The sequence below is a fragment of the Zingiber officinale genome, chromosome 9B (assembly GCF_018446385.1).
Source record: "Zingiber officinale cultivar Zhangliang chromosome 9B, Zo_v1.1, whole genome shotgun sequence".
Classification (NCBI taxonomy): domain Eukaryota; kingdom Viridiplantae; phylum Streptophyta; class Magnoliopsida; order Zingiberales; family Zingiberaceae; genus Zingiber; species Zingiber officinale.
The window spans coordinates 106,489,040-106,561,128 of NC_056003.1; the positions used below are offsets into that span (position 1 = coordinate 106,489,040).

Here is a 72,089-nt window from a genome sequence, read left to right on the forward strand (position 1 = left end):
CCTTTGTAAAATGCTTGAACAAAACATTTTAGAAAATGGTTAGCTAAGTTGGAAGGAATTTTCAAAATAAAATTCAAAAAGTCTTTTAACTTAGTTAATTTTGAAGACGGCTATAGAAGTCACTTAGCTAATTTTTAAAAAAAAATATTTAGACGAATAAAGAATTTGAAAACCCTTAAAGGCAAAGGAGGAGCAATAAACTTAAAACCCTAATGTCCAAGCATGAGTTGAGTTAAATAGATTGTAAATTAACCAATTTCCTTTAGCAAGGTATCAGAGCCCTAAAGTCCAAGCATGGGTAAACTTTAAAAAAAATTTAATGTCCTTAACCAGCTGTCTAACCTTTAACTACTGGCTGAATACCTAGAGGGCAACAGTTTTCACTTGGTTAGTCAAGTTAAGTTAGTAATCCAGTTAGATTTGACTAGGGCTGGATCATTTAACTTGAATAATGTAAAGTTAGTTTTTAACACCTAGACTTACTATGATGCACAGAAATAAGCATTCTGAAGTCTAGGCTGTACCCTATGCATCTCACGTCATTCTAAGTATTTTCAAACACAAGCAAGTTAGTCCTAGTGTGCTTGTGAGATGTTCTGGCTAAAACTAGGGGTACATGATTTCTAGGGGCATAAAATCCTATGGTAAACCGGACTTTTGAAAAAACTAACAAAATTTGGAATTTTGAAAAATATTTTCCCTTAGATTTTAAAAACCAAACTGATTTAAAGATAAAATTTTCAAGTAAAGAATAAGTCCTATTCTACTAAGCACATCCCTATTTGTCTTCTAAGTGTACTGAACTCAAGTTCAGGTAAGGGCTTTGTGAAGATGTCAGCTAGGTTTAATTTTGACTCAACATAGTTGAGTACAATATCACCCTTAGCTACGTGATCCCTTACAAAATGGTGCTTTACTTCTATATGTTTAGTCTTTGAGTGATGAATTGAGTTTTTTGTTAGATTTATTGAACTTATATTATCAATTGAAATTTTTATTTTCTGATATTCTAGTTGATAGTCTTTAAGGGTATGCATCATCCATAGCAACTGAGATGCGCATTCACCTAGGGCTATATATTCAGCTTCAGTGGTAGATAAAGGGACACAGTGTTGCTTTCTGCTTGACCAACTTACTAGGCATTGCCCTAGAAATTGACAGCTACCACTTGTACTTTTTCTATCTTGCTTGCACCCGACATAGTCTGAGTCAGAGTAGTCAGTTAGGTCAAGGGTGCAAGATCTAAGGTACCATAGTCCTACATTTAGGATTCCCTTAACATACCTAAGGATTCTTTTGACAAGTGTTAAGTGAGACTCTTTTGCACAAGATTGGTATCTTGCACACATACCTACTGCGAAAATAATGCCTGGTCGGCTCACAGTTAGGTACAGTAGACTTCCTATCGCACTTCGATAGTATTTCAAGTCTACTGGTTTACCTTCTAAGTCTGAGTCAATTTTAGCATTAGTCGTCATTGGTGTATTAATAATTTTTGAGTTCTCCATTCCAAATTTTCTAATTAATTCCTTAGCATATTTAGTTTGATAAATATAAATTCCATCTTTGGTTTGCTTAATTTGTAAACCTAAGAAGAAATTAAGTTCACCTACTAGACTCATTTCAAATTCATTTTCCATTAGTTTGGTGAATTCTTTTAGAAATTTAGAGTTGGTTGATCCAAAAATAATATCGTCTACGTAAATTTGGGCTATAAAAATATCTTTTTCTAATGTTTTTACAAAAAGGGTTGGTTCTATTTGATCTTGGTTGAACCCTTTTGATATTAGATAATTGGACAGACGTTTATACCAAGCCCTAGGTGCTTATTTTAGTCCATATAGGGCCTTTTTTAGTCTAAAGACATGGTTTGGTCACTTCTAATTCTTTTTATTTGAATGTCTTTTTCATTTTCTATTAATTTACAAAAGATTTTAAATGCTTCAAAAGTTTCATCTTTAGTTTTTATGAATTTTACCCAAGTAAATCTTGAGTAGTCATCGATTATTACTAAGCAATATTGGTTTTTGCTTGGTGACTTGGCTCAATGTGAATCAAACAGGTCTAGATGAAGGAACTCAAGTATAGACGTTGTTCTATATAAGTTGGTTAATTTGTGGGTTAATTTGGTTTATTTACCCTGTTGACAAGCATTACAAATTGAATTTTCAATAATTTTTAGTTTGGGCAGACCTTTAACTAGACCATTTTGACTCATTTTTGAAATGAGTCTGGTATGAGTGTGACCCAGTCTCCTGTGTCACAACTCCGTTTCCTCTTGTTATGTCAGGAGATATTTTATTGAGGATGTTGGTAGATTAATTGTATAGATATTATCTCTCCTAATGCCCTTAAGCATGATTTCAGGGTTATCGATGTTTTTAAGTGTACATCCAGATTTAGTAAAGTTAACTGAGTACCCACTGTCACACAGTTGACTTATACTGAGTAAATTAAAGTTAAAATGTTCAACTAATAACATTTTTCGAATAATGAAGTCGGTACTAAGTTTGATGTTACATTTTTCGATTACCTTAAGTTTACCGTCGTTGCCGAATGCAACCGATCCTAAACTCTTTAATTTGAGCTTTGTGAACTTCAATCTATCTCCAGTCATATGTCTGGAGCATCCACTATCCAACATCCATTGATCCAATTCTTTATATTCCTACACATCAAGTGTTTGAATTAGATTCTATTTGATGAAATGATAGTTTGACTGAAGTAATTTGAGTTTAATTTGAATTAAGTTAAATAATTAAAGTAATTAATTATTAAGATATTGAAACATATTGTAAAACACAATTTTAGTCTGAAATAATATTTAAATAAGTTTTATAAATAAGTTTTTAAAAAGATTTTTAAATAAATTTTTTAAAAGATTTTTAAATAAGTTTTTTTAAAAAGATTTTTAAATAAGTTTTTGAAAAGATTTTTAAATAAGTTTTTAAAAGATTTTTAAATAAGTTATTTAAGGGGTTTTAAATAAGTTTTTTAAAAATATTTTTAAATAAGTTTTTTAAAAGATTTTTAAATAAGTTTTTAAAAAAATTTTAAATAAGTTTTTAAAAACATTTTTAAATAAGTTTTTTAAAACATATTTAAACAAGTTTTTAAAAGATTTTTAAATAAGTTTTTTAAAAGATTTCTAAATTTTTAAATCAGGGAATCCTATAATTTTGTGAGATGAATTAGGTTTAATTTTGGGGTTTGATTTAACTTTGTGTTAGATTCAGGTTTAGCTTTGGGCTCAGCAAACAGACATTCTTTAGATAAACCTCTGGGCTATGGTGAGTCACTTGGACATCATTAAAGTAGCCATGCCTTCAAAGTTTTCCAAATAGTCCTATCCACTGAACTTAATATAAAACCTTGGTCTAACTAATTAGGATCCGTAAATGGTAGCTTTGGTCAGTTCCACTTAGCCAAATGCATTAGGTCGAAGTCATATCTTCCTAGACATGCATAGACTAAGCTTCCCCAACGTACTATCATCCCAAACTTCACTAGTACCGTAAGTCAAGTTAAACCTAGCCCTTTTAATTCTAACCCTAATTACCCTGCCGGGTAGCTTGGTTTGGATTACCCTACAGGGTAGGTTAGTTTTGGAGGTGCCAGCTATTCTGGAGCCTCCCTATATTATTAAATTTCTTTTTAACTTGTTTTTATTTAATTCTAGTCTTAATTATATTCCTTTAAATTTATTTATTTATTTATTAAGATAATTTTTCTTTTTGCTCCCCCTGGATCATGACCTCGATAAGGTTTATCAAGGTAATTGACTTGATCCTTGGGGACCCAATATTGACCAAGTCCAACCTGATTGACCAAGTTGGACTTAGGTACCCATGCTTGGACTACTTTTTATTTGATCTATTGACTAAGGTTAGATAGGATCGATATTTCTTTTAGGTCTTAAAACCTAATCTAGATTTGTTGTAAACGGCTCTTTGTGTCCCAAGAATTAGGTCAAGATTTTTGGAGCCCAAAGAAAATCGTTCCAACATTTTCTACAAATCCTTGACCTGAGTTTTCAGCCTGGAGTTTTCTTCCTCAAGCTTTTGGACTTGAGTTGAGTTTCCAGTCTGAACTGAGTCAAGCAAGGATTCGAAGTTGGTCACTTCTTTGAGGATTGTTACCTCCTTTAGAAGTGACTTGATCCTAATATTTGATTTCGCTAATTTGCGTAATAAATAATTAACTAAATTATGTAAACGCAGGATACTTACAGCGGGGTCGGGCCCTTCGGAAACGGATACGGATCCGTGGCTTCTCTCGGACTTGGCTTTCGATTCGTCCTCGCTTCCGGGTTCGTTGATGTAGTCCCGGGCTGTCAATGTGAGAAAACTCGTCTGTTCGAGTTCTTCGTCGTCGGACTCTTCCGAGGATGACTCGTCCCAGGTTGCCTTCAGGGGGCTTCTTCCTTCTTGGTTTTTTTGGATCCTTCTGGTTCAGACAGTTCGTCATGATGTGCCCCTTCTGATTGCACCCGTAACATGTTACCTCGAACTTCACCTTTGGTTGAACTTCCTTGGTTTGAATTGCCTTCTTCAGGTCCTTCTTGTTGAAACCTTTCTTTTTCTTGTAAAGTTTCTTTACCAGGTTGACGAGTTCTATCGTAAGTGTAGGACCGTTAGGCCGGCTAGAAGGGTTGGTAAATAACCTGTCAATTAAAAACAAACAAACCTTCCTCGAACGATTAAGCTAACACTTGTAAAATGAATTAAGCGGATAAATAAAAGCATAAAAGAAAAGACGAGGCACCAGATGTTTACTTGGTTACAACCGATGTGGTTGTTAATCCAAGGAAGATTAAGCTCAAAAACTCCTTCAGGCGGAGAAGCCTCTTACAGCGTTTAGGCACAGAAAACAGAAGCTTAACTACAACTAAAGCATACAAGTGCTTGGAAATAGAATGATCGTGATTGTTGAAAAGCTTCTGGACCAAGGCTATATTTATAGCCTTGGTCGGGGCGCCTGGATGGGTTCCGGCGCCTGGGGATAAAATTTATCCCACGGTTGGATCAAGTCAAAGCTCGATCCTGTGAAAAATCCGGGCGCCCGGATGGTTCCGGCCCGGACAGCCCCGGCGCCCGGATAGTTCCGGCGCTGAGCCAAAAGTCAACCAGTTGACTTTTGGTCCGGTTTCTCTCTGGTTCAGCCGCCTGGTCCGGTCTTTCGCCTCGGCTCCGCTTGCTTGGGTGATCTCGGACATCGAATAGGGCTCACCCGACCCATCTTCCGGTCTTCTCGAGCGTGCTTCCCTCGGCCCGCCCTCGGAATTACCGCGGTCCCTTCTCGTCCACCACAGACTCATCCGCAGACTTCCCTGGTGCACCCCGTGCCGACCTTCGCTTAGCTGCTCTTGCTCCCCGAGCAATCTTCCGCCCCAGCTTCTCGCCACCCGCACTTCCTTCTCGTCCGGTACTCTTCCAAAGACTGTCCCTCTGACGCACTAACAGGTCAGTCCTTCTCGCTAGCTGCGTCTTCCGCTCGAGTACCTGTGCTCCTAAGCTCCTGCACACTTAGACACAAGGTTAAATACACACAGGACCTAACTTAACTTGTTGATCACACCAAAACAACCTTGGGGTTCCAACAATCTCCCCCTTTTTGGTGTGATCAACCCAAGTTAAGCTAGGGTTAACAATAGATATGAAATTAAACAGTTTATTGCAATAACATGCAACATGATAGAAAAAATTAAATTTCAAACATTCCAAATTTTAATTTTCAATTTTTTCTACCTCCCCCTAGACTTATACTCTCCCCCTTTGATCACAATAAAAATGGGGTACAAACGAAATCTAAGGGTTGACATTAAAAAAAAAATTTTGAAACTATATTTCAATAATTTTCAGGGAAATATTTCTAAGTCAAGACAAATTTCTAAGTCATTCGACATCAAGATTAAGAAGTTTCTAAACAGAAAGCTTTATGCAAGAAAATTTCAGAGAATTAATAACATAAAGAGAAATTTTCTATGCATTTATTTATTTATATATTTTATGCTTTAATCAGAAGGTTTAAATTTCCATTTTAATTTATCAGAAATTCTTAAGTCACACTTTTTCAGATTTAAAGCAAAAAATATTAAACATGCAACAATTTGTATCATGTTAATTTCTATTATTTTTTGAATTTCAAGTTCACAAAAATATTTCGATAGCATAGATTCTAACTTGATAAAATTTTTCGACGCTATAAAAATTCTTTCGACAATGTGCAAAATTCGTTTGAAAGAATATTTTTTAATAAAAATTCTAATTTGCAGGAATTTATTAATAATAGATTTCTTAATCCGAAACACTTTTTCGATGACTCATTTTCTGAATTGCAAAACTCTTTCGAGAAAGTAATTTGTAATTCAAAAATATTCAAGAAAGTTTTTGACATCATTTCTAATTTGCATAATTCTTTCGAAAAAATATTTTGCAATTTACAAAAGTTTTTCGACAAAATTTCTAACTTGCAAAATTCTTTAAATAATAATTTGCAAGGCAAGTATGACAATTGATTTTCTAATTGAAAAATTCTTTCAATGATTCAATTTCGATTCGAAAGACTCTTCGGCAATTTTTGATTGAATCATTTAATTGATCAGAGGTTCGAGTCCATACCTGACTTACCTTTTCGGTAGTTGATTCTCCCCCTGTCGAGTTGCTTTTATCCGAAGATTCTCCCCCTTCATCACTCTCGGGATGTACTTCGGCTGTTGGGGCTGTCTCAGTAATTTCTTCCATCTCAGACTGTTCTGTCGGCAGCTCGGTGCCCATCAAAGAGTCGGATTGGGCTTCAGTTGGTTCTTCATAGAGTTTTAAGAACTTTTCCCAAAGTTCTTTTGCGCTGTTGTATTCGCCAACTATATCGAAATCTGCATTTGGTATTGCGGTTAGAATGTGAAACTCTGCACGACCGTTTGCCATTGACTCGTCACGCTGCTTCTTGTTCCAGAGGCGTAGATCGAGTCTTTCTCCGTTCGTGTTCTTCGGTGCTTCATAACCTGTTTTCATTATTAGAGAAATACCAATATCAGAGTTAAGAAATACCGTCATTTGTTGCTTCCATGAAGAAAGCTCCCCCTCGAATGGTGGGTGGTAGCTCCAGCCCCCTGCTCGAATGGTGGTTACACTATTTTAGAGCGACCTGACTCGATACCACTTGTAGGACCGTTGGCATGTTAGAGGGTGTAAATAATCTCAATTTAAAAAACCCTTCCTCGAACGATTAAGCTAACACTTGTAAAATGAATTAAGCGGATAAATAAAAGCATAAAAGAAAAGACGAGGCACCAGATGTTTACTTGGTTACAACCGATGTGGTTGTTAATCCAAGGAAGATTAAGCTCAAAAACTCCTTCAACGGAGAAGCCTCTTACAACGTTTAGGCACGGAAAATGAAGTTTAACTACAACTAAAGCATACAAGTGCTTGGAAATAGAATGATCGTGATTGTTGAAAGCCGGACCAAGGCTATATTAATAGTTTGCCGGGCGCCTGGATGGGTTCCGGCGCCTGGGGATAAATTTTCCCCAACGGTTGGATCAAGTCAAAGCTCGATCTTGTGAAAAGTCCCTTCCGAGCGCCTGGGATGGTTCCGGCGCCTGACAGCTCCGGGCGCCTGGAGCTAAAAGTCAACCCAGCTTGACTTTGGTCCGTGCTCTCTCTTCGGTTCACTCGCTCTGGTCCAGTCTTTCGCCTGCCCGCTTGCTTGGGTGATCTCGACATCCGGAATAGGGCTCACCCGACCCATCTTCCGGCCTTCTCGAGCGTGCTTCCCTCCCGCCCCCCTCGAATTACCAGGTCCCTTCTCGCCCACCAACAGATTCTCATCCGCAGATTGCCCCTGGCCGCACCCGCGCCGACCTTCGCTTAGCTGCGCCTCTTGCTCCCCGAGCAATCTTCCGCCCGGCTTTGTACCTCGAACGCGCACTTCCTTCTCGTCCACGGTGTACTCTTCCGCGACACCTCCTCGGACGCACAGCGTGCCGTCCTTCTCGCTAGCTGCGTCTTCCGCTCGAGTACCTGTGCTCCTAAGCTCCTGCACACTTAAACACAAGGTCAGAAACAACGCAGGACCTAACTTAACTTGTTGATCACACCAAAATAACCTTGGGGTTCCAACAGTAAGTTTGTCTTCTTCATTGTCTGAGTCAGGTTCTTCTTCTGACTCTGGCTCAGTTCTGCGCCTCGATCTTGGTTCGCGCGTTCTGCTGCTACTTGCAACCAAAGCTATACTCTTCTCGACCGAGCGTGCATTAGTCTGCTCATGCAATTCAAATTCAGAGAAGAGTTCGTCTAATTTAATTGAAGACAAATCCTTAGAAACCTTGTAGGCATCTACCATGGCTGCACACAAGGCATTTCTCGGGAAGGCATTTAAAGCATACCTCAATATATCGCGGTTCTCCACTTTCTGTCCAATCGCGTGAAGCCCGTTGAGTAGATCTTGTATCCGGGCGTGGAGTTGACTAGCCGTCTCATTTTCCTACATTTTAATATTATATAATTTGTTGAAAAGTAGATCTCGCTTACTTACCTTGGTTTCTGATGTACCCTCATGTAGTTCGATTAGCTTTTCCCATAGCTCTTTTGCACTTGAGAACGGTCCTACTCTATTGAGTTCCTCCTTTGTTAGACCACACTGGAGTATGCAAGTTGCTTTTGCGTTTGCTTCTACTTTCTTTATTAGTGTTGCGTCCCAGTCCTCGTATGGTAGTTGCTTGCCGGTGCCGTCAGTTGATAGTTGGAGCCCGATTTTGACGATCATCCAGACTTCAAAATGAGTCTGGAGATACACCTCCATCTGGCCCTTCCAGTATCCGAAGTCGTCTCCGGTGAAGAGCGGTGGTCGAGCGGTGCTATATCCTTCTTGAAGTGCCATTTTAACACCTGCACACAAAGAAAGGGAACTTGTTCCAAGACTGGGTCTTGGATTAGTAGTGTGGGATGTATAAAGAAAAAGAAAACGAACTCGAGTGGTGTTGTACCAACTTCGAGCAAAAATCAATTTGAACGAGAAATAGATCGGAATATAGTAATTGTACTAATTCCGGTCGACTTTGAAAAAAAACTGAAAATGCCACGAAAAATTGCTTGATTGGTGGTTACACCAAATCAAAGCTACCCTGCTCTGATACCAATTGTTGGATCGAAAGCGCTAGAGGGAGGGTGAATAACGCTCGTGGCTTTCACTCATTTCGGAATCAGAAAATGCTCGAGTTAACGCAGCGGAAATGATAAACAGAATAAACACAAACACAGAGAGACACCAAGGGTTTACTTGGTTCGGAGCCTAGAGCGACTCCTACTCCAAGGCCCGCGATTGAAGATCGCTTTCGGTGGACAATCACTATCAGTTCAAAAAAGACTTTTACAATCAAGGATTACAAGTGCTGAATAAAGAAATGGTACCGACAATACACAAGAATTACGAGGTCGTCCGTTGTCGGAGTACCAGCGCGTGGTGGAAGCGTTCGAAAGCACCGGTTGTTCTATTCGAGATTAGTGTCTGGCTGATTCCCGAGCCTTCTTTTTATAGGCTCTGTACTGTTGATCCAGATCCCCAAGTCTCGGGATTAGGCTTGACCCGAGGTGGATCGGTCGACCGATCCCTGCGTTCGGTCGACCGATCAGGCAATCTCCTCCTATCCGATCCTCCTGATCCGCTCGCTACGCTTCGATCTGGTCAAGTCTCATCCCGGGTTCGGTCGACTGATCCCACCGTTCGGTCGATCGATCCGCTTCTCTGACCTGATCAACTTGGCCTGATCCAGTCATTGATGATCTTTGGTTCGGTCGACCGATCCAAAGGTTCGGTCGATCGAACCTCTGGTTGAGCCTGCTCCAATCTTTGTGAATCTGATCTGCTGACTTGGGGGTTCGGTCGACCGATCCCAAGGTTCGGTCGACCGATCCAGGTCAGATCTAACCCTGCACAAAAATGTTAGTCACATGCAAAACAAAGTTAGACACAGCAGATAATATGCGAAAAATAGGTTTTGACAGTCTTTGGCCTGTCCAATTCTGACTTCGGATTTCCAACCGAAAACCCTAGGTCGAACGAACGCCTACTGTTCCCTCTTCTGGGGAGTGCGTCCTCACCTACTCCACTCAGGAGAAGTTACCTTTTGCCAGTTCAGACCTCCAGACCGACAGGACTTTTGCTCGGCGCTCGAATCTTCCGGTCTTCATGCTGGACGCCCGCTCCATGACTCGTCCAGACTTCCACCTGGTTCTCGACACCAGGATTTCCACCTAGGGTTACCTACCCCTAGGGTTTTTGCTTGAAGCCCTCGACCCGCCAAAACTTTCCGCATAGGGTTACCACCCCCTATGCCTACGGTTACCATCCCCTTGGGTTTTCCACCTACCTAACTGCAGCTAGGACTTTTGCCTAAGTACACTTAGGACTTTCCTGCAAGCTCATTCAAACTGTTAGATCACAACATAACCTTAACTTTAAATCCTTTGCCATTATCAAAACTTGGGTTCGATCGTCGGATGCTTCCCGCACCAACATTAATTATGGTAGAATTATTAAGTTTAGTTTAACTGATTAAATTTAATCTAAGTTCATCTTGGTCTTTTCTAGATTTTAACACAAGGAATCTTATAAGTTTTGAGATACTTATTAATTTTATCTTTCTTGATTTAATTTGACATCGAAGGATTGATTGATATTTGAGTTATATTCAGGTTTAACCATCAGTTAGTTAATTATACATTTCAAAAATTAACTTCTAGATTGTGGCGAGCTACAAGGGCCTTTTTAGGTATCAAAGTAACAACCATTTCTAGACATAGCTTTTTTAAGAAATTATATATTTAACCTTCCTATTAAAAAAAACTTTGTTCTAACTAGTCTAGGATGTGATTGTAAGTACCCCATGTAGTTTTGATGTAGTCCACTATGTTAAAGCTAGATCCTGTGGTGTTTTGATCCTTGTGTCTAAGTGTGTAGGAGTTTAAGAACACAAGAAGTTGAGCAGAAGACTCAGCAGACGAGAAGAATGATACGGGAAAAGAGCCGACGGGCTTGGTGCATTTGAAGGATGAGGAGCTGCGGAAGAGTACACCGGTGGATAAGAAGGATGTGCATGATATTTGAGGGACAAGAAGCCGGAAAAGAAGTCTGCTCGAGGAGAAGGTCATAGTTAGGTCAGGCGAGCTCAACTCTGATTGACGAAAGCATCATTCATGAGAAGAATATCAGCTAAGGAGTGGATCTGCCTCAGGGAAGGCGCCTTCAATGACTTGGAAGGTGCCTTCCTTGAACAGTGTCGAAGGTGTCTTCCAGCTTATTGGAGGTGCCTTCAGATGATAGTTAGCCGAAGATAAATTTTTATCTTCGGCGATAAAACTTGTCTCATTGAAGGCTCCTTGGACCACCTTAAAGGCACCTTCAAGCTACGGATAACATTTTCTAAGAGCTATAAAAAGACCCTTGGACCTAAGAATTAGAGAACAACTTGTGTATTTAATTCCTATCTAATACCTGAATTTTTCAAAGAGTGTTAGAGGCTTCTTTGCCTTAATTGGGATATCCAAATAGACTTGCCCTAAGCCTGATAGATTAATCCCCTTAAACCTATCATATGAACTTGTTTAAATCCTAAAAAATTCTAAAAATTCATAAAAAAATTTCTAAGATAATTTCTTAATTAACTTTTACTTTATTTAATTGTTGTGTCTCACAATCCTAATTGGATCAATTATATACGACTCTTTATTTTTCAAGAATTATATCAAGATTTTTGAAACTCAAAGTAAATTGTTCCAATGAATCTTTAAGTTCTTTGACTTGAGTTTACAATTTAAAATTTTCTTCCTCAAGTTATTGGACTTGAGTTGAAGTTCCACTTTGAACTTGCTCAGTCAAAGAACATGGGTTAGTCTCCTCCTTAAGGGCTATTACCTGTTGGTGCAAGGAGCACTAGATGATTAAACCCAAGTTTTGAAATTGACAAAGTGTTCAAAGTTAAGTCTTACTGTTGTACTAATAAGTTTGACCAATTATACAGGAAAGTCCTAAATGATCTTAGGTAAGGTGAAAGTCCTAGTTAAGGCTAGGCAAAGAAGTCTTAGTTGTGGCTAAGTAAGGAAGTCCTGGTCTGGGGTGGCTGGACGAAGTATTGGCAGGTCAAGGATAGTAGGTGGAAGTCCTAGAGGTTGTGGACACTAAGCAGAAGATTGGATGGGTCGGGGTTCAGACATCTAGCGAAAAGTCCTAAGATCTTGGATGCTGAGCAAAAGTACAAATAGTCTGAGGACCGATTTGGAAAAAGGTAAACTCTCTCGAGAGGAGTAAGTGAGGACGCATTCCTCATAGAGGGAATAGTAGACGTCGGTTCGACGTAGAGTTTTAACGAAACTCAAAGTCAGGACCAGACAATTTGGAGACTGTCAAATATTATTTTGCTTTACAAATTATTTCTTGTAGAACTAACTTTGTGTTATAGAAAATCAAAGGCCGAGAAAAGGGACTCCAGGCACTCGAAGCTTGTCCAGGTGCCCGAGGTGCTCCATGCACCTAGACAAGTGGATAGGCACCCAGAGGATGGGCTGCAATGGAACTCTTTGATTGGCCAACTCACATCAGTAGTCCGGGCACCCGAAAGTGGAAAAAGTTTGCGGGATAAACTTTCAGCAAGGTGAGGCCACGTCAGCACACTTTAGGCGCCCAGGGTGGTTCCAGACACCTGGAGAGATCCTATATAAAGGCCTTCAAGCTGCAGCTTTAGAACAGCAACTCCGATGATTCATTCTCTTACGCGCTGCTCCAAAGATGATTCGACAATACCGTAACCCTGCTCCGACAATCGAAAGCCCGAATCTCCAAATTCTTAGTTATCAATAAATTTTTTATTCGCATTCATATTGTAATTGAGATATCTTTTGTAATACGTCGAATTATTAGTGGATTGCCCAACGAAAGTGATCGATGATCGAGATCCTTGGAATAGGAGTCATCACAAGCTCCGAACCAAGTAAAAAATAAATTGTTAGCGATTCTTCTCTTTCCCTTCTTTACTTTACTCTCCGCTACATTTACTCGATCATATTTTGAAAAATGTGAAAAATTCATGAACGCTATTCACCCCCCTCTAGTTCTTTTGATCCAACATTATCTCCTTTTAGAGTGACCTGACCCAGACGTTGAACTTAGATAATTTACGCATCAAACAATTAATTAAATTATATAAGAATTTAATTGTAGGAGAGCATATCGCACTATTTGGATCATCTAAAACGGATATAGATCTATGACTTCTATAGGATTGAAAAGACGTTTGGGGGGGGGGGGGGGGAATAGTATTTATCACTTTTCCTGAAATCACGAGAAAATGCAGCGGAAAAGAGAAATAAAAAAACAAGTGCTAATACAAGTAGTTTTATTTGGTTCGAGCTTTCGACGACTCCTACTCCAAGACCCGCACTCGTTGAGTCCTTTCATTGGCAATCATTATAATATCAAAAAGATTACAAATAGTTAAGTACAATGCTTGAATAATAAAAGAATACCAACGACAGAAGGAAAGGAAACTTGATTATTGATTGTCGGAGTAGCCTTTCGATGTCTTAGGAGCCTTCTTTGAGCAGTGTACAAGAATGAAAGTTGAAGCAAATGTTCCTTTTGAGATGATGGTCTAAGTCCTTTCTATAGGCCATCTCTGGGCGCTCGAACCACCCCCGAGCGCTTGGAATGCTGATGTCGCCGCACCTCATCGAAAGTTCATCTCTGAAACTTTATCCTTCTCTGGGTGCCTAGACCCGTCTGGGCACCCGGACTGTGGCGTATCCTGGCCAATCATCGTGTACCACCTCCTCTAGTCACCCTGTTTGGCCTCATCCTGGGTGCTTGGACAAACTCCTGGTGCCTGGACCTTCAAGCGCTCGAACCGTGTCTAGGCTCCCGGAGCTCCCTCTTTCAACAACTTATTTCCTGCATTACAAGATTAGTACAATAAGCAATAATATGCAAAGAAGAGTAATAGAGTATTTGACAGTCTCTATACTATCGGGTCCTGACTTCGAATTTCACTGAAACACTAGGTTGAACTAATGCCTATTGTTCCCTCAACCGAGAACATGTTCTCACTAAATCTCTCTTCTAGTTGCTTATCTTTATTTATAATTTGCAGCCAATTGACTTGCCTATTGACCCATTAGGTCTTCCCGTAAGTTGTCAGGTCCGCATACCCAACTGGACTTCGGCCAACTGTCAGGTCCCACAGACCCAGCCAGACTTTCCTTCAAATATTGGGTCACTCCTTGACCTATCTAAACTTTCCACCTGCTATCAGGTCTAATAGACATAGTTAGATTTAAGTCTGGTGTCAGGTCCTTCAGACTTGTCAAGTCCTGCATACTTAGTAACAAGGTTAGACAACACAACATCTAACTTTAATCCATTTGTCATTCATCAAAATTTGAGTTTGATCATTGGTGCATCAACAACTTCTCTTATACTTGGCTTTAGATTCAGTTTCTGACTTAGCTTCGAATTCAATTTTGGCCACTTGCGCTTGTACTGGTAGTGCTAGAAAACTTGCTTGTTCTTCCTTGTCTGATTTGTAAGAAGACTCAAACCACATTGCTTTTAGAGCCTTCATTCTTCTTTGTTTTTTTTTTTATGTTTAGACACTTTGGCTTGTAGTTGTTAGGACCAAAAGAATTTAGATATCTCCATAATAGTATGATATTATCTACTTTAGGTCTAATGCCTCGTGATTTTATTTTTCGGCTTTACCTAAAAGGCCTCGTATCAATGAAGATATTTTTTTCTTATAAACTCATGACCTTTCCCATGTATTTTTCAATGTGAGACTATGTTTACAACCTTGCAACCCCAACAGTAGTGTCCTTTCTGACTGCACCCATAGCAGATCACTTCTGATTTGGGCTTCGTGGTTTGACTCGGATATGGTTGCTTTATCTTGGATTGGATTATCTTCTTTTTCTTAAGTATTTTTATAACTACGCTAACTAATTTGGAGATTATTTTCTCACTGTCTTCTGAATCTGATTCGTCTTTGGATTCGAGTTTGATTCTAGGCTTGGGCTCCTTGTTCTTTAGTTTTTCTGTAATTAAAGCAATATCTTTCTTGGCCGGAGTAGCATTAGATTGTTCGTATTGTTCAAATTCAGAAAATAACTCATCTAATCTAATAACTGAAAGGTCCTTAAAAACCTTGTAAGCATCTACCATAGATGTCCATAGTGTATTCCTAGGAAAGACTTTTAGTACATACCTTATAATGTCATAATTTTTGATTTGTTGTCCAATTGAGTGAAGTATGTTTAGGATGCCTTGGAGCCGAGCATGTAGCAGGCTTACCTACTCTCATTCCTATATTTTTATATTATACAATTTATTAAACAATAAATCATACTTACAAACCTTTGTGTAAGAAGTTCATTAGTGTAGTTCAATCAGCTTCTCCCATAGGTCCTTTGCGCTGATAAAGGGTCTGACTCGATTCAACTCCTCTTTGGTAAAGTCACATTGGAGCGTTTGAATTTCTTTTGCATCTGACATAATATTCTTTCTTGTTGGTGCGTCCCATTTCTTGTAAGCAAGTGGTACTCCACCTTGGATAGGGAGAGTGAATCCAGTTTGGATTATAATCTACATTTCTAATTGAGTCTTCAAGTGGAGCTCCATCTAACCCTTCCAGTTGTGGAAATCTTCACCGGAAAAGAGAGGTGATCATGAGATACTATAGTCTTCTTGATGGGCCATTAAAGAAATCTCGTACAACAAAAAAAATAAAAATATATATACCAAGATTTAGTCTTGGATTAGTAGTATGGGAGAAAAAAACATATTAAAAAAATATCGCTCGAGTGGTGTTGCACCAACTTTGAGAATTTTTTTTTAAAAAATGAGAAATTTATCAAAAGAGGTTATTATACCAATTTTGACTGTGATGAAAATTTAAAAATGCAAAAAAACCAGAAAAAAATATGTAAGAATAATTTTTTCTTAAAAGAAATGTATTATTTGCTTAAAAAAATTAAAAAGCAATGAAATGCTCTTATGGTGGTTGTACAAATTCAGAGCGCCCTTACTTTGATATCAATTATAGGATTAGAAAATACGTTAGAAGGGGGGTAAATAGCGCTCGTGGCATTTTCACTTTTTCAAAAAATAGAGAATATGCAACCGAAAATAAAGTAAAAAAAATCGCTAATACCTTTTGTTTTTTACTTAGTTCGGATCTTATGATGACTCATACTTCAAGGCCTGCACTCGTTGAGTGTTTTCGATAAGCAATCCACTAATAGCTCGAATATTACAAGACAATTCAAAATTTTAAAGTACAAGTAATAAAAATAAGTATGATGTGGTGATAAGAAGAGTCTATCTGGCGCAAGTCAATTGTCATGTTGAAGGAAAGTCAAAGAGGTCAACACGTAAGGGTAAGCAAGGTACCATCAGTGTGGGTGCCTCGGCCGATCGGAGGGTTACTGTCTGGTCGGGCAGACGGTTGGCAGCCGATACTCTAATTAATTGACTCGCCGAATGGGCCAGGAACCTGTGCCGAACTGGCTTGTAATACTGGCCGATCGGGGAGTTTGATCGGCTCTGGGTACAACGTTGGCATTGTACTCATAAACGGACTGTCTGACCAGTGCAAGGAATAACATTACGCAGGAGGGAAAGACAATTAATAAGGGGAAGAAAAAGCGAAGGAGAACATGACATCTGTTAATAAATGAGTAGAAGATAAGACAAAGATGCCTTTGATTTTCCATTAAACCACATCATTAAATAAGGAAAGATCAAAGGTCATCCAGAAAGGTATAAAAAGGGTCTATAGGTATGAGGAACAGGCAAGAAAAATATTTCTGAGTTCTACGATTCTCTACTTTCTTACTCTCTTCCCCTATTCTAACTTGAGCGTCGGAGGGCCAACGCTAGGGACCCCTTCCCTGGTCTTGGTTTTATTTTATAGGAGCATCGAAGTTTTCTTCCTGTAAGTGGTCACCCTATTCCTGGCTTTCTAGCTTCCTTCATTCGGACAGGATCAATTTGGCGTCATCTGTGGGAAGATTTCCTATATCTGGATAAGAAGATGAAAGACACTGGATGACTCACAACGATGACACTGACGCAAGAGGAACTCGATGCACTCATACAACCTTGAGCAGTGAAAATACTAGAGCAACAACAACGGGTGGTGGCCAATTGACCAACACATGAGCCTGCCGCCTCTACAGCAGGTCGACAAACTGAAAGAGAAAGAGAAGATTGAGAGGATCAATTTTCCGCTCAGGAGCGGAATAGAAGATCGATTGGCTCCTATGAGGATGACCGCAATGCGCTAATTCCCTTCAACCGAGCACTGTCATGGGCTCCCCCAATAGGAAGAGACCGAGCGGATAGAGATCGGGGATCCTCCTTAGATAAGGTACCCGTACGGAATGAACGAAAAGGGAAAGCGCCTAGGGATGACGACTCACCCGAGCGGGTCAATCAACAATATTCGGACGGAATCCTAAGTGACTCCCTGCCGAAGCACTATACCCCGTTAACGATCGGAGAATATAACGGAACAACTGACCCTGACGACCACTTGGCCAAGTTGGACAACGCGACCACCCTTCATCAGTACACGGACGGGGTGAAATGTAGAGTCTTCCTTACTACTCTATCTGGATCGGCGTAATGGTAGTTCAAACGGTTGCCAAACAGCTCTATCTACAGCTTTAAGGATTTTTGAGCAACATTTCTACACCAGTTTGCTAGTAGCCACCACCACCAGAAGACTAGTGTAAATCTATTCTCACTAAAGCAAGGGTCCCGAGAGGCCCTAAGGGCATATATCCAGCGCTTTAATCAAGTGGCGATGGATATTCCAGCGGTCTCCTCAGATGTACTGGTGAACGCCTTCACTCAAGGGCTCACTGAGGGAGAATTCTTCCGATCCCTTATTCGGCGACCGCCTAAGGACTTTGGGCACCTCCAAAAGAAGGCCAATGAGTACATTAATGTGGAAGAAGCCCAAGCAGCAAGGAAGAAAGAGATGACCACCAATCCTGCAGTAGCATCCGAGCGACGCCAATCAAGCAGTCATCAACCGCCAAAAGGGCCCCGGACGGGAGCCCCTTCACACCAGGAGCCTAAGCCACATGTCGTACAACAGGTGGCGGCCGCTCGTCCAGGAGGCAAGAGGTGGACGCCGATGTTTTGCACCCTCCACTGGTAAACGACGCATAACACCAAGGACTGCTATGACCTGGCAAATGGCAGGTCAGTTCCGCACGGATACCATAGACGATCGCCACTTCCCGATCGGCGTCATCAAAGTCGATCTGCAAAATGAAGGAATTCAAGGAGGGTGACTGGATCACGTCATCACCAACCACAAAGGGACCAAATCCCTGCCCGAACTTCCTCTGAGTGAGCCAGACCATTCGTAAGGGAAGAAGAGACTCGAAGTAATGCCACTCGGGGGGAGATTGGAATGATCGTCGACGGGTTTACCAACGGAGATTCTAACCAAGCAAGGAAGTTGCATACACGGTGGCTCGAGATCCACGTCGTAGGCTGCAACAAGAAAAAAGCTGAGGGACCCGAGATTAGCTTCGACCCTAAGGATTTGGAGGGAGTGGAGGTTCCCCACGACTATGCATTAATCATCCGAGTGGTAAACTCTATTTATACAGTTCATCACACTTTTAGTGATACAGGAAGCTCGGTAAATATCATATACCGGAAGGCATTTCATCAATTACAAATTGACCGAAGTGAACTGCTGCCAATGACGACTCCGCTCTATGGCTTCACGAGCAATGAAGTGTTGCCGATTAGACAGATCAAGTTAGCCATCTCACTCAGAGAAGAGCCCCTGAAGCAGACAAGGACCACAAATTTCATAGTGGTAGATGCGCCCTCGGCCTACAATGTTATTTTGGCCCGACTAGCACTCAATGAGTTCCAAGCGGCGGTGTTCACCTTCTTCCAAAAGATCAAATTCCCGGTGGATGATAAGGTAGGGAAAGTCAAAGGAGATCAGTTGGTCGCTTGACGTTGTTACATCGAGATGGTCAGAATAGAAGCACAAGCCGCTCGGAAGACCCCATGCTTGGAGGTGAACGTCGTTGCCGAAAAACCCCCCACACTGGTGTACGAAGAAAAAGAAGAAGTTCAGATCCACCCTGACCGCCCGGAAGCAACCACCTTCATTGTTGCCGATCTAGAAGCCGAGAAAAAGATGGAACTGGTAGCTTGCCTCAGACAGAACCATGATGTGTTCGCTTGGTCAACACACGAGCTTCCCGGTATCTCGCCGAGTGTGGCCTAGCATGAACTACACATTTGACCGGACGCTCGACCTGTCAAACAAAGGAAGAGGGACTTCAACGCGGAGCAGAACTTGGTCATCCGAGTGGAGATAGAGAAATTGTTGGAGGTCGGCCACATACGAGAGGTACAATTTTCAAGCTGGCTTTCTAATATTGTACTGGTCTCTAAGCCAGACAATAAATGGAGGGTCTACATAGACTTCCGTAACCTGAATAAAGCATGCCCGAAGATTTCTATCTACTACCCCGGATAAACCAGATGGTGGACTCTACGACTAGCTACGAGCTGATCTGCATTCTCGATGCATATCAAGGTTATCACCAAGTACCGCTCACCCGAGAAGATTAAGAAAAGGTTAGTTTTATCACAACCGACGGAACATTCTGCTATAATGTCATGTTGTTCGGACTAAAGAACGTCGGTGCCACCTACTAGAAGCTCATGAACAAGATGTTCCGATGGTAGATCGGCCGAAACATAGAGGTATATGTCGACAATATACTAATAAAATCTCCAAGGGCTATTAATCTTTGCACAGACATCAAGGAGACCTTCCAAACTCTAAGGGTTTATAGAATAAGGCCGAACCCGAACAAATGCCTATTCGGCGCCAAGGGCGGCCGATTTCTGGGATACATTGTCATCGAGCGGGAGATCAAGGCGAATCCAAGCAAAGTCAAAGCTCTACAAGATATGCCATCGCTATGCAACTTGAAGGAAGCTCAATGGCTAATTGGGCGTATTATCGCTCTGTCAAGATTCATATCCAAATCATCCGATCGGAGCTTATCGTTCTTCAAGGTGCTGTATCGGGCAATAAAATTCTAGTGGGATGCCGAGTGCGATTGGGCGTTTGAAGAACTCAAAGACTATCTCAACTCCTTGCCTATACTAGCTAAGCTGAGCGCAGGAGAGCTGCTCTGGATTTATCTATCGTCCACCAAAAATACGATCGGCTTGGCACTAGTTAAGAAGAATGGGCAAAAGCAACAGTCCGTGTATTTTTTTAAGCCATATATTAAAAGTCGCTGAATCCCGTTACACTGGTCTGGAAAAATTAGCTTATGTTAGTTAGAGCCCTAGAGCCAATCATATGATGATTGTTGTATGGACTTGATGTATCATATTCCTATATATTAATAAAGGCATTTCTTTATGGTTATTATACTTACTTGTATTGGTGCCAAATATCTAAGTATAATAGCGTCCTTGAGTAGAAGGTTCTTATCTATATCAATCAACTGGTTGAATTGATAGTGAGATGATATAAAGAACACTAGTACTCTTAATCATTCCTAGTCAAGTATTAGCATTCAGGGACAATGTTAATGCGATGAGACTAGCATATAGGTCAACTTGATGACTTGATCTCACAAGTCATGGATATAGAGATATCAAGTTGACACATGGATATGCATTGAAGAATGTATACTGAATGACCCGCCATGAGAAAGTATCATGGATCGTTATATAAGTGTCATATACTTTCTCATGTGACTATTAGTATGACTATCAGTCCTTGGACCTGAAGTCACCATGGTTTCCTACATAAGGAGTTGCATACTTTGGCTTCGTCAAACGTCACCCGTAATTGGGTGGACTATAAAAGCGATTACTGGGTATGTAACAAATTATGCGGAGGGATGTGAGTGATGTAGATGAGATCTATCCCTCCTATATGACGGGAGTGACATCATGATTCTTGATAGAGTGAGACCACTAAGTGTATGGTTATGCCTAAATGAGTCAATATGAGATATTGAGCTCATTTGTTTAGAGTGAGTCTACTTGGAGTTCAAGACATAGATTGATTAGAGGATGACACAGTCTATGCCTCAGTTTATCAATTTAGATGTCAAGGATAGAAGGACATTGCATATTGTGAGAGTCGCAATTAGTAGTCACAAAGGTGATGTTGGATCTCAACATTCTTGTAACTTGGGTAGTAATGATGTGTTGCTAGATACCGCTCATTACTTATGCTTCTAAATGGGTTTAGGAGGATTGCCAACGTTACAAGAACCTATAGGGTCACACACAAAGGGCAATTAGATGTAGATTAGATTCATATGATGAACCAAGAGGATTAGGTTCATGTGATGGACCAAATTGGATTAAGAGTAATCCAAATTAGATTAATTGAGTAAGACTCGATTGAGTTAGACTTGAGTTAGACTCAAGTTAGGCTTAATGATGATATTCATTGAATTTTGAATTCAATGATAAATGGTGACATTCATTGAATTATGAATTCAATTTGAATATTAGATTCAAATTTCGATTCAAATTATGAAGAGAAGAGAAGTTTCAAAATGACCATTTAATGAAGAATGAATATTCATTAAATACTCATTAAGACTCATTAATGAAGCTCATTAATGGAGTTAATAAGCATTAAGTATTTTCATTAGATGAAAATACTTAAGCCAATTTACTCTTATTTTTCATAATGAATCATCATTATTCTTCCTCTCTTCTAGTTCTCTCCTCTCCTCCATTGTCGAGCCACCCAAGAGTGCTAGAACACTCTAAGTGGTTTTTTTTTCTCCACCTATTGTCCGTGTGGATACGTATAGAGGAGTGTACGCTTGACACTCTCGAGATCCGGCAACCTTTTTGGACGAGCGGGATAAGCGAAGGGCTTCGCAACAAGGGTAACACTTCTTATTCATGTAGATCTAAGGTAGATCTAGGTTAGAAACATATACATGATTTATTTTATATATCTTCGCATGAATCCGTGGCAAGACTTCTAGGTTTCCGCAATACAAAAAGCGATTTTTGCGGCTCGAAAGTCCCAACAGCTTATGCGTTGGTACTAGCCACTTGGAGACTCCTCCCCTACTTCCTCTCCCATCTAATCGTGGTGATGAACAATAGCACCTTGGGAAGTGTCCTCCTTAACCCAGAAGTGTTCAGTCGGCTGATCAAGTGGACCACTGAGCTAAGTGAGTTCGACATCCAATACCAACCTCGAACGACGATAAAAGCTTAGGCTTTGACTGATTTCCTCACAGAAGTCTAGAGCGACGAGCTAGAAGCAAGCTGGAGAATATATGTTGATGGCTCTTCCACCCGGCAAGGTAGCAGGGTCGGCATCCTGCTCATTTCTTCGAGAAAAGACCGGATACAACTGTCTGTTTGGCTAGATTATCGCGCCACCAACAATGAAGCCGAGTATGAAGCCTTGATAGCCGACTTGCAAGCAGCGCAACATGTCGGAGCCACAAGAGCCCTCATCCACTTGGACTCCCAGTTGGCCGCCCAGCAGTTGTCGGGAACGTTCGAGATTAGCAATCCTTGACTCAAGTTAAATGCAGAAGCCTTCGAGAAATTAAAGACAAATTTCCAAGAAGTCACTGTACCGAAGATACCCCTATCGGATAATCAAGTAGCAGATGACCTAGCTAAATTAGCTAGATCATTATCACTGGTCGTGATAAGTCAGCCGATCAAACAGGTTTCCTTGGTAGTGTATATTGACCGGATGGAGGGAGTTATCTTTCCGAGCGATTGGAGAACCACCTTAATCAAATTTCTCTGATCGGGAAGTACACCGGCCGACTAGGAAGTGACGCCTCTATTAAAGAAGAGGGTCGAGTGGTTCACTTTGGTCGGAGATCAGCTGTATAAAAGAGCCTTCTCTTGGCCCTGGCTCAAGTGTGTGGGACCAGAGGACGCAGCGTACATCTTGCAAGAAGTTCACCAAGGCTCTTGCAGAAGCCATCTGGGCGGCGTATCGCTAGCTTGGAAGATTCTCCTAGCCGGGTACTTCTGGCCAACTCTCCAAGAGGATGTCGCTCGGATGATAGCCACCTGCCTGCCCTACCAAAAGTATCACAATCTTTTGCACCGACCAACCGAAGAAATGAAGTCATCCACGGTAGCTTGCCCATTCGACCAGTGGGGTATGAACATAGTGGGACCGTATCCCATGGCAACGGGTCAGCGAAGGTTCCTCATTGTTGTGGACTATTTTTCAAAATGGGCGGAGGCTGAGCTCTTGGCCAAGATAAGTGAGCAGATGGTCATCAAGTTCATCTGGTAGAAAATCCTCTGTCGATTCAGCATCCCTCGCCGGCTCATCTCGAATAACGGGAGGTTGTTCGGAGGTCAGAAGCTTAGGGAATGGTGCGAAGGCTATGGCATCCAGTAGGCCTTCACCTCAGTTGCCTACCCCCAGAGCAACGGCCAGGCGGAGGTTGCAAATTTGGAGATCCTCAGAGTCTTATAAACTCGTCTCGACCACGCAGGGGGTAGCTGGGTCGATCAGCTCTCAAGTGTCTTGTAGGAACTCCGCATGACTCCAAAGGAGACGACCAGCGTAACACCATTCCAGCTGGTGTACAGAGGAGAAGCTATGATTCCTGTAGAGGTAGGAGTGGAATCCGACCGGGTGCGACTCTATGACGAGGAAAATGACGAGCGAAGATTAATGGAGCTCGACTTGGTGGATGAGGCGCGGGATAAAGTAGCTATTCAGCTAATGGCCTATCGACAGCGGATGTGGCAGAATTACAACAGGAGGGTGATCCCAAAGTTCTTCCAGGTCGGTGATCTGGTATGGAAAAAATCAAGCTGGTCGGCGACGTCACCAAGCTTGAAGCACTATGGGTGGGACCATACAAGGTCGTGCAGAAACTCCGCTCAGAGGCATACTACTTTGAGGACGAAAATGGAAAACAGCTCGATCGGCCATGGAGGCGACTCATCTCCAATCCTACTGGCTCGGATGAGAGGTGCGCAAGCAAACATGAATGTATTTTTTGCATACATGTGCTAGTTACAGGACATACATGAAATAAAAAAACAAAGTTCTCTGGACGATTTACCCGATTGGCAAAGATAAAGGTCGAGCGGCGACCTTAAACTCTTTTCATCATTAGTGGTCGAGCGATGATCTTAAATCCTTGTCAACATCAGCGGTCGAGCGACGACCTTAAACCGTTATCGACATTAGCGGTCGACGACGACCTTAAACCCTTGTCATCATTAGTGGTCGAGTGACAACCTTAAGCCCTTGTCCTCATCAGCGGTTGAGCGACAACCTTAAGCCCTTGTCGACATCAACGGTTGAGCGGAGACCTTAAACCCTTGTCGTCATCAGCGGTCGAGCGGCGACCTTAAACCCTTGTCGACATCAGCGGTCGAGTGGCGACCTTAAACCCTTGTCGTCATTAACAGTCGAGCGAAGACCTTAAACCCTTGTCGTCATTAGCGGTCGAGCGACGACCTTAAACCCTTGTTGACATTAGCGGTCAAGTGATGACCTTAAACCCTTGTTGTCATCAGCAGTCGAGCGACGACCTTAAACCCTTGTCGACATTAGCGGTCGAGCGGTGACCTTAAACCCTTGTCGTCATCAACGGTCGTGTGATGACCTTAAACTCTTATCATCAGCGGTCGAGCGACGACCTTAAACTCTTGTCGACATCAGTGATCGAGCGGCGACATTAAACCCTTGTCATCATCATCGGTCGAGCGGCGACCTTAAACCCTATTCTTAATCAACGGTCGAGCGGTGACCTTAAACCCCTATCTACGTCAATGGTCGAGTGGCAACCTGAAACCCCTATCTACGTCAACGGCCGAACGATGACTTTAAACCCCTATCTACGTCAATGGTCGAGTAGCGACCTTAAACCCTCATCTATGCGAAGTCTTTTAACCCTATCTACGTCAATGGTCGAGCAGCGACCTTAAACCCTTGTCTACGCAAAGTCTTTTAATCCTATTTACGTTAATGGTCGAGCGACGACCTTAATCTCTCATCTACGCGAAGTCTTTTAACCTTTAAAATAGAATGGCCAAGTAGATAAATTGTTGTCGATTGGATTGGAAGAAACACAAGGTCGTGCAAAATTTAAATATGAAAAAATAAAGGCTAGCCGGACGGACAAGCATCCATTGACACTTTTGAGGCAAAACATGATCAAGTGGCTCACTCCAGATAATCTAATACATTATCAGGAAGCGACATAGTCAGCTGGTTCCGATTGATGACCTTGATTGATAGAGCGGCAGGGAGATAACTGCCTTCTTAGAGTTGGTCGAACGTCCCTTCTATCGTCAGGTCGAACAGACGAAGAGCCCGATCGACGACCTTGTCGTTAAAAGCATCCGAGCGAATGTAGGCTTGTTTCATACGATCAAACATACTCGTCTCGGCTCCCTGATAAGTCACTAGGGCCGTCTAGGAGGCAGCCAGTTCTTCCTTCAATTTGGTCAACTCCTCATCCTTGACGTCGAGCTGGGCCTTTGTTGCAGTCTGCTTGGCCAGTCATCCATCACGCTCGGCCTGCAGTGTGGTCTCAGTCTCTTTTAGGTTTTCGGCCAACACCTTGAACTCCTTATTTTTAATATCCAAGTCCTCGATGGCTCGGAGCTTCCTGGTGTTAGCCAAACTTAGCTTCGTCTCAGAAGAGCTAACCTGTTTCTCTAGTCGAGCCAGTTGAGTAGCCTGCTCAGAGTGTTTCTTTTTCTCGACCTTCAGCTGCCTGGAGCTTGTACCCAGATCGGCTCTTAATTAAGCTAGTTCAGCATTCAGTTGTTCCAACTGTGCCTGGGAAGCCGCTGCCTGACCACTCGGAGCGTGTAGCTTTTTAATTTCCTCCCAAAAAGGCGAGCTGCTGGCACATGGCTAAGCTCTCCACCCAGTACTGTAAGAAAGCAAAGGCATTTATTAAGAGCCAAGCGACAATAATAATAAATACATAGTACTTACCCCAGTAGACATCTGGGTATAACTATCAGTGAGCGCCCCTGGGGGCATGACCGCCGCACGGGCATGAGCGTTGACCCAGATTTGTGCAAGTGGCCCTTGGATTATTATTTGATGTTCTAGAGCTCGAGACTTAGCGCCTGCAGTGTCACGCCACTCATCTGTGGGCAGATGGATGACTGCAGTTATGTGGCGCTAACCACTCGGAACAACTAGGGCCGAGGTTGCCCTACCAGTTGACTGGGACATTTGCGCCGACCGGATGAAAAATTTCGGAATCTTCGATGGTATAAAGAACACAGGTGGCACAACGATTGTCCCTTGGGGCAGCCCGGATAAGGATGGCGTGCGATCGGACGAAGGTGACGCATGTGTGGTGGCCATCGCTTGCTCGAGCACTTGCCTGGTGGTTGCGCCTGTTAGTTAGAGCCCTAGAGTCAATCATTTGATGATTGTACGGACTCATGTATATCATATTCTTGAATATATATTAAGGCATTTGATTTTTGGTTATTATGCTTATTTGTATTAGTGTCAGATAAAATAAGTATAGTAACGTCCTTGAGTAGAAGGTTCTTACCTATATCAATCGATTGGTTGAATCGATAGTGAGATGATATAGGGAGCACTACTCTAAATCATTCCTAGTCGAGTATTAACATTTAGGGACAGTGTTAATACAATAAGACTAGCATGTATGTCAGCTCGATGACTTGATCTCACAAGTCATGTATATAGAGATATCAAGCTGACACATGGGTATGCATTAGAGAATGTATACTGAATGACCCGCCATGAGAAAGTATCATGGATCGTTATATGAGTGTCATATACTTTCTCATGTGGCTATTAGTATGACTATTAGTCCTTAGACCTGAAGTCACCATGGATCCCTACATAAGGAGTTATGTACTTTGGTTTCGTCAAACGTCACCCGTAACTGGGTGGACTATAAAGGCGATTACTGGGTATATAACGAATTATGTAGAGGGATGTGAGTGATGTAGATGGGATCTATCCCTCCCATATGACGGGAGCGACATCGGTATTCTTGATAGAGTGAGACCACTAAGTGCATGGCCATGCCCAAATGAGTCAACATTAGATGTTGAGCTCATTTGATCGAGTGAGTCTACTTGGAGTTCAAGATTTAGATTGATTAGAGGATGACACGGTCTATGCCTCACATTAATCAATCTAGATGTCTAGGATAGAAGGACAATGTCACATATTGTGAGGAGTCACAATTAGTAGTCACAAGGTGATGTTGGATCTCAACATTTCTTGTAACTTGGGTAGCAATGATGTATTGCTAGATGCCGCTCATTGCTTATGTTTCTAAAGGAGTTTAGAAACATTGCCAACGTTACAAGAACCTATTGGGTCACACACAAAGAACAAGTGGATGGAGATTAGGTTCATATGATGAACCAATTGGATTAGGTTCATATGATGCACCAAAGATTGGATTCAAATTAGACTTATTGAGTTAGACTCAATTAGATTCAATTGTTGAATGAGTCTAATTTAAATTTGATTCATTGAGTCAATTTATATTAATGAATTGAGATTCATTAAATTAAAATTTACTTGAATCAAAGGTTGGATTGAACTCAACAAGGAAGACAATTGGTCAAGTTTGACTTGACCAAATAGAAGTTGAAACATCAAGTTTGACTTGATGTATTGCCACATCATAAGGATGACTCATCCTTGCCACATCACATGCCACCTCATGGAGGTTACAACATCTCTCATTCCATTTAATGTGGCCGACCACATTAAATGAGGGAGTTATGTGTGTGGCCGGCCACACTAAAGGATGAGTTGTTTTTCATTTAGTGTGTATTGATGTGTGGTAATTGTATCTTCTTCTTCCTAGTTTTCTTCCTCCTTCTTGCTGCTGTTGCCGTGACTTCCATGGTGAGGAGAAGGTGGTTGAGTGAATCCAAGAGCAAAGGAAGAGTGAAGGTCACAAAGGAAGGATACTACTAGTGAGTGTATAAGATTTCTTTTCGTACCTTCTTCTTTTCTTCCTTTCCAATCCCATTCGAGAGCTCTAGAAAGTGCTAGCACACTTGGGGCTCTCTTCTCCATCCTTTGAGTGTGAGAGACACTCCTTGTTCATGTGGATATCATTAGAGGAGTGTCTACGTTGACACTCTCGAGATCCGGCGTACCGTTGGACGAGCGGAATTTGCGAGGGCACGCATTGAAGGTAAAATATTTTCCTTGTAGATCTAATGTAGATCAAAGTATTAAAACTCGTACTCATGTTTTCCGGAAATTTTCCTTGCACGGATCTACGACTTTGGGTGATTCGGGGTTTCCGCGACGCGAAAAGTGGTTTTCGCGGCCCGAAAAACCCAACAGCACCCTGCTCGGATGTAGGACGCGGATTGGTCCTGGACGGAGTCTGTGAAGCTAACGCAGTAAAGCGGGCGATCATCTCCACTTGGTGTCTCTTTCAGCTTATTAATGGCTCCCCAGAAGAAGCCGATTCCGAGCCCTCGCCTATGATAATTACCGGAGGATGCTCGGGTGGACTCACTACAACAGTTGCCTCACCACCAATCGTATGGTTGGACGCCTCGCTTCCTTGGGCTGTGACCCCACACTCTCCCCGAGCGAGTCCTCTTGTGATCCGATTGACGACAGACCATGGCTCTCCAACTCGGCTATGGCCGCCACGTTGATCTCAGCGTCGGCGAGCTTGGCTTTGCCTCCCAGACGAGCGCGCAACATGACTTCGGTTGTGAAAGAAAGGAAGAAATCAGTTAGATTCAAAAATTAAGCCAAGAAAGAGTGTACCTAGGCTGCACGGGAGCCTTGTGTGGATCAGGCTCAGACCGAACATATATAGGACACCCTCCAGCAGCAACTTGTGTATATAATACTTCTGATCGGCCAAGCAAGAAGCTGCGTGAAAGTAGTCCGAGCGGCTCTTATACTTCTTGATCTTTGGAGGATTCAACGCCTCTATTTGCCATCTGGTCAGGAAGTCCGGCCGCTCAGGAAAGTGAACAGAAAAGTAATATTCCTTCCAATATCTATTGGAGGATGACATCTTATCAAAGAAAACAAGGCCCACTCGGGCTTGGAAGAAAAAAGTCCCCAGCTCGGACAACTTGGGATAGTAGAATAATGGAAGAGCTGAGCAGTAAGGGGAATGTCATGCAGGTGGAATAGAACAACGACCCCGCACAGCAGCCGAAAGGAGTTCGACACCAATTGATGTAAGGAAATATGAAAATATTTACAAATTGCTGAGAAAAAAGGGTGGATCGGGAACCGCAGACCGACGATAAATTGGTCCCGGAAGAAACAAATGAAACTTGGAGGTGGCTCGTTCGAGCGATCAAAAGCTAAAGGAAGGACAATTTGATAGATAGAGGGAATTTCAAAAACATCTCTTAAACTCTCAGGATCGCCTCCATCAAACCTGAACTCAATGGATGCATACTAGAGTCCGGGGATGGAGGCGATAGGCTGGGAAGAGCTTGCCATCAGAATAGTGGCTGGAAATCAAGGAGTTCGATTGAAATAAACAAAAGACATCACAAACACTGGACAGATTCGATGGAGGGAAGGTTAAGGCTTACTAGAAAGGTTGCTAGGATCGTCGGAGAAGACACAGGAGGTGGTGGCACTGATGCTCCTTCGCGAAGATAAAACTGCAACGAAGAAGAAAACACAAGTGTGAAAAATGACAAAGAAAGCGCGCTTATAAGCCATGCGGCCTATCGACCTCAGCTATTCGATCTAGCTTCACGAAAGCCTAGATGAAGATCTAATCATTGATTTTGAAATGGGTCACATCTCGGGACAGGAAAATATCCACCTGTCACATCAAGCGTGCGGTGGCAATAGTTGACACGTGGCATTCGGTCATCGGATGCATTTAATGAGCTTAATTACAAAAGGTATGATCTTATGCTCGGTCATAATCATCAAGGATTTGCATGGTTTTCAAGATATTTGGATGATATCAGCCTACTCCGTGCCCACTCAAGGAAAATAATTTTTCAAGTGTTCATACTCATCCTCCCGATCAACACAAGGAACGAGCCACAAAATTGAACCCTGCATCGGCATAGTCCGATCGGACAATGGAGCGTTCGGGCCGAGTGGACCTCAAATTTACTAAAACACATTTTGTCCAATCAGTCGGACTTGCAGCCTCCTTCGAGTAGACTTAAAGGGGAGGCTTGTGATGCGGCGATAAGAAGAGCCTACCTGGTGCAAGTCAATTTCCATGTTGAAGGAAAGTCAAAGAGGTCAACACATAAGGGTAAGCAAGGTACAATCAGTGTGGGTGCCTCTGCTGATCGGAGGGATTACTGTCCGGTCGGCCAAACGGTCGGCTGCCAATACTCTAATTAATCGACCCGCCGAATGGGCTAGGAACCCATGCCGAACATGCTTGTATTACGGGCTGATCGGGGAGTCCGATCGGTTCTGGATACGACGTTGGCATTGTACTCATAAACGGACCGTCCGACTGGCGCAAGGAATAACACTACGCAGGAGGGAAAGACAATTAATAGGGGAAGAAAAAGCGAAGGGGAACACGACATCTGTTAATAAATGAAGAGAATACAAGACAAAGATGTCTTCGGTTTGTCATTAAACTACACCATTAAATAAGGAAAGACGAAAGGTCATCCAGAAAGGTATAAAAGGGTCTACAGGTATGAGGAACAGACAAGAAAAATATTTTTGAGTTCTACGATTCTCTACTTTCTTACTCTCTTCCTCTATTCTAATTTGAGCATCGGAGGGACAACGCCAGAGACCCCTTCCCTAGTCTTGATTTTGTTTTACAGGATCATCGAAGTCTTCTTCCTGTCAGTGGCCACCCCATTCCTAGCTTTCCAACTTCCTTCATTCGGACAGGATCAAAGTATATCGACAACTTTAGAATAGAAGATTGAGTGTCATTGTGTCATTGTTGGAGCAATGTTTTTGTGTTGTGGAGTGCTTTTCGAAGTGGCATGCAAGCACAGAAGACGTTTGGAATGATGTTTTTTAAGGTGTTAGTCAAACCCTTCTTTTATAACCTTGTCTAGATGCATGGACCTATCCCGATCGCCCCCATCAACCTGATGCAGTGTGACCTCATCGAAGTTTTATCCGCTAAAGTTTATCTCGATCCAAGTACCTGGACCACTCTTGGGCTCCTACATGCTAATGTGTGTCGTCAATCAGAGTGTGACACCTTATCTGCACTAGTGACAAGGTTCAGGCTCATCCAAGTGCCTGGACCTTCGAGAGCCTGGACCCTTCCGGGTGCCTAGAAGCACTTTTTCTGACCAACTTCCAACTTTTGATCTCCTACATCACAGAGTTAGCAAGACAAACATAATATAATAATCATAATGAACAAGATAGTATTGGGATTGTCTAGTTATGACCTTGGATTTCATTCAAATTTTAGGTCGAATCGAACTCTACTATTCCCTCAACGTGGAACACACCATCACCTACTCCTTTTAAGAGAGTTACCTTTTGCCAAACTCCTGTTTGTGACCCCAAGACTTTCATCTGATATCCTCGATCTGTCAAGTTTTCTGCCTTGTCTCCTAGACTAGGACTTTCTGCCCAATCCCTTGATTATGACTTCTTTGCCTAGCTTCAATTAGAATTTACTTGCACAGTCAGGTAATATTATTAGATTACAATAATCCTTAACTTTGAACGTTTATCAATATCAAAATATATATTTGATTAGCGGGTGCTTCCCATATTAATAGTAACAATTATATCAAGTGTAAAGAAATTAAAAACATCATAAAAATAAATAATTTAAATGAAAAGTATAAAAATTAAAAATGCACAATAATTTAAAAATGCAAAACCATCTTATGTTACCACTATTATTTGCGAGGAGCAAGTAGTTATTGTATAGCAAAGGTAAATTTCCAACCAGTAGAATTAACCATTAAATTAAAATCTCATTTTTAATCATCCTAATAAATTTATCTTTTAACCATTAAATTTAAACTCATATGTCGCCGACCTAAAATCATTTTTTTTTTGTTACATGCATGGGTAGTCAACACCCAACAATTCCTAGTAAACGGAGAAGGATGAATAAGGGGATGAATGGAGGGCGATGACACGACATCTCTGTCTCTTTCTCAACATAAATACACATCTTTCATCCTAATATGAAAATTTTAATTTCGTCCCTACACTAAGAAATTACCTTCATGTTATGTTTATTCGGAGATGCAGACCAATAATAAGAGAAAAGAATCCACTTGAAAATATATCATCCGGAAAGGGAAAAAGATGGACGAAATAAAAAAATTAAAGTAAATTTACAAAGAGGAGAAAGGCGAGGGGTGAGGCTGGCAAGGCTGCACATCGCAGAGGAGATCTAGGTCAGATGATGGTATCTCCATATGTATTTAATTGTAGGGGTTAATGATCTCTACCTAAAATAAGTAGAAATCATCAGTCTCTAATACATATAAAGAAATCATTCTATGCGATGAGGGTTCGACCTTTGCACAACACTCACAATCTCATGATAGCCTCATTCTCGATATTGGGGCCGCCTTGCTCAGTACCTCATAGTAGCCTCGTCAGTGACTGCGCGTCAAGGCCGCATCTCGTCATCTCACTCGCGACATGATGAAGGACATGCAGATGGGAAGTTGCATTCCCTCCATTTTGGGAGTGGACCAGAAAATGAATTAAATTTATCAACGGATGAACTTAAAATTTACCCGAAAATGATGAGTTTGAATTAGGGATGACAATGGGTAAGATTTGGGTAGGATTTTATATCCTCTGTACCCATTCTCATTTATTATATCTATACCCATCTCCATCCCAATACTCATCGGATATTTAACTTTCATATTCATCCCCATACCCGTCGGAGTTTCGGGTACCCATATCATACCCATCATCCTATTACTCCATACCATTCTCATTTAAAAAAAAAATATTTCAATGTACTTGTCAGCTTTTCCTCGTCTCGCGCTCCTTCGATCTGGTGAATATTTCCCGTGGAAAAGAAGATGAGATACGTGTTGATGACCGAATAAAGAGACAAACTAAGTCTTTTTTCTATGAGGAAAAGCGGGCTAAAGTTTTTTCTTTCCCAATAAAAAATGAGGTTTATATATATATATATATATATATATATATATATATATATATCGGGTATCGGATAGGATTTTACCACATCCGCCTCCATACCCATACCCGAATATCCATTTACTATAATCGGGTATAAAAATTTCCTCCATATCCTCCTCCATTCGGGTCGGATGTTGGATTACCCATCGGATTTGGGTGAAATTATCATCCCTAGTTTGAATACGAATCCAGTAATGACTCTGCACTCGTTTCCGAAAGTTTGAATGTGGTATCATCTATCTTAACTGTAAAATTTTTTAAAATTATTGCTTGTCTTAATAAGCAATTAGTTAAATCTGAAAAATAAAATGACACACTCCTTAAGGAAAATCAACACATTAAGGAACAACTTAATTTCCAAATCGAAAAGACTAACCCAACTCAGGTCAAAAGACTTAAGAAAGAAAACTCTAAATTGAAAACTGACATAACCAATATAAAAGAATTGTTAGAAAAATTCACAACAAGATCCAAGTACCTCGACATGATACTTAGATCACAATGAGCTGTGTACAATAAATCCGGACTCGGATATTAGTCCAACTCAACAAATAAAATATTTATATCACTTATAAGCCAAAAATAAGAAACAAACGAAAGCTTGAATTCTAAAAGTTTGTCTAACCAAGCAAGTAAGACTCAATCAATTTTATGTACCTATCGACATAAACCTAAAACCTAAACCCAAAATTTAATAATTCAGGGGAGACTCCAAATTAGTTGGCACCTCCAAAGCAATAATTTACCTGACTCAGTAATTAAGACTAGGCTAAATAGGGATAAAAAAGTTTAACTTGATAAATAGTACTGAGAAGTTTTGGATGATAGTAGGTTAGGGAAGCTCTGTCTATGCATGTCTAGGAAGATATGACTTCAACTTGGTGCATTTGGCTTAGTGGAACTAACTGAAGGTACCTCTCACTAATCATAACTAGTTAGACCAAAATTTTATACTAAGTTCAGTGGGTAAAACTATTTAGAAAATTTCGAAGGTGTGGTTATTTTAATGATGTTTAGGTGACAAATCATAGCTTAGAAATTTATCCAAAGAATATCTGCTTGTTAAATCCAAAATTAAACTTGAACTAACACAAGTTAAACCAACCCCTGAAATTTAAACTTAACTCAGCTCACAAAATTATAAGGTTCCTTGATTGAAAATATAGATCGGATGAGATGAATAATGAGTAAAATAAATTAAAATTTAATTTAAAATTAAATAAAATAAAATAAATTTAAATTTAGATTAAATTAAAATAAACAAATTAAGATAAATTAAATTAAAATAAAATAAATTAATTAAGATAAATTTAATAAAAATAAAATTAATTAATTAAGATAAATTAACATATTACATTTTCTTTTAAGAAATGTTCTTTAAAAATTATTTTAATTTTTTTTAAAAAAATCTTTTAAAAATCATCTTAAAAATTATTTTAAAATTATTTAAAAAATCTTTTAAAAATCATCTAAAAATTCTTTAAAAATATTTTTAAAATTATTTTAAAAATCCTTTGAAAAATTTTAAAAATCCTTTAAAAAATTTTAAAAATTCTTTAAAAAAAATATTTTTATTCCTTTAACAATTATTTTGAAAACCTTACTTTAATGAAATCCTAAACTTAAAGTTTAATTAATTAAGTTAATTAATTTAAATCTAAATCTTAATTAAACAAATAATTAAAAAAACTACAATTTAATTAACTTAAACTTAAAACTGAATTAAATTGAATTAAACTCGAAACATGAATTCAAACTTAAATTAAATTTAACATTAGAAACTTAAGAAGTAAACTGGAATGTTAGATTAGGACTTTTATTATAAAATAAATTTTCAAGTGAATTAGAAATTCTAAGAAAATTATTTATTTATGTTTTTAAAATATATTTTTCAGTGTTATAAAATTATTTTTGTAAGATATCGTAAAATAAATAATAAATATTATTGGACGAAAAATCTTATTGGATTTTTTTAGAGATTTTTCGGGATTTAAACGGAGTCTGTATGAGCCGTTTTGAGGGGATAAATTCGGGGTATGATAAAAACATATTTGGGATACCCGTTTAAGAGAAAAAATATTTTATTTATAAATTCATTTTCTTATTATTCTTCCCCAACCCAAATCGCCGATTTCCGACCTTTCTCTTTGCCCCAACACGAATACCCTTTCTTCTCTAGCGATTCTTTCTGTCCGATCGCCGGCCGCCGTGAGTTCACCGCCGATGGAGGTCTTCTCCACCACCGTCCCTCACCTCCGCCACTCGATCTTCTCCACAAATTTGTCGATCCTTTCTCCCTCATCGTCGTGCCCTAGATTTGCCGATGCGGAGTCTCGCGCGACCTCCATCTTCCCCGATCCATCTCCACTGCCGACGCCGCTTGATGTCGTGCTGCCTACGGACACCGCCCGATCGCATCAGCGTTGTGCGACCACTGATCCTTCTTTCTTCTCTGCTGATCATCGGAGGTTATTGGGTTGTCTTCCTCTCTAGGTCGTCGCCTGCGTAGGAAGATCTTCGACAGGGGGAAACCGAGCCCTAGCATCGAACTTCGCTCGCGATCAACCCACTGCCGGACAAGCCTTCTTCGCTGATCCTATCTTTTGTCGATCCCCTCCCGAGCCTTGCCTCCTCCACAGACCAGACCCACCTCTAGATTTTTGTTGCATCGCCGAACAACAGATTCTAGCCGAGAAGGTATGGTTGCATCCTTACCTTTTTCCTCCTCTCTGTTCTGTTCGACTGCCACCACCAGGGGTGATCAATCTAGGTAAGTTCGTTTGGAATCTTGAAGATTCATTGATGATGGTCTAATTAGTTTCCTTTGTGATGTTCTTCCTAATGCTGGATTCGTGGGAGGCATTGGAACAGCTCCTTGATGGATTTCCTCTGGGCAGATTACTGCCCTCTGCATTCTTGTGGCCGAGTAAGGTTTTGGTTGAAGATTTGAGGTACTATTGAGGTGAGTTTAGTACTGCGGATTAGGTTTCAGCAAATCTTTTGTTGTACGATTGGATTTTTGGATTGATTCTTGGTTGTTCATGTAGCTTTGGTCAGTTTGGTGATCCACAGTTTGGCATTCCAGTCTCGGCAGTGAACCCCTTTGATCTTGTTGACCGGTGGGTATCTTGGGTAAGTTGTGCTATGGATTTATTATATGAATTGGATTCGATTTTTAGTTGTGAGATGATTATGAAATTGGGTGAGTTTTGGAGATATGCATGTATAAACCTAATCTAATTGGGTTATAGAATGGTTAGGGTTAATTAGAGAGATTAAACCAAATCTGAGGAGGATGGATTAATTAGAGTTAAGCTGACTTAACTCTAGTTAGGTGGTTAATCGAGGATCGTATTCAATTTATAGTTACACTTCATAGATTAGGAGAGTTGATATAGCTATTTAATTTATATGTAATTAGCTAAATCGTTATATCATGGATTTGCAGGACTTTGGTTGAGACGAACGTCTCAACGCAAGTTGGTTTATTTGACACGGTCGACAGATAAAGGCGGGTATTTCTTCCTTGGCATCTATGTAGATTTTCTTATACTTAGTGCATAGTTATTATTCGATGGATTAGGCTGTTGTATCTTATATCGTGTTCGTTTGTTGTTTTTCTGCTTGATACTTATGCTTGATTTTTGAGGTTTTCTAGTTATATCATATACAATCTCTACTCTTGATATCTACTTGCTATGTTCACACGTGTAGAGTATGGATTGTAGGGATTGTCGGGTTGTTTGTATTATCATGCTGATTGTGCATATGACGGAGATTGTACGTAGGATGGTATGTGTTATAGGAGTCATCATGTTGACCTTACATTTGCGTACTGTATGTACACACACGTATTCGTTATGTACTTTTGGAGGAGTTGTGTTGATTGTATATTTGTGATGTATACACGTGTCTGATGTGTTTTACTGTAGGATACATGTTGATCGTACCTATGTTCTGTGTACATGTGTCTAGTGGGATTTTTGAAGATTTTTGGTTGATTATACATGTGTAGTGTGTACATGTGTTTAGTGGGATATGTGGAGGTATCATGACGATTATATTCATGTTGTGGAGTATTTATGTGGTTTAGAGGTTGCATGGATGATGATGGTGTTTGTATCATAATTATATATATATCATGTTCATCATTCATTGCATCTGACGACTAGTCTCCCTTGTGGTTGAGAGGGTCGTCAGTCTTTTATAGTTGTCCACTCTACCACTGATGGAGAGTGGTAGCTGGGAGTGGAGCTATGTCCTGTCGTGCTTACTCAACTGCTCAGTGTTGTCACTATGTCAGCCTCGACCACTCTGGAGTAGTGGGTCTTGAGGGTACAGTAGTCAGAGAGCTTGAGTTGTGAGTGGTCAGGGACCCTTAGCTATGTAGTTAGATAACTACATAGTATACTGTCGCCTCAATCGCTTTATAGCGGTTACGTGCGTGAGGCTTGTACGGTTTGTCACAGACCCAAGCCTCTCGGTTATATCGGGGTCGTGGTGTCTGGAGAGGTGTCAGGGGTGACCATGGAGCATGCATGCATATTTGCATATGATGCGCGATGCATCTGTGGATATATATTGCATACATGCCTAGTAGATACTAGTTGCATGTGATTGTGTGATTGTGAGTTGTTGCACTTGTTTGAGATATGCTTGTTGCATATGGTTGTCATGCTGCATACATGTCATTTATTTTACATGTATATGCAGTTGTATTTATATTGCATAGGTGTCTGGAGTGGGTTTGTTACAGATCCGGTGAGTTTATTGATCATTGTACCATGTGTCGATTCCAAATTGGGTATGTATCTGTCATTATGTTAGTTGTGGTTTGTACAGTTTATATGTCAGGTTGTTATGTCAGATATGTTTAGGTGCATTGATTATGATAGTATGATCATGTTCTTTATTCCCTACTGCGACTGTATACTTGTGATCTCCATGTTTGTTTATGGACCATGCACTATCTTGTCTATTACCCACTGAGTTACCATACTCACCACCGCATGTATACATTTATATTTTCAGGTAGCTTGTAGATGGTTGGTGTCACTCGGAGTATCCTGTCTGTCGGGTCCTACGTCACATTCGAAGACAGTTTCACCTAGTGTTTATTTTCTTTTGTATATCCTTTTATTATTTTTGGCATTGTATTTGTGTTTAGCCATGTGGCAATCTTATGGTTTTGGTGTTGTATTTGTGTTTAAGTCATGCCGGCATGCATTGTATTTATTTGGTTTGTGTGGACTTTCCTTCGTTTTTTCGCTGTGTTTTTCATTCTAGCCAAGTGGGCTGTGATTATAACTGCGTAGTTGTGTATATATATTTCAGCCGCTTGTGGTTGATGTATATTTTGTTTGTAGTGATACTTCAGATTGTCACCGGTACAGGGGAGATGTTGCCAAATTTTTGTCTGGCATAGACTCTTTTGGGGGAGTGACAATTTTGGCCTTAGTATATATCGAATCTATAGAAAGAATGTGTTGGGACCGAAAATGTAGCTAGAGGGGGGTGAATAGCTCGTTGCATGCTCGTGGTCGGCGTTGCTTGTTTCTTCAAAGATGTGCAGCGAAAATACTAAGAAACAAAATACACAATGCTAACAAATGGATTTTACTTGGTATCCACCTCACAAGAGGTGACTAGTCCAAGGATCCACGCACGCACACACACCTCCACTAATAAAACGCTCCTTTTCGGTAACTACCGAAAGCGGAGAAGCCCTACAACACTCTCAATACAGAAAGAAAGGAAAGGGAACAAAAGTATAAGCAAAGCTTACAATGAATACAAGAAACTCTAACCCTAGCTTTATTCTTCTTGCTTTTGATCTGCCTCTTGACTTGGAAGAACCTCCAAGAACCTTCAAGAATCGGCGATCTGGAGCTTAGAGAGAGCTGTGGAGTTGCTGTCGAGGATCTGAGATGAATTGTGTAAGAGCTCGGAAGAACTACCGAAGAAGACGCACGCCAACGGCCTTTATCTGCGCCAACGGTCGGATCCCGATCGATTGGATTGCTCCCAATCGATCGGGATGCTTTCTGTGCGATCGGCGATCCGTGGCTCGCTCCAGAAGATCCGGATCGATCCGCCGATCGATCCGGGCTCGCGCAACATCGCTATCTCCCAATCGATCCACCGATCGATTGGGAGCTCTGATCGATCGACCGATCGATCGAAAGCCTCCCATCTGCGACTTTCCCACTCGAGGCTTGTCACGGGGACCTTCCCAATCGATCGGTAGATCGATTGGGCATCACCAATCGATCGGTGATCGATCCGAGTTGGTTTTGCCCAAAATCGGGTCCTAAGCCCCAAACCAACATCCGGTCTATCCACGACATTGGTTTATCATGCTGCATCGGTCACCCTTAACTCGCTAGGACTCCCTCACCAAGTGTCGGTCAATCCCTTTGCCAAGTATCCGGTCCATCCCTTTGACCTACTTGGACTTTTCTCCTCGTGTCGAGTCAATCCTTTGACCTACTTGGACTTTCGACACCAGGTGTTTGATCGGATTTGATCCAGCTTCCCGGCTTCACTCACCGGGACTTCCCAGCTTCAGGACTTCTCTTACGCACGGCTTCACTCACGGGTCTTTCACCTTCACTCACTAGGATTTTACCGTTCACGGGATTTTCCTCTGCGCTTCACCATGGGACTTTCACCAGCTTCACCACACTCACCACACCACTAGGTCTTTCAGGCTTCACTCAGATTTTCCTTGACTGGTTTCACTCACCAGACTTTCAACCGCCTAGCTTCACTCACCAGGACTTTCTAGTTTCACCTTACCTTCACTCACCAGGATTTCCTTCTGGCTTCACTCACGGGACTTTCACCCGCCTAGCTTCACTCACTTACTAGCTACCTAACTTCACTCACTAGGTCTTTCACGGCTTCAGGATTTTCCTTCGCCTAACATCCAGTTAGGACTTCCACATCTGGTCAACCTTGACCTACTTGACTCTTCTTCAACCAACCTGATCAGACCCTGATCAGAGGGGAATTGCACCAAACAATCTCCCCAAATGAACAACTGCACCTACACTTGTCTATATCATCGAAGTCTTGTATTGTCAAACATCGAAACCCAAACCAAGACTCAAGCTTGGTCAACCAGGTCAACCTTGACCTGAGAGATATTACACCAACAGAATGATCTTATAGATCTAAAGAACGAGCAGCTCACAAACACACTAAGTCTACCTTGATTGTCTATTCAAAAACTTAGAATGACGTGAAATGCATAGGTATCTTTGCTTGGAGTTTAGATGCTTATATCAGTATATCAAAACCAGTCTGGGCTATAAATGTAATAATACATTGATCAAGTTAAGTAGTCCTTTTTTAGAAAATTTCAAACTGGACATTACTACTTAACTTGACTAACTAAGTGAATACTGCTATCTTCTGATAGTTAGTTAGTAACTAATGATTAGATATTTAAAAATAATTTTTAGATGAATATTATTTTTTAAAAATAATATCGGATTCAAGGGAAGTATATTTAAAAAACTACTTTTAAATTTTTTTTTCTTCTTACTACTATTTGCAAACTAGCTATTTAAACAAAAGGATTTTAAAACTTAAAGTTTTTTTTTGAAAAATATTTTAAATAGATATTTCAAAATTGGCTTTAAATAATTTTCTTTCAAAAATTGTAACGAAAAATAATATAGCGGTCCAAACACTTTGAAAAGTACTTGTAACTTCCTAAAAATACTTTGAAAAATATTTAGAGAGATGTTTTTAGAAAATACTTTGAAAAGTTTTATAAATTCTTGTAAAATTTATCTTTACAAAATGTTTTGCTCTTGAAAATTTTAATTTTTAACATTGGAAGACCATATATAAAATTCCTTCAAAAAATTTCCTAATTACTTTGAAATTTTATTTGAAAATATTATATAAAATGTTTTGAAAATTATTGTTTTAACAAATCTATTTTAAAAGGCATTTTTGAAAAATGTTGTTTTTAATTATTTGGAAATTTAGGGTCTGTTTGGTTTGTGTGTTTTTCATTTCCATTTTTTAAAAAATGCGTGTTTCTGAAAAATGGTGTTTGGTTTGTATTTTTCGTGTCTGTTTTTCAAAAAAAATAGCTAGCATTTTCTAAAAAAATAGATAATGATAAAAAGTCATTTTCTGTTTTCTTGAAAATGCGTGTTTTCTAGAAAATGAAAATGGAAAACGTGCAAACCAAATGCACCCTTAGTTTTTTGCAAAATTTAAATTTCAAAATTTTGAAAATCTTTTGTAAATATTGAGAAATTACTTTTAAATTACTTTAAGTTTTTTTTTATTTGCTCCTCCCTACAATAGACCTGAGTCTTTCTGAACAAAAACTTTACCTTTGTAAACTCTATTTACTTGCAATGGTTGTTTTCAAAATAAAACTTGTTTTCAAAATTTAAAAACTAGTAATCATTATTTAAAAGCTTAATTTACAAAATTTATTCATTTTTCTAAAACTTTATTTAAGTTGTTCAAAAATTTCTAAACATTAGTTAAACAAATATTTGTAACTTTTGTTTTCAACTTTTATGAACAATTAGAAATTTGTGCTTAATGAGTTGTATTAATTTTTTATGTATGCCAAAGGGGGAGGATAGTGGGTTAGGTTAGAAAAATCCAACTCACTTAAATTTTGCATTACATGTTTAATGTTTACTTGTATGTTTTTTTCCAACTTTAACTCAGATTGTCATTACATCAAAAAGGGGAGAGATAGTTGGTGCATGTTGCATTGATAATCAGGTTTTAATGCACGATGAAGAGGTTACAGTTAGATGTGTTGTTTGTCTAACCGTTTTACCTAGTGTGCAGGACATGATGGGTCCAGAGGACTGGAACACCAGGCAGAAGTCTAGCTAGGTTGATAGCTAGTACAAAATCTAGATTGGTTGAGATATGGCAGGAGGAAGTCCTGCTAGGTTAATAGGTGGCACAAAGTTTAGATCGGTTGAGATCTGGCAGGAGGAAGTCTAGATTTGTTGAAATCTAGCAAGAAGTCTTGGTGGATCAAGGGACCTGAAGTTTGTAATTGGTAAGTGGAGGTAAGCAACTGGAGGAGAGATCCAGAGAGGACGTATTTCTGGTTTAGGGAACAATAGACGTCGGTCCAACTTAGGTTCATTTGGGAAATCTAAGCTGAGATCTTGACTAGATCCTAATCTCGAGAAGATAAGATCTAAGTCATAATTTGATTATATTTTTAATGTGATAATTCTATTTTGCAGGGTAATTTTTATGCATGGACTAACTTTTTATTGCAGGAAAGAGAAAGACAAAAAGTGATCTGGGCGCCCAGAATTGCTCCGGGCACCTAGGCAAGCTTCGCGGGTGGGTGCTTGGCTAGGGACCCAGGCAGTTCGGGTGCCCGGAGTTGGTCTAGGCACCTGTACCAGAAAATCTATCTAGAAGCTGAGTTATGACTACCGGCTGAACCCACGTCAATGGTCTAGGCATCCGGAGGGGGTCCAAGTGCTCGGAGGTGGATAAACTTCAAAGATGAAGTTTTGATAAGAACTCGCCACGTCAATACAGTTGAGGCACCTGGGAGGGGATCTAAGCACCCGGACGGGACTATAAAAGCGCCCCGCCTGCGCCAGCCTGCTTTGGGCACCTGGACCCCTTTTCTTCAACATCCTTCTCCTTGTAAGAAAAGGTTAGTCCGGGTAATAAAAATTATATCTACCCTGCAAAACAGAGTTAGAATAATATAGAAGATAGGGTAGTAATTAGATTCTGTCTTCTCAAGACCAAAATCTAGTCAAGATCTCAACTTAAATTTTCCAAATGGATCTAAGTTGGATCGACACCTACAGTTCCCTCAATGGGGAATGCACCCTCACTAGATCTCTCCTCCAGTTACTTACCTTCAATTACCAACTGCAGTCTCTCGACATGCCTCTGACCCACCAGGTCTTCCAGTCAGTTGTTAGGTTCGCAGACCCAACTTGATTTCGACCGGTTGTCAGGTCCCGCAGGCCCAACCAAACTTCTCGCCAAATATCGGGCTCCACAAACTTATCTAGACTTCATAGTAGCTATTGGGCCTTGCAGACCTTGCTGGATTTTAACCTGTTGTCAGGTCTTTCAGATTAGTCAACTCTTGCATACTTGGTAGAAACGTTAGACAAACAATCAATGTAACTTTAACCTATTTGACATATATCAAAATCAAACTGTTAGTGTAATCTGCACAAAAAATCTCCCCCTTTTTGGTATAGTGACAACTCGAGTTAAAGTTAGAAAATAAATGCAATAAAAAGTGTTTTAAAAGTGAGTTCAATTTTTAAAAGTGTCAATTTTTTTAACTTAACCTACTATCCTTTTCCTTTGGCATACATCAAAAATGAAAGACATAATACATAACAATAAGTAAGAAAATATTGCAAGCTAAGATATTCAAACAAGTTTCAAAGAGTTATGGCCATGTAAGGAACTTAAATAAAAGTCAGGTTTAGTTGAGGGAGGAGTAAATATTTTAAGAAATTTTACAAGTTAGTTTTCAAATATTTCAGAAGTAAGAACTTTTCAAAAATTATTTTAAGGTTTTTGTCAAAATGATTTTCAAAGATTCAAAGTTTTCTTAGAGAAAAAAATTTTGGAAAAAAAATGTCTAAGTAAAAAATTTATGTGACAAATTGATTCAAGTTAAATTGTTTTTATAAGGTGAACTTGGAAAATTAAGTAAAGAAGATGATTAAGTTAAAATGGTTAATATTGTTGTTAAGGTTAAGGATTTTAATTGAGAGTTTTAATAGATTAATTAATTTGTTAAATAAGTTAAGAAATAATTAGGTTAGGTCAATTCTAGATTTATAGAATTGATTAAATAAGTTGTGTAAGTTAATTTCTAGTTGTGAAATTAAGTTGAAACTTAAGTTAAGTAACGTAGATTAATTTTGATGATTAATTAACTTAAGAAGTTAATTAAAGATTGATTTAAGAAAAAGTATGAATTTGATTAATGATTAATTAAATTGATTAACTTAAGGATTAATTAATTCAAGTTTAAAGGTTATTTTGTGTTAATTTAATTAATTAATTAAAGATTAATTTAAGTTAGTAATTAAGTCAAAGATTAAGTTAACAAAGGTTAGAGGACTAATTGAGATAAAAATTTAAGAAGAGTGGTAGTAATAAAGCTTACTTGAAAGTATTCATCTATTATTGGTCCTTAACTGTCTAACTCTTAGTTACTAACTAACTATCAGAAGATAGCAGTGTTTACTTGATTAGTAAAATCAAGTATTTATGTCCAATTAGATATTTACTGAAAAAGGACTACTTCATTTGATCAATATTCTATTGTATTTTTTGCTCAGACTTATGTTGATGCACTGATACAAGCATCTAAAGTCCAGGCAAAATACATACGCATCTCACACAATTCTATGTTTATATATACACAATTAGGGTAACCTAGTGTGTTTGTGAGATACTCAATTCCTAGATCTATAGGATCATGCTTTCTAGGGGTTTGATCTAGGCTAAGGCAAAAATAATTTTTTGGAAAACTAACGAAATAGGTAATTTTTAGAAAATATAAGTAAATAAATTTTCCTAGAATTTTAGAAATTATCTGAATAAATATCCTTCCCATTAATCTAAGATTTTTTAGACACAAGAAATATTTTTAAACTTATTTTCACAAAATTTTAATGAGTTAATTATTTGATTTCAGTTTAATTAGTTAGATTTAATTTACTTTTAAATTATCCTTATTCATCTCACCAGTCTAAATTTTCAAACAAGAGGGATCCTATGGTTTTGTGAAATGAGTTAAATTGAATTTCAGGTTTGGTTTAACTTTGTATTAGATTTAAGTTTAGCTTTGAGTTCAATAAATAGGCATTCTTCAGATAAACTTCTAGGTTATGGTGAGTCACCTGAACATCATTAAAGTAACCATGCTTTCGAGATTTTTCAAATAGTCCTATCCATTGAACTTAATAATAAAACTTTAGTCTAACTAGCTAGGATTGGTAGAGGGTGGCTTCAGTTAGTTCCACTAAGTCAAATGCACCAAGTCGAAGTCATATCTTTCTATACATAAATAGACAGAGCTTCCCTAACATACTATCATCCAAAACTTCTCCAGTGTTATTTTTCAAGTTAAACTTTTATCCCTATTTGATCTAATCCTAATTACTCGGTCGGGTAAATTATTATTTTGGAGGTACCATCTAATTTGGAGTCTCCCCCTTAATTATTAAGTTTTTATGTTTTAGGTTTATGTTATTTCTTTTTATAGTTATAATAAACATGATGGTAATTATTTGATTTATATAAGTTTGACTTGTTTGACTTTATTTTATTATTTGATTTATTTGAGTTTGACTTGTTTGACTTTATTTTATTATTTAATTTTATTTGATTCTTTAGTTTTGAGTTAATGGATTTAGTTGAATTTAGTTTTAGATAATAAATTTTAGTTTTGGGTATATATAATTTATTGAGTTCTACTTGCGTGGTAAGACACGCTTTCGAAATCCAAGTTTTAGTTTGTCTCTTATTTTGACTTATAAGTAATATAAATGTTTTATTTGTTGAGCTGAATTTGTAACCAAACCCTGATTTATTATATACATCTTTTTGGATTTTAAGAATTAAATCCAAGTCTTTAGAATAAGTTATGAAGGATTCTAATAATCCTTTAAGTTTGTTAATTTCATTCTTTAATATTGTGTTTTCCTCCTCAAGTTTTACAACTTAATTTGGATTTATACTTTCAATCGGCTCCTTGAGGTGTTGATTTTCCTCAAGGAATGTTTCATTTTGTTTTTCAAATTTAATTAATTTTTTATCTAAATATGCGATAATTTTAAAGAATTTTGAGGTTAGGATAGAAGATACCTTGTTCGAACCTTCGAAAATGAGTACGGACTCGTGACTTGATTCGTCTTCGGACTCATCATTTTGCTCTGACTCGCTTTCTAATTTCGGTCCTATTGCGATGAGTGCAAGGTAGTTGTGGTACTTTTGATCTTCAACATCTAATTCTTCTAAAGATGATTCGTCTCACGTCACCTTGAGTAGGCGCCTTCAACTCCCTTTAAAGGCACCTCCAGTAGCACTTACAGTCACCTTTTTCTCTTTTGCTGCTCCGATCGCCTAGGTGATTGTGGCCATTTGGGAGAGGGCTCACCCGAACCCATTTCCCGGTCTTCTCCTCGAGCAGGCTTTCGCTCCGACTTCTCGTCCCTCAGAACATCGCGTATGTCCTTCTCGTCCACCGGTGTACTGTGTTAACCTCGTGATTATTTTGATGTAATCAACCAAGTTATGCTAGGTCATATTTTGGTTTGATCCCTGTGTCTAAGTGTACAAGAGTTTAGGAGCACAGGAAGTCGAGTGGAAGATGCAACTAGTGAGAAGGATGACACGGGAAGAGAGCCGACGGGCTCGGTGCATCCGAGGGACAAAGTACTGTGAAAGAGTACACCGATGGACGAGAAGAATGTACGCGACGTTCGAGGGACGAGAAGCCGGAGCGGAAGCTTGCTCGAGGAAAAGACCGAAAATTGGGTTCGGGTGAGCTTTATTTCGGTAGGTCGCAATCACCCAGGCGATCGGAGCAGCTCAAGACCATATGGAGGCTGGAGAATCTGTTGAAGGTGCCTTCTAAAGGAATAGAAGGCACCTCCAAGGCGCCTCATGCGCCTCTGCTTGCTTCAAGTGGAGGGCGCCTCCCATAGGCATGGAAGGCGCCCTCCTTTTTTTGCTTATGGAGGGTGCCTTCCATACCCATGGAAGGCGCCCTCAACTTGGCCAAAGTAGCCGTTGGCAGCGGATAAACCTTTATCCACTGCTGCCTTACCGGAGGTGCCCTCCATTCCCCTTGGAGGCACCCTCAAGCTATGGATAGGATTTCTAGGAGATATAAAAAGGCCCCTAGAGCTAGGAAATAACATACCAACTTTTATATTAACTTCCTAGCAATTGTTTGAGCTTTCATTATGTGTAAAAGGTTTCTCTGCCTTCAGAAAAAGAGATTCTTAGTAAGCTTTATAATCACTTTGGATTAACAACCACCTAGGTTATAACTAAGTAAATCCTGAGTGTCTTCCTTATTTTTTGTCACTTTTATTTTATTATTATTGTTGCATTTCAAAATAGAGTTGAAAGAACGATAAGGGTATTTTTAGTATTTCAAGCGATTCAACCCTCTATTGTCGGTCCCACTGCGCCAACAAGTGGTATCAGAGCCCAACCGCCTCAGAAGGATTAACCGCAGACTGAAGCAGCAAGATCAAGACGATGGCCAGTGTAAGCATTCACCCCCCAAAATTCGACGGAGACTTCGCACAATGGAAACTCCGAATGGAGGTATTCTTCAAAATATATTTCAAAATTCTGTTAATAATGAAATACAGTTTTGTAGCACCTATGAATCAGTATGGAACCAAGAAAGAAGAATATCAGTGGACGAACAAGGAGCAAGCAGACTTCGTGGCGAACGGTAAAGCAAAGTTCCATCCACTCAACGTCCTTCCACCCCAGGAGGTCAATCAAATCGGCAGCTACGACCCCGCCAAAGATCTCTGGGAGAAGTTTCTAGAACTTCACGAAGGCACCTTGAAAGCAAAGTTAACAAGGCGAGACATTCTCCAAACCCAGCTAACAAACCTAAGGATGAACAATGGAGAAAAGGTAACGCAACTCCAAGCACGAATCAAGGAACTGATTACTCAGTTAAACAATCTCGGAGAATCGGTAACAAATCAAAATTCAATCCGGTGTGCGCTCAACGCCTTCCTGAGAACTTCAGAATGAGCGTCCTTAGTAGATGCATACTACATCTCTAAGGATCTTGAGGTAAGTATGCTAGAGAATTTATTTTCCACTTTTGAACTTCACGAATCTCGAATTGTAGCCTAAAGAAATAGAAAAGATAAATCTCAATGTTGCCCTAAAAGCAAAGATGGAAGATCAAGACTCCGAAGCATCCATCGATGAAGTCGAAGCGGCTCTTATGGTAAGAAAGTTCAATAAATTTATTAAATCTATTAAATTTAAATCACAGATGAGAAAGCATCTTCGAAATAGAAGGACCGTCTGATGCTACAATTACAACGAAGAAGGGCACATCAAAGATGACTGCCTGAAACTGAAGAACAAAGACATGGAAAAGAATAGAAAGCCAGCTCGGCCCAAACATAATCTCAAAGCCACGTGAGACGAGTCATCATCCTCCAAATATGAAATCGAAGCATACGTTGGACTTGCCCTAACGACAATCTATCAAGAAGAAGATGAGACTAGCTCAGAGATGAGCATAGATGAAGGGGAGGATCATCAGAAGAAAGCAACGATGAAGAGGGAGCATCAGAACTTAAGGTAAGTGAGGTACGTGCTCTATCCCCCCAAGTAGTCCTTTCAGTTTATTAAAATTCTTACCAAAGATTTGGCAAAATTAGAAAAAGAGAATGATGATTTAAAAGGATAATTAAATAATTTAAAGGTTGAAAATGATAACTTGAAAATGCAAATCGACAGTTTAAAAAAAGATGCATCCTCAGAATTAAATAACTTTAAAAAATAAAAACTTAGAATTCATGGCAAGTTAAAACTGGTATATTAAACATCGCCAAGGCTAAATTAGAAAAAATTCAAAAAATTATATACCCCTAAATTTTTGATTAGCCCAGTAGGAAGAAACCTGTATTGGGTTTCAAAATCTTATTTAGATTAAACATTTGTTTTTGGCTTTCAGAAAAATTAAATTTTTAATTTCTTTAAAAGGCTTTATCTAGAAGTGGTTGATGATCTAATAACTAGGAAGATCTAGTGTCTTTCCATAGCCTAGAAGTCAATTACTAAATTAAATATTTAATTGACAAACTAATAAGCTTGTTAAATTAGATAAATAATGCTTTTAATATTTGTCAATTATTTGAAAATTTTATGACTTAGAAATTGGTTAACTAGCAAGATTTATTTATTTTTACTAAGGTGCCCCCAAAGATTTAATTTCAGAATTTTTTCTTAGTATTTTTTTTTATGTGATCAAAGGGTGAGGAAAGATACAAGTTTAGGGGGAGTGAGGATTTTTTTTCAATTTGAACATTTCTAACTCAAATGGCATTATACTTGTTCTTGCAATTTCTTATATTGCAATTTAATATTTAAAATGTTTTGTAATTTTTTTTATCTATTTGTTTTACCTTAACTTGAACTTGAGTTGATGCACATCAAAAAGGGGGAGATTGTTGAACCCCGTAGTTGTTTTGATGTGATCAACCAAGTTAGGTTAGGTCCTATTTTGGTTTGATCCATGTGTCTAAGTGTGCAGGAGCTTAGGAGCACAGGAAGTCGAGCAAAAGACGCAGCTAGTGAGAAGGATGATACAGGAAGAGAGCCGACAGGCTCGATGCATCCGAGGGATGAAGTACTGCGGTAGAGTACACCGGTGGACAAGAAGAATGTACATGACATTCGAGGGATGAGAAGCCGGAGCGGAAGCCTGCTCGAGGAAAAGGTTGGAAATTGGCATGCCCTCTTCCACCCATCGCATCTCCTTCTAAAAAATAAGACAGACCTCAAGGCATCCCATGTGCAGTATACGTTCTGTTGGTGCAATTGACCTTTAGGATTTCGATATTTGACAATGCACCCAAGTCTGGTCAGTTTGACCAAGGGTTAATCCAAACAGGACTTGATGTTTGGAAGAGAGTAGCCTAGTCAAGATTAGATGACAAGTAAGGAGAAGTCCTAACTAGAGGTTAGGGAAAGTGAAAGTCCTTGTGAGTAAAGTCAGACCCTAGTGAGTGAAGATAGGTAGTGGATGAAAGTCCTGGTGAGTGAAGACGGGCTTTAGTGAGTGAAGCTAGGTAGTGGATGTTGGTTGCTACTCGAAAAACCTAGAGGTTCCACTGTACAAAAATTTTGTACAAAGGTCTGAACCTTTTCCTAGCTACCATGTGTTCTTTTAAATTAAATTTTGGATCGCCTGCGGAACTTAACATGTTTGATCCAAAACTTAATCTATTTGTTCTTTTAGGTTTTGACTTGGATCTCCTGCGGAACTTAACACGTTCGACCGAAGTCACCTTAAGTTATTAATTCCATTAAATATTAATTTCCATAATTGGTTCCCAGTACTGACGTGGCGAGGCACATGACCTTCTTGGATATGGGAGCAACCACCACCGACTAGACAAAACCTCTTATGGAAAACTAATATTTAATTTCCTAAAATAACTTTAGGTTAACCGAAAAGAACAATCAAATCACAAGGAAAAGAAAAAACAAAAGAACACAACATCGAAAAACATATTGGAAATTCTAGAATCGTAAGCCTCTTGTATTTGGTATTATTTCCATAAATAACTAGTATGATACGGAAAGAAAAATTACTAGTTATACCTTTTAGAAAGACCTCTTGATCTTCTACCGTACTAACCTCGGACGTTGTGTGGGCAATGATCTTCCGAGATGAGAAATCACCAACCACCTTCTTCTCCTCCTAGCCAGGTTTGGCCAACAATAAGGAAACTTCACCAAGGAAGAAGATCAAAACACCAACCAAGCTCCAAGAGATGCTAGCTTTCTCTCCTTTTTCTTCTTCTTCTCCAAGTAGTATCCGGCCACCACAAGAACTCCAAGAGGGATGAAGTATTCGGCCACCACAAGAGGAAGAGAGGGAGAGGATGATGGCCGGCCACAACACCAAGGAAAAGAGGGAGAGAAAATAATAGAGATTGTGTCTCATGAAGGCACCCTCACCTCTTCTTTTATATTCCTTAGCCTAGGCAAATTAGGAAATTTAATTACAATAAAATTTCCTTAATTCCCTTGACATGATTTAATTGAGAAAAATAAAATAAAATTTCCCCAATTAATCTCTAATGGCCGGCCACATCAAAGGAGTAAAATTAGACAAGTTTTAATCAACAATTAAAACTTCCTAATTTGTTTCCAGAAATTTTAAAATTAAAATTTCTCTTTAAAAATCTCTTCATGGTTGATAAAAGGAAATTTCTATAATTTTAATTCTATCAACATGTGGATAATTTTAAAGAGAAAATAAAATATCTCACCAATCTACAAATAAGGAAAGAGATCTAATCTGTTTCTTTAATCTTTTGTAAATCTTTTACAAGAGAGATATTTTAATTTTAATTCTCTTTAACAAATTATTTCTTCCACATAATAAAAATTAAAATTAAAATTCCTTTTTAATTTAATTTGGCCGGCCCCCACTAGCTTGGGTTCAAGCTAGGGCCGGCCACCCCAATTTATACCTAGGTCGGCCCTAGCTTGGTTCCCAAGCTAGCTTGGCCGGCCCCCTTTGGGTGGGTATAGAAGGTGGGTATAGTACTCTATAAATAAGAGGCTACGATATGGACCGAGAGGAGGAATTGGTTTTGGTCTCCCGATAAAATTAAGCATCCCGTGTTCGCCCCGAACACACAACTTAATTTTATCAATAATAATTCATTCCACTAGAGAACTATTATTGAACTACCGCACCAATCCCAAATTACATTTTTGGGCTCCTTCTTATTATGAGTGTGTTAGTCTCCCTGTGTTTAAGATATCGAATGTCCACTAATTAAGTGAGTTATTGACAACTCATTTAATTAATATCTAAATCCAAGAGTAGTACCACTCAACCTTATTGTCATGTCGGACTAGGTCCACCTGCAGGGTTTAACATGACAATCCTTATGAGCTCCTCTTGAGGACATTATCAACCTAGTATCTCTAGGACACAGTTTCCTTCTATAATCAACAACACACACTATAAGTAATACAATTTCTCAACTTATCGGGCTTATTGATTCATCGAATTAAATCTCACCCATTGATAAATTAAAGAAATAAATATCAAATATATATGCTTGTTATTATATTAGGATTAAGAGCACACACTTCCATAATAACCGAGGTCTTTGTTCCTTTATAAAGTCAGTATAAAAGAAACGACCTCAAATGGTCCTACTCAATACACTCTGAGTGTACTAGTGTAATTATATAGTCAAGATAAACTAATACCTAATTACACTACGACCTTCTAATGGTTTGTTCCTTTCTATTTTGGTCGTGAGCTACTATTTATAATTTATAAGGTACTGATAACATCATCTTCTGCATGTGACACCACATACTATGTTATCTACAATATAAATTAAATGAACAACTACAAACAAATGTAGACAATTTGACCAAATGTAATTCTTTATACATAATGAATGTTTACAATGCTTAGGCTTTCAGTATACACTCCAACAATCTCCCACTTATACTAATGACTAAGCTGCCATATCTTCTACCATATATCTGATTCTCATTCCCTCCACATGCCGATCAAAAGCTTTCGCCGGAAGGGCCTTAGTGAAAGGATCTACTGCTGATGCAATCTTGGCGATGACAACTTCTCCTCGCTTCACGATATCTCGTATCAGGTGGTACTTGCGCTCTATATGTTTACTTGCCTTATGAGCTCGTGGTTCCTTCGAGTTTGCAACTGCACCACTATTATCACAATAAATTGTGATGATTTTGGGCAAACCAGGAATCACATCTAAGTCCATTAGAAAGTTCCTGAGCCATACTGCTTCTTTAGCTGCCTCAGAGGCTGCTACATACTCAGCTTCCATGGTTGAGTCTGAAACGCATTTCTGCTTAACACTCCTCCATGAAATGGCTCCACCTCCTAAAGTAAACACATAGCCTGATGTAGACTTACTGTTGTCCCTATCGTTGGAATCAATGTAACCCACAGGGAGTAAATCGTCGCTTGGTAAACTAGCATATAATCTTTAGTCCTTCTCGTACTTTAATATATGCTTTACCGAATCAATGTCCTTGTCCAGGGTTACTCTAATATCACCATGCCCACAGCAAAACAAATATCGGTCTCGTACATAGCATTGCATACATAAGGCTTCCTACGGTAGAGAACTGCTTTCATGTCTTCTATCTCCTTTGAAGTCTTAGGAGACATCTCTTTAGATAGAGGTATTCCATGCCTGAAAGGTAAGAAACCTTTCTTGGAATCTTGCATGCTAAAACGAGCAAGGATTGTATCTATATATGAAGCTTGGGACAGACACAACATTCTTTTCTTGCGATCCCTTATTACTTTGATCCCAAGTATGTGTGCACACTCTCCTAAGTCCTTCATATCAAATTGTTTGGACAACCATACCCTTACGTCTGACAATACCTTGACATTGTTGCCAATTAACAAAATATCATCTACGTATAGTACAAGAAATATCACCACGTTTCCGTTACACTTCTTATATACACAAGATTCATCCGGACTTTGAATAAATCCATATGACTAGATTACTTCATTAAACCGGATGTTCCAAGATCTTGAAGCTTGCTTCAGTCCATAAATGGACCGATTGAGCTTACACACTAGATGCTCTTTGCCTTTTTCAATGAACCCTTCTGGTTGCTTCATATGGATGTTCTCTTCAAGACTTCCATTAAGGAAAGCTGTCTTGACATCCATTTGTGAAATCTCATAATCCATATGAGCAGCAATGGATAAGAGTATCCGGATGGACTTAAGCATGGCTACCGGTGAAAAGGTTTCCTCATAATCGATTCTCTCTTTCTGAGTGTACCCTTTTGCAACAAGCCTAGCTTTGAAGGTTTCTAACTTCCCGTCTGTCCCTCTTTTCCTTTTGTAGATCCACTTGCATCCAACGGCTTTTACACCATCAGGGGGTTCTACAAGCTCCCAGACCTTATTAGAGTACATAGACTCTATTTCAGAATTCATCGCCTTTTACCAAGATGCTGCATCTATATCTTGGAGTGCTTCGTCATATGTCCGGGGATCAGGTTTATGTTTATCTGGGATCAAGTCCGAAGACTCTCCCAAAAACATGAATCTCTCAGGCTGCCTTACAACCCTCCCACTACGACGAGGCACTGTCTGTGGTTGTGTATCATGTGTGACACGTGTTGCAGTTTCTTGTGGTACTTCATCTTGTACTGTTGGTACTAAAGTAGACGTGTCCTCTCTTAGTTCTTCTAAAACAACTTTACTACTGGGCTTGTGATCCATTATATAGTCTTCTTCTAAAAACTGGGCATTAGTGCTAACAATGACCTTCTGGTCTTTAGGACTATAAAATAAACCTCCTTTCGTTCCTTTGGGATATCCCACAAACACTCGAACTTCTGTACGAGATTCTAACTTATCAGCATCTGGTTTCAGCACATGTGCTGGACTACCCCAAATCCGAATATGTCTTAGACTGGGTTTTCGCCCATTCCACAATTCTATGGGAGTAGAAGAAACTGATTTAGAAGGTACTAAGTTCAGAACATACACTGCTGTTTCCAGAGCATATCCCCAAAACGAATTTGGTAATTCTGAATAACTCATCATCGATCTAACCATTTCCATAAGAGTCCTATTCCTTCGTTCTGCCACACCATTCTGTTGGGGTGTTCCAGGTGCAGACAATTGGGATTGAATCCCAGCCTCTGATAAGTAATTCCTAAACTCTCCTAAGAGGTATTCGCCACCACGATCAGATCGTAGTGTCTTGATACTTTTACTTAGTCGTTTCTCCACATCAGCCTTGTACTTTTTGAACTTATCAAAGCACTCGGACTTGCGGCGCATTAGGTAAATGTATCCATATCTTGAATAATCGTCTATGAAAGAGACAAAATATTCAAAACCTCCTCTTGCCTGGACAGTCATAGGACCACACAAATCAGAGTGAACCAACTCTAATACTTCTTTGGCTCTATACCCCTTGGCCTTGAACGGCCTCTTGGTCATTTTACCTTCTAAGCAGGATTCACAAGTTGGAAAAATTTCCAACTCTAATGAACCCAAAAGTCCATCGGCAATAAGTCTCTGAATCCTACTTAAGTTAATATGACCAAGCCTTAGATGCCAAAGATATGCTTGGTTCATTTCCGAAGGTTCTTTTCTCTTATTAGAATTAGAAGATGAGTTATAAATTTTCATGTTTTGCTTTGTGGAAGAAATTGGATTTAAAGTATACAAATTGCCAATCAATGCACCAGAACAGATAATCACATTATTTCTTTTAATAACTACATCGTTACTGAAAAAAATAGAATATCCATCTAAAAATAGTTTAGAAACTGAAATTAAATTCTTTCTAAAACTGGGTACATAACGACAATTTCTTAAAACCAAATTTCTATTTCTACTAAAAGATAAGTAGACGTCTCCCACTACAACAGCTGCCACCTTAGTAGCATTGCCCATGTAGACGGTAATTTCTCCTTCAGATAGTCGTCGGGTTTCTTGGAACCCCTGCAAGGAATTGCAGACATGATCAGTGGCTCCCGTATCTACACACCAGGTGCTGGTAGATAACACCGCTAAACATGTTTCAACAACTAGAGCATGAGATATACCTTTGTTTTGGTTCCTACGAGGACAGCCCGCCCTGACTGCTTGCGGATGAAGCACTTGCCCTTCGGCTTCTTCACTCCGACTTTAAATCCGTACTGAGATTTATTCACTTTCTTTCTTGAACCAAATTGTTTCTTCTTCTTCTTTCCTCTCGGTTTAGAAGTAGAACCATTTTAAGATAGTGAATTTGAGCATTGTGACGAAATAATCCTTCTGCTGCAGTCAGTAGTTCCGCTAATGAATAAATCCTCTTATTCATATTATAGTTCGGGACTGCTCAAAACTTCTAGGTAGCGTTTGGAGGATCATATCGATATGGGTTTCCCATCAATTTCTCCTCCAAGGATCCGTATCTCGTTCGGATAAGCCATCATCTTTAGGATATGATCCCTCACGGGAGTACCCTCTTGCATGGTGGCTGTCATTATCTTTCTCATGGCTTCTTGCCTAGAAGCCCTATCACGATGACCAAAGAGTTCCTTGAGATTGTTCATAATATCATAGTCGTTGGTAAATCTTGATGCTGATGTTGCAATACATTTGACATTGAAGCCAAAATGTAACACCGCGCCATCTCATCTGCTTTTTCCCATTTCCTATGATATTCAATCTCCTCTTGGGTAGATTCACCAGTAGGTGCTTCAGGGCACTGCTTAGTCAGTACAAATTTATAGCTTTCAGCAGTAAGGACAATGTCCAGGTTCCTTTTCCAATCTATGTAATTAGGTCCAGTAAGTCTATTCTGTTGAAGTATGATGGATAGTGGGTTGAAAGTCATCCTAAGAATCACAAATAACTTTTGGTCAGAACTCTAAATTTAGAATAATATTGATTCCTCAAACAATACTATTTTAAATTAACCAACACCTCAAAACACCGTGAATTTTGTATGCCACGTTAGTGTGGACGTATACTAATTCAACATTTGTAAAAGGAGGGTTTTAACCCATTAATTTTATTATCTTGTCAACCTAACTTTTTGACAAATAAAATTAATAGTTGGTATCATTTGGTCACACAAATAATAGCAGTGACTCCGATGGGGAGGATACTATTAGATGTGTCTAAGTGTATACCATTACTTGACACTAAGTCCATTAATAAGATTATGCCCCTTCCGTTGGGGAAGATCACACGCTCTTAATTAACTTCCTATAGTCATCCAAAAATGGAAGTCTGTTCTAGTGATCCACAAACAAGCTCATCCGTTATGGAGGAAGGCACTCAGAGCCAACGCGCAAGCTTGTTTGCATCACTTACAAACCAGTAATGGAGACCATGAGATTTACTTAAAAATCCCTCTCCCACTTAGTTATTTATAAATGAGGAATTTTAACTATGCTAGCCTACTAAACTTGTAAACTAACATGCACACACAATATAAAAGCAATAAATAGAAAATCTAATTTTCAACTATTATGGCTTTTATCTCTAGTTATCCTCCATGTGTTGTCATCCCAAGCTGCTGCCATATTTGGCCACTGCCACATCCATCTTGCTCCTTGTTCCGCTGCGCCTCTGGTCCTTAGAAGGTTCCATGCTTTGCAAGATTCGATCCGCGACATAAATAGAATTTTACATTTTTGATCCTATATTCCATAAAAGGAATGTACATGTATCTAGATCAAAAAAAAAATCCTAATAAAACTAAATACAGTTCCTGCTGTATTTTAATACAATCATGCACACACATATAAATGCCCTTGACATGTCCAAGGGTCCAATCACACACATAATAACTAAAAGCCATAATAGTTGGATCCTGCATCCACAAAGTTAGCACATCCTACTATTAATCTGCCTAAATTATGTATGACATGTGCATAATTAACCTAATACCAAATATACAGAGGCAAAACCCTAGCTCTGATACCAATTGTTGGTTGCTACTCGGAAAACCTAGAGGTTTCACTGTACAAAAATTTTGTACAAAGGTCTGAACCTTTTCCTAGCTACCATGTGTTCTTTTAAATTAAATTTTAGATCGCTTGCGGAACTTAACACGTTTGATCCAAAACTTAATCTATTTGTTCTTTTAGGTTTTGACTTGGATCTCCTACGGAACTTAACACGTTCGACCCAAGTCACCTTAAGTTATTAATTCCATTAAATATTAATTTCCATAATTGGTTCCCAGTACTGACGTGGCGAGGCACATGGCCTTCTTGAATATGGGAGCAACCACCACCGACTAGACAAAACCTCTTATGGAAAACTAATATTTAATTTCCTAAAATAACTTTAGGTTAACCGAAAAGAACAATCAAATCACAAGGAAAAGAAAAAACAAAAGAACACAACATCGAAAAACATATTGGAAATTCTAGAATCGTAAGCCTCTTGTATTTGGTATTATTTCCATAAATAATTAGTATGATGCGGAAAGAAAAATTACTAGTTATACCTTTTAGAAAGACCTCTTGATCTTCTACCGTATTCCTCTTCTAACCTCGGACGTTGTGTGGGCAACGATCTTCCGAGATGAGAAATCACCAACCACCTTCTTCTCCTCCTAAGTAGGTTCGCCCAACAATAAGGAAGCTTCACCAAGGAAGAAGATCAAAACACCAACCAAGCTCCAAGAGATGCTAGCTTTCTCTCCTTCTTCTTCTTCTTCTCCAAGTAGTATCCGGCCACCACAAGAACTCCAAGAGGGATGAAGTATTCGGCCACCACAAGAGGAAGAGAGGGAGAGGATGATGGCCGACCACAACACCAAGGAAAAGAGGGAGAGAAAATAATAGAGGTTGTGTCTCATGAAGGCACCCTCACCCCTTCTTTTATATTCCTTGGCCTAGGCAAATTAGGAAATTTAATTACAATAAAATTTTCTTAATTCCCTTGACATGATTTAATTGAGAAAAATAAAATAAAATTTCCACAATTAATCTCTAATGGCCGGCCACATCAAAGGAGTAAAATTAGACAAGTTTTAATCAACAATTAAAACTTCCTAATTTGTTTCCAGAAATTTTAAAATTAAAATTTCTCTTTAAAAATCTCTTCATGGTTGATAAAAGGAAATTTCTATAATTTTAATTCTATCAATATGTGGATAATTTTAAAGAGAAAATAAAATATCTCACCAATCTACAAATAAGGAAAGAGATCTAATCTCTTTCTTTAATCTTTTGTAAATCTTTTACAAGAGGGATATTTTAATTTTAATTCTCTTTAACAAATTATTTCTTCCACATAATAAAAATTAAAATTAAAATTCCTTTTTAATTTAATTTGGCCGGCCCCCACTAGCTTGGGTTCAAGCTAGGGCCGGCCACCCCAATTTATACCTAGGTCGGCCCTAGCTTGGTTCCCAAGCTAGCTTGGTCGGCCCCCTTTGGGTGGGTATAGAAGGTGGGTATAGTACTCTATAAATAAGAGGCTACGATAGGGACCGAGAGGAGGAATTGGTTTTGGTCTCCCGATAAAATTAAGCATCCCGTGTTCGCCCCGAACACACAACTTAATTTTATCAATAATAATTCATTCCACTAGAGAACTATTATTGAACTACCGCACCAATTCCAAATTACATTTTTGGGCTCCTTCTTATTATGAGTGTGTTAGTCTCCCTGTGTTTAAGATATCGAATGTCCACTAATTAAGTGAGTTACTGACAACTCATTTAATTAATATCTAAATCCAAGAGTAGTACCACTCAACCTTATTGTCATGTCGGACTAGGTCCACCTGCAGGGTTTAACATGACAATCCTTATGAGCTCCTCTTAAGGACATTATCAACCTAGTATCTCTAGGACACAGTTTCCTTCTATAATCAACAACACACACTATAAGTAATATCATTTCTCAACTTATCGGGCTTATTGATTCATCGAACTAAATCTCACCCATTGATAAATTAAAGAAATAAATATCAAATATATATGCTTGTTATTATATTAGGATTAAGAGCACACACTTCCATAATAACCGAGGTCTTTGTTCCTTTATAAAGTCAGTATAAAAGAAACGACCTCAAATGGTCCTACTCAATACACTCTGAGTGTACTAGTGTAATTATATAGTCAAGATAAACTAATACCTAATTACACTACGACCTTCTAATGGTTTGTTCCTTTCCATTTTGGTCTTGATCTACTGTTTATAATTTATAAGGTACTGATAACATCATCTTCTGCATGTGACACCACATATTATGTTATCTACAATATAAATTAAATGAACAACTACAAACAAATGTAGACAATTTGACCAAATGTACTTCTTAATGAATGTTTACAAAGCTTAGGCTTTCAGTATACACTCCAACAGTGGAAGTCCTAGTGAGTGAAGCTAAACACTAGTGAGTGAAGTTAGGTGGTGGAAGTCCTGGTGAGTGAAGCCAGATCCTAGTGAGTGAACCTCGGTAGTGGAAGTCCTGGTGAGTGAAGCCATGTCCTAATGAGTGAAGTTAGATGGTGGAAGTCCTGATGAGTAAAGCTAGGTGCTAACACTTATCTTGCAGGGTATTTAGACTGACACGTGTTTGCAGGGCAAGAAAGAAAGCAAGAAAGCAAATCTGCCTTCGAGTGAACAGTACCCGAAGGTGCCTTTCATGACTTTGGAAGGTGCCTCGATACTGTTCATAGAAGGCGCCTTCCATGGCTATGGAAGGTGCCTTCCATAGATAAAATTTGATCGATTCGCAGATAAGGTGCAGCGAAGTCGGGATAGATTTTATCCCATTGGAGGCACCTTCAAGGCCTTTGGAAGGCACCCTCCAAGCCCTTTATAAGGTAGTTTCGAGGAAGCTATGCTACAACAACTATATATAAGCTACTACACATCCATTCAAGCTTCTGACTACTCCTGATTGCTGCTACAACTCTACTATAAAGCTGCTGAGCCTGACAACTGATCCGAGGAGTTCTGGTCACACCCGACAGACAGACATCAACACAAGAAGAGCTCTCATTTCGATCTATAAGAGTGTTGGTAACTTTTTGTACTTAATTACTATAAAAGGGTAAGTGTAGTGTGTTGCACTTGACCTAATCTTTTGTACTCAATTCTCTCTTCCGGTGGTATCGGAAGAGGTTTTTAGTGGATTGCCCATCAATAGGTCCACGTGACCTAGGCCTTGGAGTAGGAGTCGCCGAAGGCTCCGAACCAAGTAAAAATCACCTGTGTTTTCTTGTGTTTTGTTTTTTTTTTATTTTCCATTGCGTACTCTGCTTTTAATTTTTAAAAGAAAACAAGTTTTAAAAAACTACATGATTCATCCCCCCCCTCTCATGTGTGTCACGATCCAACACCCTCGACTTGGCTAAAGTAGTCATTGGCAGCGGATAAACCTTTATCCGCTGCTGCCTCGCTGGAGGCGCCCTCCATTCCCCTTGGAAGTGTCCTCAAGCTACGGATAGGATTTTCAGGAGCTATAAAAAGGCCCCTGAAGCTAGGAAATAACATATCAACTCTTGTATTAACTTCCTAGCAACTGTTTGAGCTTTCATTGTGTGTAAAAGACTTTTCCGCCTTCAGAGAAGGAGATTCTTAATAAGCTTTGCAACCGCCTTGAATTAACAACCACCTAGGTTGTAACCAAGTAAATCTTGAGTCTCTTCCTTATTTTTTGTAACTTTTATTTTTTATTATTATTATTGCATTTTAAAATAGAGTTGAAAGAATGAGAAGAGTATTTTAGTATTTCAAGCAATTCAACCCTCTCTTACCGGCCCCGCTGCGCCAACATACTCTTCCGCAGCACTCACCCCTCGGATGCACCGAGCCCGTCGGCTCCCTTCCCGTGTCATCCTTCTCGTTAGCTGCATCTTCTGCTTGACTTCTTGTGCTCCTAAGCTCCTGCACACTTAGACACAAGGTTCAAACATAATAGGACCTAACTTAAACTTGGTTGATCATATCAAAACTACCACGGGGTTTCAAGAATCTCCTCCTTCTTGATGTGAATCAACCTAGGTTCAAGTTAGGGTAAAAATAATACAATAAAAGTATTTTAAAGAAATTGCAATAATAATATTTTAGGAACATTAAGTATAATGTTGCAAACTTTAAAATTTTATGATGTTGCAAAATTCAAAATGTTAAAGTTAAAATTCAAAATTTTAAAATCTCCCCCTAAACTTGTACCTATTCCTCCTCCTATGATCACATCAAAAAAAAAATAGGAAAATAACATAAAAAGTTAGAAAGTTTGAAATAAATTTTAGGGGACTTAAAAGAAATTTCAATAAAGTCATACTTTGTATTCGACAAGAAAGAGTTTTAAAGAAAATATTTTGTCAATTATATGATGTGCGTAAATATTATGATCATTTACGCATGTTTTAGCGCACATTCACGTACTTTATGCATATATATTTGTTGCATGATTGCCTCTTTTATCTTGTATTCATTATATATACTCTTTTGTACGGATATCTGCTCTTTGTTTGGTTTTGTATTGACATGGACAACTTTCGGAGCAAAAACGGCGATTATCAATGCACCGGAACAAGCCAAAGAACACGGCGATGCAACCTTGCACGACCGTGTGACCAGACAGAAGGGCAGCAATGCACGACCATGCAATCCTTACACGGCTGTGCGGCCAAGACAGAGGCGGATCAGCACACGGGCATGCATCCTTGCACGGTCGTGCCACCCCATGCCGAGACCAAGAAGTACACGGCCGTACATCCTTGCATAGCCGTGCCCCAGGGACCGAGGCCAGACACTACACAGCCGTGCCAATTGGCACGGCCGTGCAGCGCCACCAGAGAAGAGAATGAACATGGTCGTGCCATCTTGGCACGACCGTGTCGTCGCAGTTGAACCCTAGTCTATATAAGGGTTTTAACCCTTTTTCTCGAGGGGAGAGCGGGGGAAGCGAGCCGTCAGTTGGAGAAATATCTTGAAGTCATCCCACACCGTCTTGGACCTCCGTCTAGTGATCTTCCACCACCATATCAGCCCCAAAAGAAGAGAATTGGATCCGAAAGCCACTCATCGTCATTGGATAGGCATATTCCTTCTTTCTTTCTCCGTGTCTGAAGATTGTATGTTTATCTACCTTATGTCTTTGGGCATTTCTCTGATACTTATAGAGTAGATCCTTTGTTCTAGGATTAGGGAGTAGTTGTGGGTCGGTTTGATGTAAACTCGTATTATGCTAATATTCGTTGGATGATCTTTTATGCTTTGTCTCAATTGCATGTTGCTTGATTGTGTAGAACTTGTTAACCTCGTAGAGGGATTATCCCTAGATCGTACACCCAAGGGGCCCTAGTGACAAGGGTAACCCGTTCATGAACATCTAGGATACTTCCTTGAAAGGAGAGGCAAATTCTCCTCAAGGAAGTGAGAGACCAAACTTAGTTCTTAACCACTATTCTTAACTTACCAATTAGAGTCGTATCCTCAAGATTTGCCGAGGTGCCCTAGTGACAGGGGAAAACTATAAAGGACTTCTTAGGGTCCTTCTTTATTCTGGTACTTAAGAATAACCGCTTTAGCTTTCGGTAATTGCATGTTAAAGGACAGCGAGTGTAGGATAAAACATGACACATCAATACCACCACAATGAAACCGACCTCCTAGAACTCCTCATAACCAAGTGAACACTTCGACTCACCGGCTCTCGATTCTTCTTCCTGACCTTTCTTCCTTAGACTATTCACAACCATTGATAGTCTAGCTAACCCTTAGTGAACAATTGCTAGTGCTTATAACTAGTCCCTGTGGGATCGATATTTTTATTACTGATGATGAATCCGTGCACTTGCAGTTCGTAACAAGTTTTTGGCGCCGTTGCCGGGGACTGCGTCTATAACATTAGCAAAATCATATCGGCTTAGACTAGGCTTTCTTTTCTTTTCTTAATTTTCCGCATTCATTTCTTTTTTATTATTTTTTTATTCCACTATCATATTTCATATCTTATTATTGCATGTGTAGAGCTAACCTTTCAGGACAGCTACTACCCTTTGATCCAGAGATTGTCAGGACCTTTCTGAGGAGAAGAAATCTACAGAAGGCATTCCAAGTAGCACAAGAATCCTCAGAAATGGCCGACAAATTGCTAAAAGATTACGCGACACTATATGCACGAGGGGTTCGGTCCAGCATCACTCAACTGCCCATTGAAGCCAACAACTCTGAAATCAAGCCCACAGTAATCCACATGGTCCTGCAAAATCAATTCGGAGGAGGACCACATGAGGACCCAAACCATCACCTAGAGTTGTTCTACGAGATCTGTGGCACTATGAAGGTGAATGGGGTCCCTCCAGAATCAGTCAGACTACTTCTCTTCGGGTTTTCCCTGAAAGATAGAGCCAAGCAGTGGTTGAACTCTCTTCCAGCGAACAACATATCATCCTGGGAGCAGTGTGAGCAGAAGTTCCTAGATAAGTTCTACCCACCCAGCAAAACTGCTCACATGAGGAACCTGATTGCCAGATTCAAACAGATAGACTCAGAATCATTATTTGAAGCTTGAGACAGATTCAAGAGTATGCTAAGACAGTGCCCCCATCATGACTTTGAAAAATGGTTGGTTCTGCACACCTTCTACAATGGGATAAATTATCACACGAAGGTATCTCTTGATTTTACAGCAGGAGGAGCACTGATGAACAAAAGCCTCGATGAAGCTAAAGAGATCATAGAGAATGTGGCGCAGAACCACCATCAATGGGCATCTGAAAGATCTAGTGGCTCTTTTATGGGGAATCCAATTAAAGCGTCAGGGAAATTCGACGTAGATGCAGTTACACTGATGTCTGCAAAGATGGACACTCTGACCAAGAAATTTGAAGCCATGGGGAACAACACAGCTAATGCAATAGCATGTGTTTGCGACACTTGTGGAGGTACGGATCACGCTCAAGACACCTGCCCCTTTGGGTTGATACAGGCACAGATGAACCAACTTGAGCAGTGTGATGCAATAACCAGCCACAATCAGAGGCAAAATAATCCGTACTCCAATACAGACAACCCTGGATGGAGGAATCACCCCCAATTTCTCATACCGGAATAATCAGGATCAAGGACCAGCACATCAGAATTATCAGCCTGGGCAACAGAGCCACCAATTTGGACAACAGACCTATCAACAACAGTAACTTTCACAATTGTCCAGGATTGAAAAGATGCTTGAGGAAGCTCTCTCAGAGCAAAAGAAGATGAGGAACGAGATCAAACAACTGACTCAGAGGCTAGAAAACTCTGAAAAACACCAGAAGATGCAAGACAGCCAGATAGCTTAGTCTGTCTCAAGAGCACAAGGTACATTCCCAGGGAAGCCAGATTTAAATCCAGTGGAACATTGCAACCGCATTGAGCTGAGGAGCGGACATACTGTGGGAGATCCTCAAATCATTACTCAGAAGGAGCTTGACTCAGAGAAGGAGCCCTCTCTCCTATTGCCCAATCAGACTCAAAATAGGGATGAAGAAGAGGCTACTAAAAAGATTGAAGAAACTCTTTAAGCTACCCCACAGAATCAGACGATCCCTTTTCCTTAGAAGCTTATAGCATCCCAGAAAGATGAAGAGTTCAACCGATTCCTGAAGAAGATCAAAGAAATCTGCATAGAAGTACTACTGATAGATGCGCTGCACTAAATGTCGAAGTTCGTAAAATTTTTAAAGGAAATTTTATCTAATAGGAGGCAAAAAGGAAACTTCGAGACCGTGGCATTAGCAGAGAATTGCAGCGCTCTCCTTGTGACGAATTCTCCACCAAAGCTTCAGGACCCAGGAATTTTCTCCATACCGTACAAAATTGGTTCTGAACTCATACTGAGAGCTTTCTACGACTTGGGGGCCAGCGTTAGCCTACTTTCGTACTCTTTATGCAAGAAGCTGGGCCTCCAGAACATTAAATTGGCCACTATGACACTATAATTAGCTGATCATTCATGCAGATACCCAATGGGAATAGTGGAAGATGTGCTAGTTGAAGTGGATGGATGTATAGTTCCCACAGATTTCATTATCTTGGATATAGAGGAAGACCCTAAGATATCGATTATCCTTGGAAGACCATTCCTTGCCACAACTGGAGTCATCATTGATGTAAAAAGTCACAAGTTATCCTTGGAGATCGGCAAAGAAAAGATCGAGTTTGATTTATCAGATTCCTTCATATACAACCCCTCTTCTCATGGAAATTCTCGCAAGATCAACACACAAAGTCGAGGAGTGCAATTTCCATGAGAGTTCCCCTCCAGCAAGCAACAAGAAATGCATTTGTCCTGCACGAGCAAAACTGAAGGCACAGGCTGGAGCATTAACCCTAGGAGGAGAGTCGTCCTTTCACGATTTAGTCTGTATTAACTGAAACGGGGTCGAGCTAAAGACCTAAAACAAGCACTTCTTGGGAGGCAACCCAAGGGTTTTTCTTTCATTTTAGTTCATCATTCCTTTTTGTCGTTCTATTTCTCTGGTGAGTTTTAGTCTAGTATTTTATTTTGGATATTTCATTTTCAGGATGTGTATAGCCTCCACGAGCGTTTTCAGGGGCATGGAGGCGATGGAGGAGCCGAAATGATGAAGAGCGAATCACTATGAGCTTAAGGGAGCTGGTCGTGTGACCTCACACGGCCGTGTGAAGCCAACGTGGAGACTAAAGCCACGGGACGTGCAACTATCCACGGTCATGTGGCTTGTGTAGAGAAGAAAGAGGCACGGACCGTGCCAATTGGCACGACCGTGCAGCCCTGCCAGAGAGGGAGAAGATCCAGGCCGTGCCAACTAGCACGGCCGTGCGACTCATATAGAGGAGAAAAAGATAGGGGTCATGCCAACTGGCACGGCCGTGCCACTTCGGCTGAGGGGAGAAAGAAGAAGGTCGTGCCAATCGGCATGGTCATGCAGCATCCTGTTTGACCCGACCGTGTCTATAAGACACGGTCGTGCCCCTGCCCATGTGTGCCTCCCACCCCTCCAAAAAACCCTATTTCCATCTCCCTCTCTCCCAAAAGCCTCCTCCTCTCTACTACACTTCGTCAAACCCTGATTTCCCACCTCTTGAGCTCACTTTTGCTTAGATCTACATCTAGATCTAAAACTTCCTCAAGCCACAAATCCGAAAAGAGAGAAGAAACTTCCCTATTTTCCCTTCCTTCTCCTCACTATTTCCATCCTCAAGACTCATTTCCACAAGAAACTCCTCAATGCCTTGCACCATGTCGTAGATCTTGAAGAGACTTTGTCGAGGAAGCGGTGGATCTGGCGAAGGAGACGCACCGGGAGGCGACAAAGGCAAGGGGAAGGTTTCATCATCGAATGGCAAAGGAAAGCAGGTGGCACGCGACGAAGGTAACGAAAACAAGTTCAATATTATTTTTAGAAATCATGAGCAACAAGCTAGATATGATATTCTTGTCGCTAGAAAAATCTTATGCACTAAATATATGGATCCCACTACTATAGATGTGCTAGGAATTAGGGATGACATAGATTGGATGATTAGTGCTTTAAATTGGAATGATATAATGTACGCTCATGCACCGACTTACCTCCGCCTAGTTCTTGAATTTTTGAGCTCGATAGATGTTAAATTTCCTTCTGAGGATGACTACGCAGGGGTCATAACTTTTAGAATGATGAATAAAGAAGTTTGGTGGACTTTTAGTGATTTTAATGATTGTTTTGGGTTACCTACTGGTGGTTCGTGTGGATTTGATGGTGGTATTAAGTGGAATGAATTTTGGATGTCAATTACCGAATCACAAGACCCTTATGAACCCTCTAGAGCCAAAGAATCCCGGATGCAAAACCTGACCTTTAGATACCTTCACAGAGTGATGAGTAAAATGATCTTTGGTCGAGGAGAGAGAGATGGGGTGGTTAAGAAGATATAACTCTATTCTCTTTGGGCGATGTTAAATAAAGTTGATTTTGATTTGGGGTTTCATTTCTTGCAAACTCTGTGGAAGGCACCTAAGGCATCTTCGGTGATGATAGTGTTTGGAGGGTTAATCACCCAAGTAGCATTCAATCTAGGTTGTGCACTTGATGGATTAGAGGTGATTCATGGTAATGACAAGATCGACATCAATTCTTGTCTTGCTATGAAGATGATTTGTCGGGATGAGAATGAGTTTGCTTTCCCTGGAACCAATGGTTTTCCATTACCCCTTCCTTGCCCCGAGCGCACTTCAGTTCGCGACCCCTGCGAATTGGGTGATTATTGATTTACACCCCGAGACTGTACCTTCTATTGTAGAAGAACCCGAGTACCACCAAGAGCCCTCGTCATCAGGATTCCTGCAGCCTTCCAGATATCCGAAACCTCTTAGACACTCTTTTACTTATGGCACGAGATCCTCTAGATTTGATTTTTCTGATTTTCGTGCCTCTTTAGGCTCCCTTCATGAGAAGCAAAATACCCAACAACGATTATTGGAGGGTCGCTTCAAGCTATCTAACGACCAGTTTAGGGAGGTACATGACCATTTTCAGTTCACTAAGGACTTCTATAGTCAGGTGACAGGGTTTGTTCAAGATTATGATGTTGACTAGGAAAGGATGAGAAATTTTATGGATGATATGGATATCACTAGATAACAAGTAGATGCCCTATATCAATATCATCAACACCTTGACCATCTTCCTGGTATGCCTAGATTTCCCCCTGGCTCACATCGAGGACCTCCTTATCCCCCACCCCCACCACCGTATTGATTTCATCGGGACGATGAAAAGTCTAAGTCTGGGGCGGTGTTGTTGCACAACCTGAGTCGAGTCGAGTCTTTCTTTTATTTTTGTATATTTTATTTGCTTTGTTTTATTTAGTCTTGTTTATTTATTCACATTTTATTTGTTTCTACTTGCACCTCATTTGTATTTTTCTTTCCTATCTTTAATTTTGTGGCATATTTGAGAACATCAACCGTCTACTTTTTCTGCTACTTGTCTAATAGAAAAATAGCTAGCATTTTCTTAGTTCATGAGTTTCCAGATGGTGTTAGTATGTTTGGTGTATCTTCTTTCTCTATCTTTAGTAGCATGAAATAAGCTAAGTATTATACGGAGTTTGGTATAAGTTTTGGCCTAACCATAAGGGCCTTATTTTCACTACACTTAAGTACTTAAGCTTGAATGGTAGACATACTTTTGAAATAGTTATGATTCATCCTAATTGTTTAGTACTTTTGTTCCCCTAGTGATTCCTTATTTACATTTTGGTTACTGGGTAACCTCGGATGATGGAAGCTCATTTGGAAAAAATCTAAATCACAATATATGTATCGCATGTGTAACAAGTGCTACACCTCTATAGCACCTAAAAAAATAAAAATAAATAAAAATAAAAATAAGGGATAAAAAACAGTTGTCGTGAGTGGAAAGTAACAATTCACCCCTTTGAGACCGAGTTAGATTACTGGGGAAATGAATGTTATGTTTCTCTTGAGAAGCACCATTTGAGACCTTGTGTAATTTAAGAAAAACAAACCAAGTGTGTGGCAGGTAAGTGTCTATCACCGGGAACATTAGGAACTCAATTGTATTATAACTTAACTAGGACAGAGAATTGAAACTTGAAGAGTTTGAGCTACTTACTGCACCGAGCACAAAGGACTTATGCTTAGGCCATACTTAGGTTACTCCACAGTCATGCTTATCAATAAATTAGTTGATAGAGTTAGGCGAATGCACTAGGGATTATGAAACACTGCAGGAACTCAGGAACATAGTTTGTAGCATTTTGCTTGAGGATAAGCAAAGGATCAAGTCTGGGGGTGTGATGTGCGCAAATATTATGATCATTTACGCATGTTTTAGCGCACATTCACGTACTTTATGCATATATATTCATTGCATGATTACCTCTTTCATCTTGTATTCATTATATATACTCTTTTGTTTGAATATCTGCTCTTTGTTTGGTTTTGTATTGACAAGGACAACTTTCGGAGCAAAAATGGTGATTATCAACACACCGGAACAAGCCGAAGAACACGGTCGTGCAACCTTGCACGGTCGTGTGACCAGACAGAAGGGGAGCAGTGCATGGTCGTGCAATCCTTGCACGGTCGTACAGCCAAGATAGAGGCAGATCAGCACACGACCATGCATCCTTGCACGGCCGTGCCACCCCATTCCGAGACCAAGAAGTACACGGTCGTGCATCCTTGCACGGCCGTGCCCAGGGACCGAGGCTAGACACCACATGGTCGTGCCAATTGGCACGGCCGTGCAACACCACCAGAGAAGAGAATGAACACAACCCTGCCATTTTGGCACGGTCGTGTCGCTGCAGCCGAACCCTAGTCTATATAAGGGTTTTAACGCTTTTTCTCGAGGGGGGAGAGGGGGAAGTGAGTCGTCAGTTGGAGAAACATCTTGAAGTCATCCCACGCCGTCTTGGACCTCTGTCCAGTGATCTTCCACCACCATATCGACTTCAGAAGCAGAGAATTGGATCCGAAGGTCACTCGTCGTCATTGGATAAGCATATTCCTTCTTTCTTTCTCTGTGTCTGAAGATTGTATGTTTATCTACCTTATGTCTTTGGGTATTTCTCCGACACTTATGGAGTAGATCCTTTATTCTAGGATTAGCGAGTAGTTGTGGTTCGGTTTGATGTAAACTCGTATTATGCTTATACTCGTTGAATAATCTTTTATGCTTTATCTCAATTGCATGTTGCTTGATTGTGTAGAACTTGTTAACCTCATAGAGGGATTATCCCTAGATCATACACCCAAGGGGCCCTAGTGACAAGGGTAACCCGTTCACGGACATCTAGGATACTTCCTTGAAAGGAGAGGCAAATTCTCCTCAAGGAAGCGAGAGACCAAACTTAGTTCTTAACCACTATTCTTAACTTACCAATTAGAGTCGTGCCCTCAAGATTTGCTGAGGTGCCCTAGTGACAGGGGAAAATCGCAATAGGACTTCTTAGGATCCTTCTTTATTCTGGTACTTAAGAATATCCGCTTTAGCTTCCGGCAATTGCATGTTAAAGGACAGCGAGTATAGGATAAAACGTGATACATCAATACCACCACAACGAAACCGACCTCCTAGAACTCCTCATAACCAAGTGAACACTTCGACTCACCAACTCTCAATTCTTCTTCCCGACCTTTCTTCCTTAGACTATTCACAACCATTGGTAGTCTAGCTAACCTTTAGTGAACAATTGCTTGTGCTTATAACCAATCCCTGTGGGATCGATATTTTTAGTACTGATGACGAATCCATTCACTTGCGGTTCGTAACATTCTAAACACTCGACTAATCCTTAAAAAAACTTGTTAAATGATTATAACAGTAAATCATTTAACAATTAGTCAATTAAACATTAAATTCAATAATTGGCTTCTAGGCTGTGGTGAGGCATTAGGTCTTCTTGGATATTGGAACAATAATCAGTTTCTTAGACAAAGCTTTTTAAAGAAATTAATATTTAATTTCCTTTCTGATATTTTAACCCTATTTTAAAAATTTTAGTCTCAGTATGACTTTAGAACCCAATATAGGTTCCTATCTACTGGATTAATAAAATTTTTTATAGATATATAACTTCTGGGGATCTTTCTAATTTGACCCCTGTGAAATCATAAATACTAGTTTATCCTATCATGATTTCTAATTTTTTTATTTTTGACAATTATTCAAATTCAAGCATGCATGGTCATTTTTTAATTTTTTTATTTCTATTTTTAATTTTTTATTTTCTAATTTTAGATTATCATACAATTCTAGAGGGCATACATTAGCTAATTGTCTTTTTAAATCAATACTTTATTTTTCTAATTTGTACAAATTTTTAGAAAGTATTTTGATAAAATTAAAAGACTGCTCAGGAGATAGTGCATGTATCTCACTTACCTCATGATCTGATGCTCCCCCTTCATCGCAGCTTTCTTCCGATGATCCTCCCCCTTCATCGATGTTCATCTTTGAGCTGCTTCCATATTTTGTTTGATGGTTTGCCATTAGGGATAGTCCAGAGAAGGCCTCGATATTGGACTCAGAGGATGATGATTCATCCCATGTGGCCTTCAAGTTCTTGTGTTTTGGTTTTTTGCCCTTATCTTTCTTCTTATTCTTTAGTTTAGGGCATTCATCCCTGATGTGCCATTCTTCATTGTAGTTGTAGCAGCGGACCTTCCTTTTGTTTCGATAATCCTTTTTCGTCTGTGATTTAAACTTATTAAATTTCCTTACCATTAAAGTCATTTTGTCTTCATCGATTGACTCTTTAGAGTCTGGATCGTCCATTCATGCCTTTAGAGTAATGTTCTAACTCGGTCCCTTTCTTTGTCCTGCACATCGAGATTTGTGTAATTTGAAAGTGGAGAAAAGATTTTCTAAAGTACTAATCTCATGATCTTTGAAGATATAGTAGGAGTCTACTATAGATGTCCATTCCGGTGCTCTCGGGAACGCATTTAAAGCATCCTTAGCATGTCCTGATTAGTTACCATTTCTCTGAGGTTTGTTAAGCCAGTAATTAGCTCCTTAATTCTTCCATGTAGTTGAGCAACCGATTCACCTTCTTCCATTCGGAGATTGCTTATCTGGTTCCGGAGTAGGTCCCGTTTTGCGAGTTT

The 72,089-nt window shown here is 39.8% G+C and overlaps 1 long non-coding RNA gene and 1 other non-coding gene across 2 annotated transcripts; one reads left to right on the top strand and one right to left on the bottom strand.

Annotated features, from left to right (window-relative positions):
• Nucleotides 1-35,308: 35,308 nt before the first annotated feature.
• Nucleotides 35,309-36,704, top strand: LOC122025557. The gene is made up of 4 exons (XR_006123753.1): nucleotides 35,309-35,612; nucleotides 35,681-36,149; nucleotides 36,235-36,319; nucleotides 36,636-36,704. It is a non-coding gene; the product is annotated as an uncharacterized LOC122025557 (long non-coding RNA).
• A 27,247-nt stretch (nucleotides 36,705-63,951) lies between these two features.
• On the bottom strand, nucleotides 63,952-64,057 carry LOC122025907. Its single transcript, XR_006123921.1, has one exon. It is a non-coding gene; the product is annotated as a small nucleolar RNA R71 (small nucleolar RNA).
• Between the last annotated feature and the right edge of the window lie 8,032 nt (nucleotides 64,058-72,089).